The sequence below is a fragment of the Myotis yumanensis genome, unplaced genomic scaffold (assembly GCF_028538775.1).
Source record: "Myotis yumanensis isolate MYYU_CA2020_CCGP unplaced genomic scaffold, mMyoYum1.0.hap1 SCAF_6, whole genome shotgun sequence".
NCBI classification, from domain to species: domain Eukaryota; kingdom Metazoa; phylum Chordata; class Mammalia; order Chiroptera; family Vespertilionidae; genus Myotis; species Myotis yumanensis.
Genome location: NW_027223757.1, coordinates 93,395,736 through 93,456,683, shown reverse-complemented (window position 1 = coordinate 93,456,683; position 60,948 = coordinate 93,395,736). Strand labels below are relative to the sequence as shown.

General features: G+C 48.4%; 3 protein-coding genes across 9 annotated transcripts in view; all 3 read right to left on the bottom strand.

Annotated features, from left to right (window-relative positions):
• Positions 1–1,110: 1,110 nt before the first annotated feature.
• LOC139012606 (DLA class II histocompatibility antigen, DR-1 beta chain-like) lies at positions 1,111–17,364 on the bottom strand. The gene is made up of 6 exons (XM_070418758.1): positions 17,192–17,364; positions 11,555–11,824; positions 9,430–9,711; positions 8,666–8,776; positions 8,208–8,231; positions 1,111–7,930 (listed from the first exon to the last, which is right to left on the bottom strand). The coding sequence occupies exons 1-6, from the start codon at positions 17,289–17,291 to the stop codon at positions 7,917–7,919; spliced, it is 801 nt and encodes a 266-aa protein (XP_070274859.1). The 5' UTR covers positions 17,292–17,364; the 3' UTR covers positions 1,111–7,916.
• A 4,319-nt stretch (positions 17,365–21,683) lies between these two features.
• Positions 21,684–35,388, bottom strand: LOC139012602 (DLA class II histocompatibility antigen, DR-1 beta chain-like). Of its 7 annotated transcripts, none has more exons than XM_070418746.1 (6): positions 34,904–35,388; positions 32,492–32,761; positions 30,314–30,595; positions 29,520–29,630; positions 29,000–29,077; positions 21,684–22,621 (listed from the first exon to the last, which is right to left on the bottom strand). In XM_070418746.1, exons 1-6 carry the CDS (start codon positions 35,001–35,003, stop codon positions 21,912–21,914), a joined length of 1,551 nt encoding a protein of 516 aa, XP_070274847.1. In that variant the 5' UTR covers positions 35,004–35,388; the 3' UTR covers positions 21,684–21,911. The 7 variants fall into 7 exon arrangements, with proteins under 7 accessions (XP_070274847.1, XP_070274848.1, XP_070274850.1 ...); XM_070418747.1 differs by having other exon boundaries at positions 21,685–22,621; positions 32,492–32,710; positions 34,904–35,387; XM_070418749.1 differs by lacking the exon at positions 34,904–35,388 and adding an exon at positions 31,011–31,877 and having other exon boundaries at positions 21,688–22,621; positions 32,492–32,546.
• A 16,138-nt stretch (positions 35,389–51,526) lies between these two features.
• The window catches only part of LOC139012605 (DLA class II histocompatibility antigen, DR-1 beta chain-like), a 21,197-nt gene continuing 11,775 nt past the window's right edge, over positions 51,527–60,948 (bottom strand). The window contains exon 6 of the mRNA XM_070418756.1: positions 51,527–51,863. Coding sequence (XP_070274857.1) covers positions 51,844–51,863 — 20 coding nt within the window. The 3' untranslated portion in view covers positions 51,527–51,843. The remainder of the gene's footprint in view (positions 51,864–60,948) is intronic.

Below are 60,948 nucleotides of genomic sequence, written 5' to 3'. Positions count from 1 at the left end.
TGTGATCTCTTGTAGATCCATATAAATTTTAGGATTGTTTGTTCTAGTTCTGTGAAAATGCCATTGGTATTTTAATAGGGATTGCATTAAGTCTGTAGATTGCGTTGGATAGTATGGATACTTTAATGATGTTAATTCTTCTTATATAGGAACATGGTATATCCTTCAATTTATTTGTGTCTTGTTCAATTGCTTAGATCTGTGGTTGGCAAACTGCAGCTCTCGAGCCACATGCGGCTCTTTGGCCCCTTGAGTGTGGCTCTTCCACAAAATACCACGTGCGGGCACACGTACAGTGAGATTGAAACTTCGTGGCCTATGCACAGAAGTCAGTTTTTGGCCTGGGGGAGTCTATTTTGAAGAAGTACTGTTGATATTTGGCTCTACTGACTAATGAGTTTGCTGACCACTGGCTTAGATCAATGTTTTATAGTTTTCCCAATATAAGACTTTTTCTTCCTTGGTTAGCATTTAAAAAAATATGTTTATTAATTTTTTTTTAGAAAGAGAGAGGAAGGGAGAGGGAGAGAGAAACATTGATGAGAGGACCCATTGGTCAGCTGCCTCCTGCAGATCCCCTACTGGATATCGATCTCACATCCCACAACCCTGGCATGTGCCCTGACCAGGTATAGAACAGTGACCTCTCAGTTCATGGGATGAAGCTAAACCAACTGAGCTACACCAGCCAGGGCTTCCTTGGTTAAATTTATTCCTAAGTATTTTCTTCTTTTTGATGCAGTTATAAGTGGGATTGTTTTCTTAATTTCTCTTTCTGATAGTTTGTTATTTGTCTACTAGGGGCTCTGTGCACGAAATTTGTGCACGGGATGGAGTCCCCTCAACCAGCCTGCACCCTCTCTAATCCGGACATCCGTCTCACAATCCTGGACCATTGGCTCCTAATTGCTCACCTGCCTGCCTGCCTGGTTGCCCCTAGCTGCCCCCCTCTGCCAGCCTGATCAACTCTCACTGCCTGTTCGTGCTGGCATGATAGCCCATAACTGCCCCCTGTGCTGGCCTGGTAACCCCTAACTGCCCCCCTCTGCCAGACAGGTTGCCCCCAATTGCCTCCCCCCTGCTGGCCTTGTTGTTCCCAACTGCCCCCTTGCCAGCATGGTCACTCAGCACAGCCCCCCCACCGGTCTGGTCACACCACACAGCCTTCTGTTCAGTCATTTGGTCGTCCCTCACTAACCCCCCTGCCAGCCTGGTCACAGGCAGCCATCCTGTGAGGGCATGAGGGTTAATTTGCATATTACCTCTTTATTATATAAGACATAAACATCAGGTTTCTGAATATTAATCTTGTATCCTGCAACTTTACTGAATTCACTATTAGTTCTAATAGTTGTTTTTTTTGGTCGTTTCTTTAGAGTTCTCTAGATGTAGTATTATGTCACCTGCAAGTAATGACAATTTTTACTTCTTTCTTTCTTATTTCTTTTTCTTGTTTTTGTCTGATTGCTGTGGTTAGGACTTACCCTATTATGTTGAATAAGAGTGCTGAGTGTGGGCATTCTTGTCTTGTTCTTGATCTTGGAGAAAAAGCTTTCATCTTTTCACCATGGAGTATGTTTTTAGCTGTGGGTTTCTCATGTATGGACTTGATTATGTTGAGGTATGTTTCCTGTATGCCCACCTTGCTGAAAGTTTTTTAAATAAATAGATGCTAGATTTTGTCAAATGCTTTTCCTACATCTATTGATATAGTCATATGATTTTTTAATACTTCGTTTTGTTTATGTGATGTATCATGTTAATTGATTTGTGGAGATAGACCCAAGCTTGCATTCCAGGAATAAATCCCACTTGAACATGCTGTATGATATTTTTAATTTTGTTAAGGATTTTTGCATCTATGTTCATCTGGGTTATGGGCCAGTCATTTTATACTTCTCTTTCTCCTTCTCTTCTTCCTCCTCTTCCTCCTTTTCCTCCTTCTTCTTCCTCCTCTTCTTTGTCTTCTCTTCCTCCTCCACCTCCTTCCCTCCTCCTCCTCCTCTTTCTTTGGCAGGGTCTTTGTCTGGTTTCGATATGCTCTCCTCATAAAATAAATTTAGATACTTTCCCCTCTCTTCAATTTTTGGGAATAGTTTGAGAATGATAAATATCAATTCTTCTTTGAATGCTTGGTAGAATTGAGGTGTGAAGCCATGTGGCCCTAGATTTTTGTTTATTGGGAATTTTTCTTTTTTGATTCAATTTTGACTCTAGTGATCAGTCTGTTCAAATTTTATGTTTCTTCCTGATTCATTGTTGGAAGATTATATGGTTTTAAGAATTTATTCATTTCTCCTAGGTTGTATAATTGATGGCATGTAATTGTTCTTAGTATCTATATATATAAAAGCAAACTGTCCTCTTGGGAGTGTGACCGACCAGGAGTTGGATCGCTTGCTATGACATGCGCTGACCACGAGGGGGTTGAGCGGAATGAAGGAAGGCCCTGGCTGGCAGCTGGCAGCCACTAGGGCCCCTATCCATGCACTAACTTCGTGCACTGGGCCTCTAGTTTTCTTATAATCTTTTGTATTTCTGTGGTGTTGCTTGTCACTTTCCATTTTTTGTTTCTCATTTTATTTATTTAGGTCTTCTCTCTTTTTTTCTTAATGAGTCTGTCTAAAGTTTTATCTAATTTGTTTATCTTTTCAAAGAACCAGCTCCTAGTTTCATTGATATTTTCTATTTTTCTTTTAGTCTCTATTTTATTTATTTCTGCTCTGATCTTTATTATTTCATTCCTTGTACTCACTTTGGGCTTTGTTTGTTTTTCTTTTTCTATTTACTTTAGGTGTAAGTTTAGATTGTTTGCTTGAATTCTTTCTTGTTTGTTGAGGTAGGCCTATTGCTTTGAATGTTCCCCTTAGAACTGCTTTTGCCCTGTCCCAAGGATTTGGGATTGTTGTGTTTTCTTTCTCATTTGTCTCAATATATATTTTTTATTTACTCCTTGATTTCTTTATTAATGTATTATTTGTGTAGTTCCATGTTGTTTAGTCTCCATGTGTTTTTTTTTCCCCAATTTTCTTCTTATGTCTTATTTCTAGTTTCATACTATTGTGATTGGAGAAGATTCTTGATATGATTTTAATTTTTATAAAATTTACTGAGACTTTTTCGTTGACTAGCATGTGGTCTATTCTAGACAAATGGTCCACATGTACTTGAAAATAAAGTGCATTATTCTGATTCTAACTGGAACGTTCTGTATCTGTTCAGTGTATCTATTCTAATGTGTCATTTAAGACCATTGTTTCCTCATTGATTTTCTGTCTGAATAATTTATCCATTAATGTAAGTGGGGTGTTAAAGTTCCCTGCTATTATTATGTTACAGTCAATTCTACCTTTATGTTATTAATATTTGCTTTAAATATTTAGGTGTTCTTAATGTTTAATGCATAGATGTTTACAAATGTTATGTTCTTTGTTAGACTGATCCATTTATCATTATGTAATGCCCTTTATTGTCTCTTATTATAGTCTTTGTTTTAAAGTCTATTTTGTTTGACATAACTATTGCTACAGCAGTTTTCATTTTCATTTTCATTTGTATGAAATACCTATTTCCATCTGTTCACTTTTTGTCGGTATCTGTCTTTTGAAATGAATGAGTTTCTTATAGGCAGCATATGTACAAGTCTTGTTTTTGAATTCATCCAATCATCCTGTCTTTTGATTGTAATATTTAGTCCATTTGCACTTAAAGTAATTATTGATAGGTGTCTACTTATTGCCATTTTATTAATTGTTTTCTGGTTGCTTTTGTAGTTCTTTTCTTACTTTCTTCTTCTCTTTTCTTTTTTAAAAATCCTCACTCAAGGATATTTTCCCATTGATTTTCAGAGAGAGGGAAAGACAGAGAAAAAATTGATGTTAGAGAAACATATTGATTGGTTGCATCCTGCACGAGCCTGACCAGATCTTAGGCCATGGAGGAGCCTGCAACTGCGGTCGCCCTTGACTGGAATTGAACCCGGGACCCTTCAGTGCACAGGATAACCCTCTACCCACTGACCCAAACCGGTTATGGCTCTTGCTCTCTTTTCTTGTACATTGATGACCTCTTAGTGTATTGTTTGGGTTCTCTTTCTTCATTTTTAACTGTATGTATTATAGATTTGGTTTTGGGTTGCCATAAGATTCATATATAGCAAGCTATGTTTATGGCAATGTTTTTTAAGTTGATTGTTGCTTAAGCTCAAATGCTTTCTAAAACTACATTTTTTACTCACTGTCATGTTTATGTATTTGACATCATATTTTACATCTTCTCCTGTGTGTGTATTCCTTAATGCAGTGGTCGGCAAGCTCATTAGTCAACAGAGCCAAATATCAACAGTACTTCTTCAAAATAGACTCCCCCAGGCTGAAAACCGACTTCTGTGAATGGGCCATGAAGTTTCAATCACACTGTATGTGCAAGCCCGCACATGGTATTTTGTGGAAGAGCCACACTCAAGCGGCCAAAGAGCCACATGCGGCTTGCAAGCCGTAGTTTGCTGACCATTGCCTTAATGTATTACTGTGTTACACATGCTTTTACCACTTTTGTATATTAATCTTCTTCTAGCTCTATAATTGGTTGATCTGCTACACCTACAACTGTTTGCCTTTATCAGTGCAAATTTTTTCTTTCCAATATTTTCTTGTTTTTAGTTTTGGTATTTTCAATTTAAAGAAGGTTCCTTAACTTTTCTTTTAATGCTCATTAGTGGTGAGAACTCTTTTATCATTTGATTATCTGGGAAACTCTTTATCACACTTTAATTCTGAATGCTAACTTCTCTGGATAGAGTATACTTGGTTGTAGGTTTCCGCTTTTCATCACTTTGAATATTTTGTGCCATTACCGTATTTGCTAAAATATCAGCTGATGGTCTTATGAAGGATCTTGTATACATAACTAGCTGCCTTTTCTCTTGTTGCTATTAAGATTCTTTAACTTTTGGCATTTTAAATATGATGTGTCTTGATATGGGCCTCTTTGGGTTCATTTTGTTCGGAAGTCTCTGTGCTTTCTGGAATTGGATGTCTGTTTTCCTCACCAGATTGGGGAAGTTTGCAATCATTATCCCTTTAAGTAGGTTTTACATCCCTTTCTCTGTCTTCTCCTTCTGGGACTCCAATGATTCAAATGTTGGCACATTTGATGTTGCCCCACAGGACCCTTAAACTATCCTCATTTTTGATAATATTATTTTTTTTTCTTTTTGCTGTTCTTATTTACTTTTACTACCTTGTCTTTCAGCTTGCTGATTCATTCTCCTGCCTCAACTAATCTGCTATTGATTCCCTCCAGATTATTTTTGTTTTCATTTCAATGATTGTATTCCTCAGTTCTGATTGGTTGTTTTACATATTTTTCTATGTCTCTGTTGAGGTTCTCACTGAATTCATCTATCCTTCTCCCGAGTTCATTGCGCATACTCATAACCAGTGTTTACTTTTAACTTTTTATCGGGTAAATTGTTTATGTCTGTTTCATTTACTAGTAGTTCTTATTTATTTATGTTTCCTTATCCCTTATTGGAATATATTTCTCTGTCTCCTCATTGTGGCTGTCTCTCTCTTTCTCTCTGTGTTTGTGTCTATGAATTAGGTGAAACAATGACCTCTCCTAGTCTTGAAGGAGAGACTTGTTTAGGAGCCTCTCCTCTGTAGACTGTGTGAGCCAGGTGTCTTTAGCAGGCAAGCTGGAGCTATAGTGGGAATGGGCCATGGGTGCCCTGGGGGTAAAGGGCCCTGAGCCGGAGCTGCAGTGGGAGTCGAAGTCCTAGGGACAAGCCACAGAGCTGGCATAGGCCTGGGGCCTGGGGCCTAGGCCGCGTGTGCACCCTGACCACCAAGGCTGGCAGAAGCACCTGACTTATGTCCTGCCCGTGAGACCAAGGGGGAGGGAGAGTGTCAATGAATGCCTGGCTGGGTCCAGTGCTCCTGACACCAGCGAGGGTTCCTGTAGTTCCCCTCCCACTTGCAAATGTTCTCGGTTAGTAAATGGGTTTCCCCCCTTATAGTCTAGGTGCCCTTTCAGCCACTGTTTTTCACTTTACCCAGAGTGGGCAAGTCTGCACATACACCCTCAGGGACCCCTGCCCACTGCAGGTCAGTGCTGGGGTGGGGTTGCCATGGTGCCGTGTCTCTGTCTCTCCCACCTGTGTCTATGGGGTTTCTCTCTTGTTGCTCCAGCAGAAGTTGTTCAGTCAGCCCTCCTTTCCTCACCAGGGGGAGCTGCTCTGTCTGCAGGTGGGAATTTAATGTGAAATGAGAGGAGCTGAGCTCAGGCCTTTCCTGCACTGTCGTCTTGGAGTAGGAACCCTTGATTGATTTACTGATTTATATGTTTCCCATCATCTACTTCTTGTCAGTTTGTTTCTATTGCTATAGCTTGTTGTTTTTGTTGTTGTTATGTATTGCCTTTTAAAACTTTTGATTTAAATTATTACATAAAATATCTGAATGTTCCTCAAGTTAAAACTATTAAGGAAGATGTATATTCAGAAAAGTACAGATTCCTTCAACCTATGCCCTCATTTTTCCCTGTAGACAACCACTTAAAAATCCATCCCATGTTTCTATAAATAGATGACTGGTAGGTAGAAAATAAATAGGCAGATGAAATGAACAGGTTTATCTACATGTCCTTTCTCCTCCTCTGTCTTATTAAATAAAACGCTGCATAAAACTCTGCTGCTCCGTGCTCACAGGCATTGGGAGGCCACCCCACAGGAGTCTCTCATGTTCCCTCCAGGACAGAGGATCACATGCTGGTGGCACATCAGGGAGCCACACATTCCCCTGGGTGCCCAGCAGGGGCCCTGGTTGATGCTCAGATCAGGTCCACACAGGGTTTCCTGTGACAGACAATGAGTTTCCCACACAAGCTGGAGGCCTCAGAAGCGCACCTTTCCCACTAGAGTTGCAGCTCTGTCCTGATGGCCTCCGGGACCTGCTCATGGGGAAGGTGCATCTCAAGGCAGAGTCAGCACAGCAGGCATTTTATCTGAGACACAAAAAGACTGAGGTATAGAATCCACCATTAGTCACATACAGGGGACTTCAAGAGGCACCGGGTTTAGACATTTTCTTTTAAAAAATTAGAGAAAAAGAACATGATTAGAGAAACAGTGAAGACATCATATCCTTAGAAGTGGTCTGCTTTTCTCTTATTTAAAAAAGAAATATTTTTTATTGATTTCAGAGAGGAAAGGAGTGGGAGAGGGAGATAGAAACATCAATGATGAGAGAGAATCATTGATCAGCTGCCATGTGCACATCCCCCACTGGGGATTGAACCAGAAACCCAGGCATGCACACTGACCTGGAATTGAATGGTGACCTCCTGGTTCATAGGTTGACACTCAACCACTGACCACACCAGCAGGGCTAGCCTGCGTTTATTATACTTGCTGTCCCCTCTGTATCTCAGGGGAAAGGGAACTTGTATGCTTGTCTTAGAGAAACACCGACATAGGAGACTACCGTGTTCAGGTCCATGTCAGGCTCTCTCCTGGTTCAGGAACCATGAAAAACAGGAAGGGAACAAGGAAACCTCTTCTTCATACTTCCTGCCCTTGAAGCCTGTGAGGCAGATGATTTCACTCCATATTTAATTGAAGAAAATTTTTACAAAGAAATGTGGACAGATGTGAGCTAAGGTGCTCAGCAGACAGCGAGGGTTAAACACACAGGGACAGGGAGGGATGGAGCTAAGGTTCTGCAGTCAGCACTGGGGCCTCCAGGTCCAGGGGGAGGAGGAACCAGCAGGGAGGAGCTGCTTGGGGGTCAGGATCCAGGACCCAGCCAGAGCCCGAGGTGGCTCTCCTTGTGGAGTAAGAGCCCAGCAGGAAACCTCTTCAGGCGGTGAAGGGGCTGGACAGAAGGTTCTCTCCTGCCCCTGTCGCCATGGCCACCTCAGCTCAGGAGTCCTGCAGACAGGAGAGCGCTGCTCCCAGGCCCAGCCAGCAGGGGCGCTGCCCTCCCAGGCCTCCTGCTGTGGCTCCCAAGTGAGAAGAAAAGCTCTGAGGCCACAGGAGCCAAAGCTGCTTTAGAGCTGCCTCTCACCAGGCGGGAGGAGACGCTGCAGTGTAAGCGGCCGCCAGAGCCACACCCAGGCTCCCCGCTATCTGTTCCCTGGCTCGTCCCCTGCACCTTCTGTTCTAGGGAAACCCAATGTGTCCCTGAGAGAGGATTAAAGAGCGTTACCTGTGGGCTGAAGGCCAGAGTGTCCTGGGAAGAGAAGGAAGATGCTAATTAAAAGATTTGAAGGTAAGTGTGTCCCCAAACACAGGGTCCCCGCCCAGGCCACCTGAGCTTCTGCAGCAGCACCCCCACCCGCTGACACCAGAGCAGAGACCAGAGCAGAAGCTGAGAGCAGTGGACCCGAAGCTGTCACATCCAGTGTCATTAGTGACCGCAGGGCCTGCTCCTCCATGTGCCCCAGGATCGGCCCCCAAATCCCCGTGCGTGTTAACCCCTCTCTAACCCCACAGCCATGACTCCTCATGTCTTCACCCTGAGAACCGGGAGCTGGTTATTTCTGCATTTCCAGGGAACGTGAGACCGACAGGGAAAGAGAGGCTTCTGCCATGCCCAGAGCTCCCTCCTCAAAGCCCCAGTTCTCCCCACCATCTCGGGGCCTCGGTGGCCAGCAGACCCCTTACCTTTCTGAGCCCTGAAGTAGATGAGCAGCCCCGCCCCGAGGAAGAGCAGCCCCAGCACGAAGCCCCCGGCTCCACTCAGCACCTTGCTCTGTGCGGATCCAGACTGGGCCCCTGAGAGAGAAGCCAGTTTCAGTGGGTTTTAGCCCAAACCAACTTCTCTAATGGAGACCCTGGGATTGAGAGCTTGGGAGGGTGGGGGTGGGAGGAGGGAGGTGCCTTAGAAGAAGCAGAACAATAGCCATTTCCACAAAAGAGACTGAGGTCACACTGAGCAGGTACAAGGCCCAGGCACTGGCCTCAGGTCCCCTCACACCCGACCCAAGGCCACTGTTTCGGCCTCTGAGGCTGTGGTGCCCAAGGCTGGTGACCTCCAGGACTTGGCCCGGGTGACAGAGCCGCAGACAGCAGAGTAGACGGGGCTCTCCCAGGACAGGAAGGTCCCCAGGCTGTGGAGGACGCTCCTCTTCCCAGATCACAGTGGGCAGCTCAGCGCAGGCAGAAGCGCCCGCCCAGCCCACAGGGGATGGTGCCCAGGGCCAAGGGGCACCATGAGGGGAGAGTGTGATGAATTCAAAGCAGGGCAGGCATGGCGGCCTCCCAGGGCTATGGGTGTCCACAGAAGCGATCACAGGGCTCTCCTGTAGCCTGTGCTGAAGGAGAGACACGAGCAAAGGAAAACGGGATGTGGGGAGAGGGGACCCTGACCCTCAGAGACAAGCAAAGGCCCCTGTTGGGGAGGCGTGTGAGGTCAGAGGGCGTCTCACTCCATTCCACGGTGACAGGGCTGGTGCTGCTGGGGTGCTGCACTTGGCAGGTGTAGACCTCCCCGCTCCGGGGAACTGTCTCCAGCATCACCAGGGTCTGGAAGGTCCAGTCCCCGTTCCGGATCAGGCCCGTGGACACCACCCCGGCCTCCTCTTCCTGGCCGTTGCGCAGCCAGCGGACCTCAATGTGGCCCGGATAGAAGCCGTTCACGGAGCAGACCAGGAGGCTGTGGTGCTGCAGGCGCAGGGTCTTTGCAGGATACACGGTCACTGTGGGCTCAGCTGGGACAGAGAAGGCGGATGGAGATCTGAGCAAGACAGGCAGGCCCCTTGGTGGCTCCCTTTCGGCCTCCTCTCCAGTCCCAGGCTCCAGGCCCAGGCAGGCCCCTCTCCTTCCGCCCTGTGGCCCCGAAGGAGGTAGTGCCCTGGGCATTGAATCTCCACTTATAGCCCAGGCCACTGGATTTGACAGACATTGAGGAAATTTGGGGGATTTTTCATGTCTTGAAACAGTTACTCATTGTTGAATTGAAGTGTTTACAAATCTTTGCGAGGCACAGAATGTGTGAGTTCCAGTGTGATTTCTGGAGAAGGGCTGCCTGGTCACATCCAGGCTGTGCCTCTTACTGGGTGATCCTGGGAGATCCTCTCTGCTCAGCTCCTCACCTGCAAAGGGGGTGATAATACTAACTCACCGCTTAAGGACATATGAGGACCAATGGGCCTGAAACATGTACAACAGCGGCTGGAACGCAGCCGTCACTGTATGTCAGCTGTTTATCACATATGGAGAGAGAACATAAGGAAAGTCATGGTGAGAAGCTGGGGAACAACTTGGGGAGATGGGGACTCAGGGTGTGAAGTCCTGGGAATGCGATCACATCTGAGAACACAGAGATGGTTCCCCTGGAAGCAGGAAAGGCAGGAGATTCCCTAGCTCCAGGGGCTGAGTCCTGAGGGAGAGGGAGGAGCAGGGCAGCACTCATTATAACACTCACAGTGACACGCACTGAGCAACCCGCTCCTTCTCAAAAGAAGTCAACTTATCATTTTATAATTGTCTCTCTTTTCAATCTGACATTTGAGCTCAGGGCAGGTGCTGGGACTCATGAACATGTGTGCTTCCTGCCTGAGGCCAGGCTCAATGAATACAGATTTAGAGGAGGAGGAAGTGGAGGAGGAGAAGGAGCAGGAGGACAATGAGGGGCCAAAAGGGTAGATTTAAGATTGATGGTAAATCATTGCTAGCAACTTTGCAGTACATTTCATTACCTTAAAGATGTTTAAATTCCTCACATGGAAAGTAATAAAACAGAATGAAAACACAAGCCAAAAGCTGGAGAAAATCCTGAATCCATGTTAGCAAAGTGTCCATCTTGCTGCCTAGAGAACCTGGAAAATCACTGAGAAAAAGGCCCGGACCCCAGGGATGATGGACAATAGGCCATTCCTAGAGCAGGAACAACCATTAGCCAACACGTACGTGGAAAATGTTCAAGAACCTGAGAAATCAAAGAGGGATAAATCTAAAATAAAAAACAAATTTTCAACTGAGATTTGGCAGTAATGTAAAAAGATTTAACAAAATAGAATGTAAGGCAAATTGTCAGAACTCTAAACAGTTAACATGTAATGACTTAAATGCTGTCAGCCTGTGTGGATGTGACATCAGTGTGTTAAGTAACACAATTACAATTAGACCCTGGCTCACCTTCACCCCCTCTGTAAACACAGGGCACTGAGGGGGAACAAGACACTGAGACCTGAAAGGAGCTCAGAGAGGCCAGAGGTGCCTCGGAGGCCCCGCCCCTCACACCCAGCCTGACCCTCCGCTCAGGGACAGGCTTGTGCACCCAGCACCCCTATTCCAGGGCTCAGGGTCGGGGGGGTGGGGGGGGTGAGGGTGGGGGGGTGGGAGGGGTTGGCCAAGGCAGACTGACTCCCTCCTCACAACTCACACCTCCCCCCCTCCCTCCCCGCTGCTCCCCAAACCCTCCAGGACTAGGCACTGCCGTAAACGCCCCTACACAGGAGTGGACCTCAGGGTCACCACAGCAGGCCTCAGGGGTGCTCTTCACAGCCCTGTGTGAGCACCCCCCACCCCCGCCCCCGCCCCCGCGCTCACTTTGCCGAGGCACCAGGAATCCCTCAAACACCCTGTAGTTGTGTCTGCAGTACGTGTCCACCCCGGCCCGCATCCGCTCCATGAAGTCCTCCTGGCTGTTCCAGTTCTTGGCGGCAGACCGCCCCAGCTCGGTCACCGCGCGGTACTCCCCCACGTCGCTGTTGAAGCGCACGATCTCCTCCCGGTTGTAGATGTCTCTGGCCAGGTACTGCACCCGCTCCGTCCCGTTGGAGAAATAACACTCTTGTTTACGCTGCATCAGGAAATTTGCTGCGGGGACAGGAAGGACCCCTCACGCTGGTGAGAGAAGATGGCAACGCAGCCCAGTGCGGGGCGCCCAGGCAGTGGAGACACAGGACCCGGCACCCCCACTGCCAGCGCCCGGGGCCCCTCCTCTGGGGCTGGAGGGAGGCCGCAGGGTAGGGAGACCCCTGGGACCCTCAGCCACTGGGCACCCACTGGGCTGCCCCGCGGGGCTCCGGGCTCCAGGCTGGGCGAGGACTTGTGCCATCACCGCCTCCTCCTAGACGACCCCCCTCCTCACCTCCAGCCTCTCCCTTCCCCACACCCGCCTCCTCCTGTCACCCCCTGGGCAGGGGACCTCCTGCCAGGCCCTAGCTGCCAGGGACCCAGGCAGGAAACCAGGCATCGCCCTCCGCTCTGCAGCTTACAATTCACCAAAGTGCCCATCACAGCCAACCACAGGCGCATCCACACGGGAGGGAGATGGCAGGAAAGGGCGCCTGGAGCAGGGACCACAGGGTCCAAGTCCCATCAGGGGCGGGGCCAGGGCCTCTGAGTGACAGGATGTGGGGGAAGGTCGCTGTATGTGGGGGAGGAGGCACATCTCAGGTGAAGGCAATGCCACCTGCAAAGCCTGAGAGAACCTATGCTCCTCCCCGGAAACCAGAGAACAGGCTCTGAGCCCAGACAGTGGGAGGGAGGGGACAGGAGCCTGGAGGAGGCGGGTGCTGAGAGCCTGGGGTGAGTTAGGGGGGCTTCTGCTGCATGTAAGGGAGAGCACTGAGGAGGTTCAGGGGTTACACCCTAATCCCAATAGGGCACCCTCTCTTTCCTGCATGTCCAACCCAGGAAGCACAGAGAACAGAACACACCTGTGGTTAAAGCAGGTGGTGGATGGAAGCTCTGACACCATCGCTGGTGTGGAGAGAGTCCCTGCAGAAACGTGAGGTCCTGACTGAGGACAGGGGGCTCCCCACGATGCACGACTCATGGAGGAGAGACGCGGGAGGTCAGCAGAGATGAGTGACCACAACTCATCATGTTTTGACAAACATTAAGGCAATAGTAACAATGAAGGTTTTAAAATTCAATTGATGGAATGGATTCAACAAGAAACTGGTGAATTTGTGTAACTGTCTAGTTTTTTTTTTTCTTAATAAACTGTGAAGAGCTGCATTGGAAGGCGCTCATGTGTATAAAGTGTGAGTCTAGAATTTTCAGAAACAGCCGGTGTCCAGCTGTGTTCTCACCCTCAACACTATTGACCTTTGGACCAGATGATTCTGTGAGGTTGGGGTGGGTGTTCTGTACACAGTGGGCTGCACTCAGCATCCCCACCAGTTGTCAGAGAAACACCCGTGTGACAGCAGACATGGCTTTACATATTGCAGACGTCCCAGGGGTGGGAAGCAGGGGAAGGGGTGGTTAATCATCTGAAAAGTCTGGGTGCAAAAGCCACTGTTGATTATGCAGCAGCTGGGAATCGCAATATAAATTTAGCCAATATTGTGTCTGTGGAAAGTCTTGATCTATATGGAATTTATATTCCTTAGGAATCTGGTCCCAGTGCAGACTACTTTTCCAGGAAAATAAACTTTTTCAGGACCAAGATCTACCTGTTTCTTTGCCTCGCCATCCAATCACCAAGTCATCATTTGTCCTCCACATAATCTTTCTTCATCTCCTGGCCACTGGCCCACTGCTTGTCTACAGGAGCAGCTACAACCACGGCCATTTGATTCCTGTTCAAAGTTCCAACTAATTTACTTTCTAACAGCCTCCTGCTCCCAGTAACACCAGGAGGCATCAGGTTACCAGCCTTGGCTAGATGTGGACTCTCATTTCTATAGGCAGGTTCCTCAGAAGGGGAGCAGCTGAGATGACCCCCTCACATCGACAGATTACAAACAGGAGCAGGTCCCAGCTTTAGATGGAGACCTTCACGTAGAAGTGATGGCAGAGGGGAGGGCACTCTGCTCAGACTCGGTCTGTCTTACTTTTCACAAATTCTCTAGCACCTTCCTGACACATGAGAAAGTTGAAAAATAAACATGTGTGAGTTGCTGTTCACTGTAGCCTGTTTGGTGAGCACTATCAGGCCGTGCTCATGGGCCCAACTTAAAGATAAAGCAAATAAATATATATGACTCCCAGTTACATTCAAATTTCAGATAAATAATTGTTGTTTCTCTGAAATTCAGCTTAAATCGGGCATCCTGTATTTCCTTTGGCAACACAAGCTCACCTGCTGATCAAATCTGAGAGGGAGGAGGGCACTTAAACTCCCTTGTGTTCCTCACGTGTCTATGACAGTCTGCACATAGTGTGAGCCCATATGGAACTTTTCAAGTTGTAAATACAAAATGGATGTAAATTCCTCCTAAATATTGGAACTGGCAGCCCTTGCACCTGCTGCCTCCAATCCTGAGACACACGCTGGCACGTGGGAACATCAGAAATCTCAACAGCAAGTCAGACCCAACCAAGCCCCTGTTCACAGTGGGGGTGGAAGCCCAGGCTCTAGAATGAGGAACCTAAATTAGAACATTGGCTCTCCCACTGGGTCAGATTGTAACCCCCATGGGCCTTGTTCTTTATCTCTAAAATAGATTTAATAGTACTGTATTCCTCACAGCATATTGTTAAGTGTGGAATTAAATAGTGATTCTTTCTGGTGCTGATCATATAAGCAATCAATAAATAACTTGCTATTTTAATTCTTATAACCCCTAAAATTGCAAGGTCATGAGATCTTTCTATTCCTTAACTTTCTAGAGAAAATAATGTTTTTATCAATATTTGGCAATTGTCTTTAATCAACTTTATCACTTAATGGTATTTGGAACACAAGGACAGAAACATTGGTCTCTGTGTATAAGAGGATATACATGCACCTAATATGAAAGGACTATGGTGAGGTAGAGGAGAGGACTTTCTAGATACTGAGACCTAGACAATGTACCTGGTTCTACAACTAACCATGTGACTCTGGGTAAGTTGCTAAAACTCACTGAATCAGATTCCATGGGTGATTACAGTTGTAATTGCTGCAGGTGAGACAGGATGGTTATGAGAGTCACACACTCAAATGGAGGCCTGGTGCACAGTAACTGCCCATGTGACGCTGCTCCATGCCACAGGGACCAGATTTGTCTTGTCGACGATTCCACCCTCATCCCCAGGGGGTGACTGTCTATTCTGGTCACTAATAAACAGTGGCTGTGGAATTGGTGGCTTTCATAACCAGTCACCTCTGCCTTCAAGGTCACTTCAGTGGCTCCTTGCTGATGACTGAGCATCTCTGGTTCTCGAGTCCCCAGCATCCCTTCAGGCTCCGTTGTTCTTATGCTTTAGGTCCAGCTGACTCTCTGAGCCCAGCGCACAGTCTCCCTGAAGTCGCTGCTCAGAGGCACTTGTAATCATCCCTCATGTCTTCAGCTCCCATCCCTCTGTTCAAATAGTTCAATCAGGTTCCAACTCATAAACTGCACTGACTGCGAACACCACATTCACCAAACCCAGTGCTCACTTCTCTGCATGTCCTCACTTCTCTGCCTCCTTGCAGTTCTCACCACACCTGGGCATTCCCTTCTGGAAAAATCTACTTCCCCTCACTGCCCTGCATCACCTTCTCTTGGTTTTCCTCAACACACTGCCCCCCTTCTCAGTGTCCTCTGGGCTCAACCCTTGGCATCTTCTTGTTCTCTCTCTCTCTCACTTCCTCTCTCACTTCCTCTCTCACTTTCTCTCTCTCTCTCTCTCTCTCTCTCTCTCTCTCTTCAACTTCCCTGGAATTTAACACAGCACATGTGTCAATGATACAAACACAAACAACTCCTGCCCTGGTCAGCCCTGAACTCGAGGCTCCTGTATTCAACTGACCTCTTAGCAGCTCCACACAAATGTCAAAAAATCATTTCAAACTTACACAAAACCTTTATTCCTAACCACTCATATATACAAGCCTAAGCGACCATGACGATTGAACAACTGGAACGACCGCAATGACCGGTCGACCAGTCACTTTGATGCGCACTGACCACCAAGGGGCAGATGCTCATGCAGGAGCTGCCTCCTGGTGGTCAGTGCACTCCCACAGCCAACATCCCAAGGCCAGCCAACCTCCTGCGGTTCCTTCCTTCATCCCTCCCCCGATCCAGCAGGCCCTGTACAGCAGCCAGCAAGCCCCATTGGGACTGGGCCACACAGCTCTCATAGGCCCTGATTGCCATCCAGGCCTAGAGACCCCACCCGTGCAGGATTTCATGCACCTGGGCTCAAGTTCATGAACAAGTAGTGGAAATATCTCCCCCAGATCTGCTCACTTCCCCTTTCCCGCTGCCTTTGCCGCACACACTAACTGAAGCCCAAGCCCGTCACCTGGACGCTCTTCCATGCTCCTCAGAGTCACCTGTAATCATCCAATCCCCCCTGGTTGCTGGAATTATTTTTTTAATAAATACACGTGGGCTCTCCTGTAACCCTCAGCAGTTCACATGTCTCTTCAGATAAAATTCAAACTTCTTACCCGCCCGCCAGGGCTCAATATGATTTGTCTCCCGTTTTCCCCAGCCTCTTCCTATGTCAGTGTCACTCCCCAACTTGCTCGCCTGCTGCAGCCTCGCTAGCCTTCTTCCTGCCCCTTCAACATGGCAAACATGTTCCCACACTGTGGCCTCTCCCTCTTCTTCTCCCTGGGACACTTGTCCCCTAGATCTTCACAGGGTGGATTCTCTCATCATTGAGGTCTCAAATGTCTCTACATGTCACTTCCTCAGAGACAGCTCCTTAATCCCTTGAACTGACGTCAGGTGAATCCATGCTCTCTGTCTCATAACCCTGGGGTTTTTTTTTAAAGCAATTATCGCTCTGAATTTTTTCTTTCTTAAGGGGCTCAGGGAGAAAGGAAAGGAGATGGTGGGGAGGCCCCTTGATACATTACACATAGTAGAGAGAGGCACCAACATCACAGATTCTGCTGAGGACAGAACACAGGGTCCTCAAAGAGAGACCCTCTAATTCCTTTGACTCCCCATAAAATGCCAGAGAAACTTTCCTTTGGGGATAACTCAATACAATAAATGGAGCACTGGGTGGGAATCAGTCTGAGATCATTATTTCTCAATCCTTCCCCGATGGAAGGGGACACGAGACTGGGGAGGTTTACTGGAGGCGAGGTGAGAAGAACAGCTGAGATACATGGAGCCCCTTGCACACTCGTAGTGGCGAGCACCAGCCTCTTTTGTGGTGGAAAGAATCAGGATCCATATGATAAAGGCAGGTGGCCACTGAGGAAAATGCCACCATTTTCTAAGGGACATGGCCTGGACACAGTGACAAAGCTAATTCCCTTTCTTCCTCCCCCACAACAGCTCACCCCCAAGGTGCACTTACGTGGAGTGTCTCTGGCCTGAGCCAGGGGAGGGCTCAGTGCCATCAGCACCACAGTCAGATCGGCCATCCAGGAGCCTCCGGGGACCCGCAGACACACCATGCTGGAGCTCAGAGAGGACAGGGGCAGGGAGCAGGGGGGTCTCACTCAGTGAGGACTGTGACCCTTCTCCACCCACATCCCCAGAAATACCAACTGAGGCACTCATTTCTTTGTTCCTGGATTGGGTCATCTCAGTACTGAGAACCAACCGGCATCAGAGATGAACAGCATCATCTGTTGCTGGTCAGAGATTCAGTAGGAAGGTCCTCTTCTGAAATTTAAAATTTCCTGCATTAAAAGCATTGCTTTGATTTAGTGCTTAAAGGTTTGGTCTGGTTGTGTCAGAAACACTGTTGGGCCCTATTGTGAGGCAGCTCTGCGCTGTCGGTGATGAGCACACAAGTTGGAGCCTTTGGGGAGCTTTGGTCTCTCTCACTGCAGACAGAGCTGTTCTGCAAATGGATGAGTGTGTGTGCTGGGAGCTGAGGGTGAGGGAAGTGATTGCAAGTTAGGAGGCCTTCAATTTTGTCCTATTTTTTTAAAAAGTCTTTATTATTGAAAGTCTTACATAATTACATATGTCCCCCTTTGCCCCATTGACCTCTTCTAACCCTCCCCCGCCTCCACCCCCACCTCACGCCCTCACCACCCTATTGTCTGTGTCCCTGGGTTATGCATACACACTTACAAGTTCTTTGGTTGATCTCTACCCACCCTCCCCTGCTTCCCTCTGAGGTTTGACAGAATGTTCTGTGCTTCTATGTCTCTGGATCTATTTTGTTCATCAGTTTATTTATTTTGTCAGATTCCACATATGAGTGAGATCATGTGATACTTGTTTTTCACTGAGTGGCTTATTTCACTGTTGTACCTGAACTTAGTGTTACAGATTTGGGGAAATGACTTAACCTCTCACAGTTAATGCCACTGTGATCTTTCAGGTGTTTCAATACTGGTAAAGGCTGTGATTCTGTGGACACCTCCAGGGGCAGTTCCCCTAGTAACTGATGATGTGACAGGGTGGTAGCTGCTGATTGGAGAATATAATCAGTGACTCTTTACAGGGGGGAATGTCACTCACTGAAGGAAAATGAAAGTTATTCAATAATTCATCCTGAGTGAAATGGTTTTTCAGGTTTATCCCCTGGTGCTGTCACTGAGCTCAGAGCACCACTGGAATATACTCAGAGAAAGGGCATAGAACATGGCATCCATGAAGGAGAAAAATAAAAGAACAAAAGGGCAGTTGAAGTACTGAGGAAGAAATCACTAAGAAATTGTTTAAAAAAATAATAGTATGAAGTGATATGAAAAAATAGCAAATAAAGTTTCAAAACATATAATAGAGAACTGAAATGCAAAAATATGTCACAATATATATTTATATACTGTATATGAGGCCCCCAGAACCATACGAAATGCAAAACACTCATTGTTAATAACTCATTCTCGAATTGCCCCCCTTAAAAATCAAATTACCCCCCTGTGAGGCGTATGCCCCACATTGGGAACCACTGTCTTAAATGTTCCCATCACTAGAAAAGTTTAGTAACTACGTGTGGTGTAGATGTTACCCAGACTTACTGTGGTGTCATTTCCAATATATACAAATATCCAAACTTTACGTTGTACACCTGAAACTAATATAACGCCATATGTCAATTATACCTCCATATAAAAGTGAGTAAAATTTATTGAGCAATTTTGAGCATTTTACTCTGTACCCAGGATATACAGGGGCTTTCTTTGCATCAGATTTTTGTTTAATTTTCACATCATCTTGGTGAGCTAAGTGCCCTTCATCCCTACAGTTGGAGAGAATAGAGTGATGGCGGTTGAAGGACCTTTGCAAGGACACAGGCAGTAAAGGTGCCCTCCAGGTTGAGCCCAGTGAAGTGTTCAGACCCACACGCTCAGCCACTGCACCCACCACCTCGCATTCACCTTCTGAAGGGACTGTTCCTCCAGGGAAAGCACTCCCCTCCCTCACTCACAGATGTGCCGCCCACAAGCTACTCCTCTCAGTGAGTGACCGAATCTCCCATAAACTGAGGCGGCTGCAGCGGAGCAATTCCAGTTCCTGGACAAGATGCCCGCCTCACCATTGTCCCCTTCTCTGGAAATGACAAGCTTTGTATTTCTCTTATGTAACCACACCCAGAGCTCCCGCACACACCTTCCCCTTCTTAGAGGCAATAGTGCCCCCAATTCCTAAACCCAACCTACTGTTCTCATCAGGATTTCAGGCTTTTCAGCATGTTAAGTGCCAATTAGACCCTCTGAAATCAGACCAGAAAGTGTGTCTCACTTACTTTGGGAAAATATGTTTCTGTTAATGTGGAAAAGTCAGAATTCCTTGGCGAGGTTGGGAAGAAGTCACTCCTATTCCTGGATTTGAGAACAAACTCTGTCCCTCGACCCCAGTGGGAATTCAGTGCTGTGGGCAGGTGTACAGAAGCAACTAGGAGAATATCACGTTTAATTTAGCAAACAGACAATCGTAACTTACTCAAAACTCACTAATCATGATGTGTGACAATCTGGGGAAGCCAAGCTCAGGTCCAGATAAGATTTGGATTAAAAAGAATGGCCAACAAATCAATTCTATATGAATACACTGAGATATAGTCAAAGAGAACATATCAAAATGTGTTTATACAAATTTGAAATAAAATTTAAAAATTATATCAATTTATTTTTTAAAGGAATGGACCACCCTGGCTGGTGTGGTTCAGTGGTTGAGCATCGTACTGTGCACCGAAAGGTGGCCAGTTTGATTCCTTGTCATGTCACATGCCGAGGTTTTGGGTTTAGTCCCTGGTCCTGTGTGTACAGGAGGCAAGATATAATATTTCTCTCTCACATCAATATCTCTCTCCCTCTTGAAGTATGGTAGCAATCATCTCAGGTAGAAACTGTAGTTTAACTCTAACCCTGCTGTTTGGCTTAACAATAGAAAAGTTATTTTGATTTTCTGAATTATATAAATCATCTCATTCGATTGAATACCTTATTGATTGTAATGTGAATACCCCATTGGTTGTGGTCATACTGGTTTCAGAAAGCACATTCCTCTGTACCTGGGAACCAGGACAGCACAATTTTCCCAAGACCTGAGGGTTCCAGATAATGATTCCCTGTCAACTCAGTGGTCTCAAGACCAGGACAGCACAATTACTCTAAATTGCCTCGTTGGCTCTAGATAATGTGTTCCTCTCAACCCAGCGGTCCCAGATAATGCGTTTCTGTCAACGCAGTGATCCGGAGACCCAAAACTATAATTAACATGCTTAATTCTGCTTCTGTAAACTGCTTTTTTGCGAACCAGGTTCCTCATTCCAAACCCTGGGATGTAATCAATAACTTTGTGATTTTTGCCTATATAAACCTGGTGTTTGCGGCCATTTTAGCACTTCGGGGTTTGGGAGAGTGTCAGGGCCAGCCTGACAGGTTGAGCCGGGCTGAGGCAGGGAGGTGGTAATTGAGAAAAGAAAGAAAGACAGGAAAGCGGGATTGAGAGGACTACAGCTCTTGAGGAACTGAAGCAAATTTATTAACTACTCAATGCCTTTTATACACAACACACTGAATAGGAGGTCTGTCAAGAGGAATGTATTCTTTGTTCCTCTTAATCTCTAAGGGAGAGACACAGCAGAAGGACAAGTTCTCGGTACAGCATATCTCAGTAAAGAGTTACAGAATTCTTGGTAAGCCATGAAAGGCTGTTCTCATTCTACAAAGGTTGCTCTCATTCTACTGATGACCTCCATCCAAACAAGTCTGGGAAAACTGTGTGGGTAAGGGTCCCAGCCTAATTAGCCCCTTCAGGTGCAAGGACCTTGCCAGCTTACACCTGGTCCCCAATAGGAGAGCTAAATGCCCCCTCAGAGTCCCGGATTGCAATAAAGGTGACTCTTTAATTCGACTTCTTCAGGCGAACTTCTGTGATTCGAGGGGTACATTACAACACTCTCCCTTCCTCTCTCTAAAATTAATTAAAAAATAAAATAATGTATCAACAACTATAAGTTAATTCTGTATGTTGTCCAGTTCCATGTGACAAAAAGTGCTGCCTTTCTATCTCACACTTTTCCTCAGAGCTGACTCAATAGGAGGAGAGTTCAGGTAAAGCAACGTTACAGCGGCCCCCACATGCTCAGTCTTGCAGGTGGTCCCCAGGCAGGGCCTCCCACTGAGCAGGAGGGGAGGCAGCCCTGCTCTGCTCCGCAGGAAACTTGGGCTCCGTCCTAGAAAAAGGCCGTTGACTTGGTTTCTGGGGGACAGTGGTTGTCAGTTCAGAAGTACAGTCTGATCTGCACGCTTGGGGCCACAGCTTTGTGTTTAAGGAAAATTAATCACAAAATCTTGGGAAGAAAAGAGTAAAAGCAGAAGCACAGATTTAAAATTTTTTTATTTTTTATTTTTATTGATTTCAGAGAGAAAGGGAGTGGGAGAGAGTGAGAAACATCAACGATGAGAGAGAATCATGGATCCGCTGCCTCCTGCACGCCCTCCCACCCGGGCATGTGCCCTGAGTGGGAATAGAACGGTGACCTCCTGGTTCATAGGTCAATGGTCAACCACGGAGCCACCCCGGCTCGGCCAGAAACACAGATTGTTGTGGAACAACAGGCAGCTTGCCATGAGCAGCATCACACACGGTCTTGAGTCCTCCCCGTGTCACACCATGGACTCACTGTGCTGAGCCTGAAAGGTTGCAATACACCTGGGAAACGGGCGTTTGGTGATCAGCACAGGCAGCATGGAGTGTCTGCCTCTTGTCCGAGTCATCTCAGAACATTCTCGTGGTTTCCAGAAAGCCCCCACAGCTAATTTGGAACTTAAAGTGAGAAGCAGGTTATCAGTTCCTATAGTTAAGGGGGAAGTGGGTAGACAGGGCCAAGGTCTTCTTACCACAAAAGACACATATCCGTGAGGGAAGGCCGTGCCACGGACAGGCCACGCTAGTGCTCGGCACGGCCGGCAGCCCGGCCCGGTGAGATGCAGCGATGTCCTCCCGCAGGGACGTTGGATGGACCCGTCTTTCCACGAAGCCGGTTGGCAGGGCTTCCTCGGCTTCTGAAGTCCATTCCCTGAACTCACTGATCTGCGCTTCATAACCCTCAGCCCAGCGCGAGCTTTAGAACCAGAGTGTGTGCAGGGAGGGGCCCAGGGAGAGCAGCAGAGGGAGCTCACAGGCCCGCCCACTGGTGCTGTCAGCAGGGGTTTCCCTTCCTTCTCTCTGACCCAGGCCTGTGGTAACCGTGTCCTGGAGAAGAAGCCAACTCTGCATCCAGCACAAACACCGGCCACAGGGTTTTTCAAAATTCCACCTTGTGTTCCACCAGCCACTGCCCATGATCCCAGGTCTGTGCCCGCAATGTTGTTTCCTTTATTCAAAATAAATGATAAAATACGTGCCAGTGATTTTGGGATAGTCCTTCCTTATGGAGAAGGAAGTTTCTCCTCAGGAGAGTAAACTGTCTAATACTCCCTCTCCCGGGGCGAATGCCTTCCCCCCTTATCCACCCCCCCTCGGCCTGGCCCCTCTTCCTCAGGTGCCAGGAGCACCATGCCACCCTGCAGCGCCATGTGGAGACCACTCGCTAATCACTGCAGAGTCCCTATTGGGCCACACGGGTCACAAGCAAGACAAAGAGCAAATCGTGCTGTTACACGGCCATCTGGACACGCTGAGGAGGACCTGGGGGCCTAAGGTACCCTGTCAGTTTCACGATCCCGAATTTGGGACCCGACCTTAAAAAAAATAACTTTCAGGGAATCTGATCAGTAGTTAAAATAAAAGCAAAGGGGACAGTTAATGAGAAATTCTCTATGCCATCGCCGGTTTGGCTCAGTGGATAGAGTGTTGGCCTGTGCACCCAAGGATCCCAAGTTCCATGGGTTTCATTCTGGTCAAGGGCAAGTACCTGGGTTGCAGGCTGCTCCCTGGCCCTGGGCCCAGGTCATGGCTTGTGCAGGAGGCAACTAATCAATGTGTTTCTCTCACATCGATATTTCTCTCTGTCTTTCCCTCTCTTCCACTCTCCCTAAAAGTCAATGGAAAAATATCCTCTGATAAGGATTAAACAAAATAATCTACACTAATAAAAGAGAAACATGGTAATTAGCGTACTACCGCTACCCTTCCCATTGGCTAATCAGCATATCCTTATGCAAATTAACTGTCAACCAAGATGGCGACCAAGTGAAACAGGGAAAAGAGGTGGATCCTGAACTTGCTCTCATCTCTCAAGGGAAGCACAGTAGTTCCTGAAGGGGAACCTATGATCCCAGTTAACATTTCCCGAGTCTGTCTGAGTCACAACAAACCATACACGATTGTTGAAAAGCCACACACCTGTGTTCTAGGAGTCATAGAAACACCTAGAAATGGCTACATCTTGTTATGAACCCTTGATGGAAGGCAGCATGTGACAGGACAGTGTAACACAGTGAAGATGGGACTGGCGCTCTGTGTACCCTCGCCTGCGCTCTCCCTCTCTCAAGCACGCTCAACAGGAGCCGTCACAGAACCTGAACCATTGAGTCAGAGCCCTGCCAGCAGCGCCAGCCATGCGATGGTGAGAGAGGCTTGGTGTTGTGGCCTCCACACCCACAGGACAGAGCTGAGCCCAGAAGGAGGAAAGGGGCAGCCTTCCCATGTTTGCGCCTCATCTAAATCCACACGGAGGACCATTTGCCACACATGCTGACCACGAGTTCACGATTTATGACAGGTTTACATACTTCTATGTCAGTGGTTCTTAACCTTCCTAATGACACGACCCTTTAATACAGTTCCTCATGTTGTGGTGACCCCCAACCATAAAATTATTTTCGTTGCTACTTCATAACTGTAATGTTGCTACTGTTATGAATCGTAATGTAAATATCTGGTATGCAGGATGTATTTTCATTGTTACAAATTGAACATAATTAAAGCATAGTGATTAATCACAAAAACAATATGTAATTGTATATGTGTTTTCTGGTGGTCTTAGGTGACCCCTGTGAAAGGGTTGTTCGACCCCCAAAGGGGTTGTGACCCACAGGTTGAGAACCGCTGTTCTACGTGAATTTCTGAATTGTCAAGTGGTGTTTATGTGTAATATCAGGGGCGTAGAGACAAGTAACTTGTAGGGAGTTCTGTTTCCATCTCTCGGTGGCCGACATGGGATGTGGAATTTTATACAAGTGATAAATGTCTGGCCTAGTGGTGCTTTGGGGACATGTGGCTTCACCGGAGCCAATGCTACAATCGCTTCCATGTCTATGCTGCCAGGTAGCTCCTTGATTAGAGTGTCGTCCCGATACGCCATGGTTACAGGGGCAACAGCCAGTCAGGGCACATACAGGAAGCAGCCAATGGGAGCATAAATAAGTGGACAACAAATCAACGTTTGTCTCTCTCTCCCCCTTCCTCTCTCTCCTCCAATCAATCATTTAAAAAAGTGCTTCCTTGTCTAAGCAGAGAGAACTGCCTGCACAGTGGCCGGTCCTGGCGGGAGCGAAAGGGCCTCTGGTCCCAGGCACAGGTGTGGCTGTGGGTGTTTAAGTGGGAGCCTCCCAGGGCTGGGCAGGAACGGGGTCCCAGGACAGTCCATGCTGCACCCTGTGTGCCTGTGACTCGCAGTCTCAGTGTGCGCACCTGTGACCGCAGCTGCAGGGGGTCCCTGAGCCGGGACCCTGGGACCCCGGAGAAGGGCAGAGCGGGTCACATCCCAGTATCTGCCTAGTTCCCTGCTGTTGGCTCTCATCATTTTTGCTGCCCCATTTTATTCATGGTCCTTAATGCTTTAGGCAACCTAAGGCTAATGTGCAGTGAGCGATGAGCGGAAGGAACTGCTTGCCACCCGTTCCTTCACGTTTATCAAACAGCAGGAAAACACAAAGAAAACCCATGTATGTCACTCTTCTTAGGTTCTTTGCTTTTGTGACTTTTTGGCAACTTGCCTGACCTGCCTGTGTTGTAAAGTTTCCAGGGAATCCCTTGAGATGCTGGCTGGCTGTGTGACGTCTTATGGAATTTTCACGCACAATCTAGGCCTAATGGTGAAGAACACGTGTATTTAGTTCATGTAAGTGGAATTAAACTTTGTGAATGAACTTTTCAAACAGTTCTCTCCAGCTTTTCATGTCAATTAGTCTTTTGGTTCTGAAACTTCACTAAAGACATCTGCACATTTTTGGAAATTTCTTCCTTATTCCCTCTTGGCAGGTAATTGGCCTTTTACCAAGTTTAAATACAAAGTTTATCATAACAACAAAATGCTAATAACGTCTCCTGTTCCCACTCTGGTTCCATAGTGCACTGCCCCCTGGCCAGCGCCCTGGGGGAGAAAGGTGTTTTTTTAAATTTCCCCCCACCCCAGAGGTGGGGGTTTGATCAGAAAAAAGTAGTGTGGTCCATTTAAAATTGTAGTATTAAACACACACACACAAAATAAAAACCTTAAACGCCCTAGCCAGTATGGCTCAGGAAATACTAGTATAGCGCCAGCCTGCAGACCAAAGGGTCCGGGTTCCATTCCAGTCAAGGGCATGTACCTTGGTTGCAAGCTCCTCCCTGGCCCAGGCCCAGGCCAGGGCTGCTGCAGGAGGCAACCAATCGATGTGTTTCTCTCACATTGATGTTTCTCTCTCTGTCTTTCCCTCTCTCTTCCACTCTCCCTAAAAATCAATGAAAAAATATCCTCGGGTGAGGATTAACAAATAAATAAATAAATAAATAAATAAATGAAATCGCAGTACATGGTATTTTCTAACTCCAGAAGCCAAAATGTTCTTGGTGCACCTGACACTGGGTAGAATTCACCATTGGTTCTGTGCCTCCAGCCACTTTGCTTTCAAGAATGTCTTGATCCTCCTACCTGCCTTCAACTTTGGTCCTTTCTTCTTCCCGCTTGTCAGGTCACAGGATCCCCTCTCAGCCCTGTGTCCTGTCACAGCCGTCCTGCCTGGTGGCCCTGCGCTTGGGAAAAAGGCCACAGGATCCTTCTGGCTCCACTGTGTCTAAGGATTCCCTGCACCCCTCACTGCCCCCCTCTCCCCCGTCCTATTTACTGCAGCAAATCCCTGCCTGGGTGGGATTGTGTTCCCTCCCTGGGGGCTGTACCTACCCAGCATGTCTGCCTTTGGCTGCCTTTAAAGCCTTCCTCTTCTTCTCTCCCTTAAACAATAGGGCTGAGTGAAAGGGTGAGGGCTATGCCCCCCATCTTATCCTCCATGTTGGGGTAGGAGCCATGTGCTCAGACCCCCTTCTTCCCCGAAGCCCAAGCCTCTGCTGGCCACGCCTGGGATTTCTTTAAACTAACCAATGACAATCCAGGGACGTCCTTGCCTTAGAGATGACCACAACCTCTGTAACAGGACCCGGCTTGTGCCTGGCCAATCGGCAGGGCCCACAGTCCCCTCACTCCACCCCCTATTAAAACCCTGTGTTTCCCACTCCATTCCACTCTGCTTCCTGTCGCTGCGTCGGCCAGGAAGGGGAGGCGAGTTAGCTCAAAAATAAAGGATCCTTTGCTTTTGCATCGAACATGGCTGGCTCCCTGTTGGTCTGTGGGGATCTTGAAATCTGGGCATAACACTGAGGTGTATCCAGAGCTCACCCTGCAGACCATTTCCTCAGTCTCCACAAACCGCAAACAGAAACACCATGTAAAAGTGGTGAGTGCTCTTGGCTGAAGGGAACCTCCTCTCTCAAGGTCACCCCATTTGCTGGGGCAGCTTGTATCCAGTGACCGGTACATGCACAGCGTAAAAGACACACCCGTCGCCCCCATGGGACCTGGTGCAGGGGCTGTGGATGGAGCCCAGTCAGTGGGGTCGGGACATTCGACAGGTGACACAGTTGCTGGGGACCCACGTTTGACCAGGGCAGTGCAGGCCCCCTTCCGATGTGCAGAGGAAAGCACATCTGAACTCCAGAAAAGGCCGGGTTGGCCCCTGTAGGTCTGTATCTGACTGCATGTGTGTGAACATGAATGCATGTTGCACATCCATGTGTGTGCACGGAGGTCTGAGAAGGCTTATGTGTGCTTACACCTGGGATGTGACCTGTGGTTATGAGTGTGCATGGATGAGTGTGCATGGAGGCGTGAGTGTGTGCATACAGGCCCCCATGTTCACCAGTGAGCCTGTGTGAGGGTTCAGACAACTCACGGAGGCACCTCCCCCTGTGCCCTCTCCCTCGCCAGCTCCAGGCTCTGATCCTCTCCTAAGCTGTTAAAACAGTTCATTCTCCTCACATCTCAGCCCCTTACAGGAAGACTTCCTTGGTGAAGCCAACCCAAATTCCAAGTGTTCTGTTTTAAAAATATATTTTTTTATTGATTTCAGAGAGAACGGTGAGGGAGAGAAAGATAGAAAGTTCAATGATGAGAGAGAATCATTGATCGGCTGCCTCCTGCACACCCCACACAGGGGATCAAGCCAGCAACCGAGGCTTGTGCCTTTGCTGGAATCAGACCCGAGACCCTCCAGTCTGCAGGCTGACGCTCTATCCACTGAGCAAAACCAGTCAGGGCCCAGCCGCTCTCTCCTGTCGTGGTGTGTTCTCACCAATGACTTACGTGTTCGCTTGGCTCTCTATTTCTTTTGTCCCCATCAGACGGGAGCTTCCAGGGGGTAGGGTTGTCCCAACAGGAGACTGGGAGGTGCCCAAGCACGGAATCTGCTTCTAGGCCCACAGGGGACTGGACTCCTCCTGACTCTGTCTCCCAGACTGAGCTCCAGAAGCCTGGGAGGGGGATGGGAGCCGGGGACCACATCCCTGCACCAGCCCCTTCCTGGCTCCTGATGACCGGGGGGAGTCACACCGAGCGAGCTGTGGGCCTGGGTGGGAACCTGGGTCTCCATCCTGACTTGTGTGACTTGGGAGGCTCTGGGCTTCTGGGCTCAGGTGCCTCCTCTGCATGTGAGGGGTTCAGAGGCGGCCTAGGGCCCTTGGCCTCCACAGCTCTGTTGGAGCCCAGTCTCCTAGGTCCTGTGCAGCTCTTTTCTTCCTACTTCCTGCCCTTGAAGCCTGTGAGGCAGATGATTTCACTCCATATTTAATTGAGGAACATTTGACTAAGAAATATGGGCAGAGGTGAGCTAAGGTGCACAGCAGACAGCGAGGGTTGAACACACAGGGACAAGGAGGGATGGAGCTAAGGTTCTGCAGTCAACACTGGGGCCTCCAGGTCCAGAGCAGGAGAGGAACCAGCAGGGAGGAGCTGCTGGGGGTCAGGAGCCAGAACCCAGCAAGAGCCCGAGGTGGCTCTCCTTGGGGAGTGAGAGCCCAACAGGAAACCTCTTCAGGCTGCCAAGTGGCCAGACAGAAGGTTCTCTCCTGCCCCTGTTGCCATGGCCACCTCAGCTCAGGAGTCCTGCAGACAGAGGACAGTGCTGCTCCCAGGCCCAGCCAGCAGGGGCGCTGCCCTCCCAGGCCTCCTGCTGTGGCTCCCAAGTGAGAAGAAATGTCCTGAAGTCTCAGGAGCCAAAGCTGCTTTAGAGGTGCCTCTCACCAGGCGGGAGGAGACCCTGCAGGGCAAGCGGCCGCCAGAGCCACACCCAGGCTCCCCGCTATCTGTCCCCTGGCTCGTCCCCTGCACCTTCTGTTCTAGGGAAACCGAATGCGTCCCTGAGAGAGGATTAAAGAAATCCTGAGTGTCGTCTGAAAAAAAGTGTGTGGAAGCTTGAGCCCTTGCTGCTTTTCATGGTCCCCACAGTGATCAACTCCCATAGCCTGAGCTTATTCATTAGAATGAACAACAGCTCACCTCCAAGGTGCACTGACGTGGTGTGTCCCTGGCATGAGCCAGGGGAGGGCACAGGGCCCTCAGAGTGTCCAGAGTGTCCTGGGAAGTGAAGGAAGATGCTACTTAAAAATATAGGAATGAAAGTGTGACCTCAAATACTGGGTCCCCGCCCAGGCCACCTGAGCTTCTCTAGCAGCACCCCCACCCGCTGACACCAGAGCAGGGACAAGAGCAGAAGCTGAGAACAGTGGCCCCAAAGCTGTCACATCCAGTGTCATTAGTGACCACAGGACCTGCTCCTCCATGTACCCCAGGATCTGCACCCAAATCCCGTGCGTGTTAACCCGTCTCTAACCCCACAGCCATGACTCCTCATGTCTCCACTCTAAGAACCGGGAGCTGGTTATTTCTGCATTTCCAGGGAACGTGAGACCGACAGGGAAAGAGAGGCTTCTAGGGCGTTGCCATACCCAGAGCTCACCCAGCAAAGCCCCAGTTCTCCCCACCTCCTCGGGGCCTCGGCTGCCAGCAGGCTCCTCACCTTTCTGAGCCCTGAAGTAGATGAGCAGCCCCGCCCCGAGGAAGAGAAGCCCAAGCACGAAGCTCCAGGCTCCACTCAGCACCTTGCTCTGTGCGGATCCAGACTGGGCCCCTGAGAGAAGAAGCTGGTTTCAGTGGGTTTTGGCCCAAAGCAACTTCTCTAATGGAGACCCTGGGATTGAGAGCTTGGGGCGGCGGGCGGGGGGAAGGAGTTGGGGGGGGGGGTTGGCTACTGGGGAAGCTGCCCTAGAAGAAGCAGAACAATAGCCATTTCCAGGAAAGAGACTGAGGTCACACTGAGCAGGTACAAGGCCCAGGCACTGGCCTCAGGTCCCCTCACACCCGATCCAAGGCCACTGCTTCGGCCTCTGAGGCTGCGGAGCCTGAGACTAGTGACCCTCATTACTTGGCCCGGGTGACAGAGCCGCAGACGGCAGAGCAGACGGGGCTCTCCCACGGCAGGAAGGTCCCCACACTGTGGAGGACGCGCCTCTTCCCAGATCACAGTGGGCAGCTCAGCATAGGCAGAAGCACCCGCCCAGCCCACAGGGGATGGTGTCCAGGGCCAAGGGGCACCATGACGGGGAGAGTGTGGGGAATTCAAAGCAGGGCAGGCATGGCGGCCTCCCAGGGCTATGGGTGTCCACAGAAGCGATCACAGGGCTACCCCGTGGCCTGTGCTGAAGGGGAGACATGAGCAAAGGAAAACGGGGTGTGGAGAGATGGGACCCTGACCCTCAGGGACAAGCAAAGGCCCCTGAGGGGGGAGGCGTGGGAGGTCAAAGGGCGTCTCACTCCATTCCACGGTGACAGGGCTGGTGCTGCTGGGGTGCCGCACTTGGCAGGTGTAGACCTCCCCGCTCCGGGGAACTGTCTCCAGCATCACCAGGGTCTGGAAGGTCCAGTCCCCGTTCCGGATCAGGCCCGTGGACACCACCCCGGCCTCCTCTTCCTGGCCGTTGCGCAGCCAGCGGACCTCAATGTGGCCCGGATAGAAGCCGTTCACGGAGCAGACCAGGAGGTTGTGGTGCTGCAGGTGCTGGGTCTTTGCAGGATACACAGTCACTGTGGGCTCAGCTGGGACAGAGAAGGCGGATCGAGACATGAGCAAGACAGGCAGGCCCCTGGGTGTCTCCCTTTGGACCTCGTCTCCAGTCCCAGGCTCCAGGCCCAGGCAGGCCCCCCTCAAACCCGCCCTGTGGCCCCGCAGGAGGTAGTGCCATGAGACTTGAATCTCTGCCTACAGCCCAGGCCACTGGATTTGAGAGACGTTGAGGAAATTTGAGGGATTTTTCATGTCTTGAAACAGTTACTAATTGTTTAATCAAAGTGTTTGCAAATCTTTGCAAGGCACAGAGTGTGTGAGTTCCAATGTGATTTCTGGGGCAGGGCTGCCTGGGTCACATCCAGGCTGTGCCTCTTACTGGGTGATCCTGGGAGATCCTCTCTGCTCAGCTCCTCACCTGCAAAGGGGGTGATAATGCTAACTCACCGCTTAAGGACATATGAGGACCAATGGGCCTAAAATATGTAAAACAGCGGCTGGAACGTAGCTGTCACTGTATGTCAGCTGTTTATCACATATGGAGAGAGAACATAAGGAAAGTCATGGTGAGAAACTGGGGAACAGCTTGGGGAGATGGGACTCAGGGTGTGAAGTGCTGGGAATGTGATCACACCTGAGAACACAGAGATGGTTCCCCTGGGAGCAGGAAAGACAGGTGACTCCCTAGCTCTGGGGGCTGAGTCCTGAGGGAGAGGGAGGAGCAGGACAGCATCATTGTAACACTGACAGTGACACTCACTGAGCAACCCGCTCCTTCTCAAAAGAAGCCGACCTGTTATTGGGATTCCTGTCATTTTATAATTGTCTCTCTTTTCAAGCTGACATTTGAGCTCAGGGCAGGGTCTGGAAGTCATTAATATGTGTGCTTCCTGTTTGAGACCAGGCCCAATAAATACAGATTAGGGGGATGAGGAGCAGAAGGAGAGGGAGGAAGAGGAAGAGGAGCAAGAGGAAGAGGAGCAGGACAAGAAACCTGGGGGAAACATTTTTACTGCACCCCAAAAGGGTAGATTTAAGATTGATGGTAAGTCATTTCAGGCAACTTCAGAGTGCATTTCATTACCTTAAAGATGTTTAAATTCTTAACATGGAAAGTAATAAAACAGAATCAAAACTCAAGGCAGGAATTGGAGAAAATGCTGCACCAATGTTAGCAAAGTGTCCCTCTTGCTGCCTAGAGAACCCAGAAAATCACTGAGAAAAAGGCCCGGACCTCAGGGATGACGGACAATAGGCCATTCCTAGAACAGGAACAGCCATTAGCCAACACGTACGTGAAAACTGTTCAAGAACCTGAGAAATCAAACAAGGATAAATTAAAAATAAAAAACTAATTTTCAAGTGAGTATTTGGCAATATTGAAAAAATATTTAACAAAATAGAATGTGAGGTAAATTGTCAGAACTCTAAACAGTTAACATGTAATGACTTAAATGCTGTCAGCCTGTGTAGATGTGACATCAGTGTGTTAAGTAACAAATTACAATTAGACCCTGGCTCACCATCACCCTGTCTGTAAACACAGGGGCACTGAGGGGGGAACAAGACACTGAGACCTGATAGGAGCTCAGAGAGGCCAGAGGTGCCTCGGAGGCCCCGCCCCTCACACCCAGCCTGACCCTTCGCCCAGGACAGGCTTGTGCACCCCGCACCCCTATTCAGGGGGCTCAGAGTCAGGGGGGGTTGGCCAAGACAGACCTACTCCCTCCTCACACCTCACCCTCCCTTCCTCCCTTCTTCTCCCTAACCCACCCCCCACTGGACGGGACTGGGCACCCCCATAAACGTCCTACACAGGACAGGACTTCAGGGTCCCCACAGCCGCACTCAGGCCCCTCAGGGGTGCTCTTCACAGTCCTGTGTATGCACCCCTCCCCCATGCCACCCCTCCCACCCTCTTCACTCACTTTGCCTCTGCACCAGGAATTCCTCAGACAACCTGTAGTTGTCTCTGCAGAACCTGTCCACCTGGGCCCGCTCCTGCTCCAGGAGGTCCTCCAAGCTGTTGAAGAACTCAGCGATGGGCTGCCCCAGCTCAGTCACCGCGCGGAACTCCCCCACGTTGCTGTCAAAGCGCAGGTCCTCCTGCCCGTTGTAGATGTGTCTCTCCAGGAACCGCACCTGTTCTGTCCCGTTGGAGAAATGACACTCGGACTGAGGCTGATACAGGAAATGCGCTGTGGGGACAAGAAGGATCCCTCACGCTGGTGAGAGAGGATGGCTAAGCCGGCCAATGGGGGCCCGCCACCTGGTGGGTTCACAGGACCCCAGCACCCCCACTGCCAGGACCCGGGGGGCCCTGTCATCTAGGGCTGGAGGGAGGCTGCAGGGCAGGGAGACCCCTGGGACCCTCAGCCATTGGGGACTCACTGGGCTACTGGGCTGCCCCGTGGGGCTCCAGGCTCCAGGCTGGGCAAGGACTTATGCCATCATCGCCTCCTCCTAGATGCCTCAACCCTCGCCTCTCCTCCCCCCCGTCACCCGCCTCCTCCTGTCACCACCTGGGCAGGGGACCTCGTGCCAGGCCCCAGTGGCCCCGGGACCCAGTAAGGAAACTGGGCATCGCCCTCTGATCTGCAGCTTAGAATTCAACAAAGTGCCCATCACAGCCAACCACAGGCCATCCACACAGGAGGGAGATGGCAGGAAAGGGGTGCCTGGAGCAGGGACCACAGGGTCCAAGTTCCATCAGGGGCAGGGCCAGGGCCTCTGAGTGACAGGATATGGGTGAAGGTTGGTGTATGTGGGCGTGGGAGGCACATTTCAGGTGAAAGCAATGCCACCTGCCAAGCCTGAGAGAACCCATGTGCCTCATGGGAAACCAGAGAACCTGCTCTGAGCCCAGACAGTGAGAGGGAGGGGACAGGAGCCTGGAGGAGGCGGGTGTTAGCTAAGTTCAAGGTAAAAGGTGACTTTCTATCATATTGAAATCGGCTTCTCTGAGTCTAGAACAGAGCCTAGTGTGTAACAGTCGCTCAGATAAATCCCTGTGGTCTAATGAATGAACTCAGGCTGTGGGAGTTGATCATTGTGGGGACCATGGAAAGCAGCAAGGGCTCAAGCTCCCACACACTTTTATTCAGATGACACATTATGTTCCCTCTGCTTCCTGTGAGAAATTCAGAGACTCTTCCTTGTTCCCCTCCTACTCATTGGCAGAAAATTCACAGGTAAAGAAAGAGGGAAAATATCACTACATTTTGTCTTGTCCGTGGATCTGTTCCAGGGCTGAGCGTCTGTGTGAACTTTGGGGTCTCAGGAGTGGTGCTGACACAGCTGGGGGAAAAATAGGGGGGACCTGGAAGTAGAGGCAACCAAACACGGCTCATTAAGGGAAACAGAGGACACGATGAATGGACTGTGGCATCGGGGCCAAGACTCCAGGAGGCCAATGAGTTCCCTTGTGTTGATTATTGACTTTCAGCCCCATGGGATGTAAGTAACCCCATTCTCTCTCTACTCCTGCTCATGGCCTATAATTTGAACATATGAAATTGCTAACATTTGACTATTTTTAACTTAAAAACATAGAATTTCATATAGTTTATTTCTACTAATTGAATCCCTATTTGTGGGCTCGGGCCAGAGAAGGGGAGATGTAGGAGGAACTGATGGTACAGGAAGGTTCAACATAGATCCCTCATGAGCACTAACCTGCCAGGCATTCAGGAGACGCCTCTCATCTGTGGGTCCTTCCCAGTACTCAGCATCTCTGCTTCAGCTCCCGGGGGCTTTCCACAGGAGGAAGAGAGAGCATAGCCCCACTCTATAGGAGAAGCTCCATTACAGGGACTTATGAGCTTTGGGGGCTCATGGAGAAAGGAAAGGAGGTGGTGGGGAGGCCCCTGGATATATCTCACATAGTAGGGAGAGGCGCCAGCATCACAGATTCTGCTGAGGACAGAACACAGGGTCCTCAAAGAGAGACCTTCTAATTCCTTCTCACGCCCCATAAAATGCCAGAGAAATGTTCCTTTTAGGGATAATTCAATACAGTAAATGGAGCACTGGGTGGGAATCAGTCTGAGATAATTATTTCTCAATCCTCTCAAGACCCCCATGGAAGGGGACACAGGCTGGGGAGGGTTACTGGAGACTAGGTGAGAAGAACAGCTGAGATACATGGAGCCCCTTGCACATCTCATAGTGGCGAGCACCAGCCTCCTTTTGTGGTGGAAAGAATCGGAACCCATATGATAAAGGCAGGTGGCCACTGAAGGAAATGCCACCATTTTCTAATGGACATGGCCTGGACACAGTGACAAAGCTAATTCCCTTTCTTCCTCCCCCACAACAGCTCACCCCCAAGGTGCACTTACGTGGAGTGTCCCTGGCCTGAGCCAGGGGAGGGCTCAGTGCCATCAGCATCACCTTCAGAGTGGCCATCCAGGAGCCTCCGGGGAACCGCAGACACACCATGCTGGAGCTCAGAGAGGACAGGGGCAGGGAGCAGGGGGGTCTCACTCAGTGAGGACTGTGACCCTTCTCCATGGACATCCCCCAAAACACCAACTGAGGAACTCATTTCTTTGTTCCTGGATTGGGTCATCTCAGTACTGAGAACCAATCAGCATCAGAGATGAACAGCATCATCAGTTGCTGGTCAGAGATTCAGTAGGAAGTTCCTCTTCTGAAATTTAAAATTTCCTGCATTAAAAGCATTGCTTTGATTTAGTGCTTTGAAGGTTTGGTCTGGTTGTGTCAGAAACACTGTTGGGCCCTATTGTGAGGCAGCTCTGCGCTGTCAGTGATGAGCACACAAGTTGGAGCCTTTGGGGGCATTTGCCTCTCTCACTGCAGACAGAGCTGTTTTGCAAATGGATGAGTGAGTGTGCTGGGAGCTGAGGGTGGTGATTGCAGGTTAGGAGGCCTTCTATTTAGTCTTATTTTTAAAAATATTTATTTTTGAAAGCAATATATATATATATATTAATAAAAGCCTAGGTGGCACTCCCTCCCTCTCTTCATGTCATCACAGGATGGCCCCCCATGTCCTTACAAGATGGCTGGCAGGGGAGGGCAGTTGGGGGCAACCAGATCGTCAGGGGAGGGCAGTTGGGAGGGACTGGGCCTGCAGGGGTGGGGGCAGTTAGGGGTGAACAAGTCAGCAGTGGAGGGCAGTTGGGGCTGATCAGGCCAGCAGGGAAGCAGATAGGTGTCAATCAGGCCAGCAGGGGAGCGGTTAGGGGGCCATCAGGCTGGCAGACAAAAGTGGTTAGAGGCAATCAGGTAGGAAGTGGTTAGGAGCCAGCAGTCCCAGATTGTGAGACGGTGCAGGCTTGGCTGAGGGACAACCCCCTACCTCCTCTATCCCACCGGCCCCGTGCACAAATTTTGTGCACTGGGCCTCTAATATATATATATATATATATATACTCTCCTCCCCACCCCCCATTGACCCCTTCTACCTGGCCCTGCCCCCCATACCTGGCCTTCACTGACTACTGTCAGTGTTCATGGGTTATGCATATATCTGTCTCCCTCAGTACATTGACATAAGCTATTTGTCCTATGGTTAGGGAGGTAAAATGCAAATCATTTACTCTTAAGTGTCCTTGGTTTAGGGATGATAGGATATACTAGATAACTTCAAATTGCTGTTTAACCATCTCAGTTTCCTATTCTATTCATCCAATTAGTTAGAATTAACATTCCTCAGATTAGCAATATATTCAGATTTTAAAAAATAATACAATACTTATTCATTATCAGATTCCAATCCATCCTCTAGATCAGCGGTTCTCAACCTGTGTGTCGCGACTGCTTTGGGGGTCAAACAATCCTTTCACAGGGGTCACCTAAGACCATTGGAAAACACATATATAATCACATATTGTTTTTGTGATTAATCACTATGCTTTAATTATTTTCAATTTGTAACAATGAAATTGGGGGTCACCACAATTTGAGGAACTTTATTAAGGGAGGTTGAGAACCACTGTTCTAGATTCTCCACATGAGGCATACTGAGATTTATATTTCAGTATTCCATTATTTAAAAATACTTTGATACTCAATATTGTTTTACCATTTAACTCAGCAAACTCAAAATATTAAGTTACACATCCCTGGGACCTGGGATTCAACCTTGGATCTGGGAGTCAAACTTGGAATGTGGTCCATTCTCACTCAAGAACCGCCCATTATCATGGAGACATTAACCTTGTTGCCCAATCAATGGAGTCCCACCCCAGCCCATGTTGCTGACTTCCCCTGCCTGTGATCCCTACTTTCCTGTGTCATCTTTGTCCCCAGAAAACCAAGTCCCCAAAAGATAGAAATCAGTAACCAAAATTACATTACAGACACACAGACAAAAACTTCTCACTAGCTAAGAGTTTCTGGCGGCCGACGCCCTGGGAGGGAAAGCAGGAAGCTCCCCAAGATGAAGAATTCTCAGCAGCTGCTGAGATGACCCTGCAGTCTCTGCCACCTGGTCAGCCTCGCCACAGTAGCTGGGATCCCCAGAGCCGCACGTGCCCCATCTTTAGACAAATTACACCAAACAACAAAGAGACACAAACATCAACAGAAACACTCATATGAGCGGGCGTGACCCACAGACACAGAAGGTCCTGCATTAAGAAAACCACTGAGCAGAGCAATGCCTCCTGTCGCTGGGTCGGGGACTGCCCTTCCCAGAACCTCAGCATCTCCCAGTGGGCTATGTGGGGAGAGCATTCCCTGGCCGAGAATTTCTGGTTCCATCCTCGGCAGGTCCTTTGTGTCTAGGTACTCAGCCTCCGTATTGGGGATTTATTGCACAACCCAAGATCCCTCGTGACTATGTGCTCAGTCCCCCATATTGGCCATGTCTCGCACTCCCTGAGATCCACTTCGTCCTTCTCTGGCCGCTTCCCTTGCAGGAGAACAGAACCCCAGATCAGAACTCCGCACTCTCTTTATGTCCAAGACACATCCCAGTCACAGGTACCCGACCTCGGAGGACACCCCATCACCAAACTAGTACTCAGTGCATTGCCCACCTTGGCTCCCGTGTGAGGTCACCTGGTGCTGCAGCTCTTGCCTGGGCCCTTCATGCGTTGCTGGCTGACTCTCAATCCGGAGCTGGTAGTGGGCCCTGGGTAGTTGCCTCCTCACTCACTGCCCCTCCTTGGTTTTGGAAGCCTCCTGGGGGGTGGGGAGGTATGGGTGGTGGTGGGGAAAGGTCTCAGGACTGGGAACCCACCCTTGTTTGTCAAAGTGCTTTGGGGGGAGGGGTGTGTGGACTCAGCCCCCTGCCCGCTTCCTCCGCTGCACCCAGTGAGCAGCTCCTGCCCAGGAAGCCCCGCGCCTGGCGCCCTGGAGGCGGCTTTCAGGTCCAAGACCTGCGAGCTGGGTGCACACCTTCCCTCCGCCTTCAGTTCTCTGTACGGATCCGTCCTTTACGGCCTCGTCAGGGGACGAAGGCCACAGCTTGGCCACAAGCCTGCGCTGCCTCATTGGTCCTCTTGCTGACCCTGCAGGTCCTTCTGGTGGAAGATAGAGTTGAGCTTCTTGGGGGCAGTGATCTGGAGGGAGGGGGAGGCCCGGGTCCTACAGGAGCAGCCATCCTGGCGCAGGCCCCGCCCCCACCGCGCCCTGCATGACTCTGGTCCCCAGGGTCAGAGCTCCTTGGAGGGTGCAGGTGCATCTCATGGCCATGGGCTCAGCATCTCCCCTCTGCCTGGTCTTTTCCTTGATGCCAGCCCCGCCCGCAGGGGGAGGTGCTGGTGAGGCAGAGCTAGGGGGGCGGCCAGTAGGGCTCTGGGCTCTCCCAGGGGTTGATGTCCCTGCAGGATCCTTCCCAGGACATGAGGGAGGAGGGCCTGCCCCAGGCTTCCTAAGTGACTGGGAGGCAATGCCCCTCCCCTTCCTGTTCTCCTGAAGGAAAGTTCCAGGTCATTTCCACATTCAAAGTCTGCAAAGCAGGCAGGTTCTTCATTCTCTGCAAGCTGGTGTCCCTGGTGCACAGACCCACTATGGGGGGACCTCCTCCCGGCTCCCCCATGGCCCCAGGAGACAGGCTCTGGGCGGAGCTGGGTCCCGAGGCCTCAGGGACCAGCTAGGGCATCGGCCCACGGGTCAGGCTCTGTAGGCGGGAGGTGCTGCGTGGGGGTCTCCTCACTGCCGGCACCTGGAGCTCACGCCCCTCTCACCCACAGCTGGCTGGGCTCCTGACCACAGGTCTGCAAAGCCCTGGATGGTAGGTGGGGCCTGGACACTGGTCTCTGTCCCTCGAAGTGGGGGTCATAGTTAACTGTGCTCATGGCAATGAGGGGCCATCACAGTCCCCTCCGTCCCCTCACGGGAGGGAGGCTGAGGAGAGGCCGTCCTGTCCTCTCAGGGCTCAGAAGCCCCCGTCCCTGCTTTTCTTCCCAAGGCCTCTTGTGACTCCACAATTGCTGTCTTTCTTCTTTTTAATTATATTGATTTTTTGTTTATTTTGTTATGTAGAGAGCCACAGGCATTTCTTTGTCCTCACCCAAGGCTGTGTTTATGGACTTTAGAGGGAGAAGAAGGGAGAGAGAGAAACATTGATCAGTTGCCTCCCGCTTGGGTCCCACCAGGGATGGAACCTGCACTGGGATGTGGCCTCACAGGGAAGGGAACCGCCTCCTTGTTGGACATGGGACGAGGCTCCAGTCAAAGGGGCCGCTCACTGGGGTGTTGGCTGCCTGTTTGAGTTGAGAGGCCTCAGGAGGGAGGAAGCTGGTGGCACTTGTTGCTTCATCTCTGTCCTCACTGCCCCTGGGCGTGGGCCTGTTGCTGCTCCTTCCCTGGGCTCTCCTGACCGTCCCCTCGTTTGATGACCTGGGGCTCATAGAATCAGTTCTGCCTCAAAATATTGTCCATGACACCTCCCTGCCTGGGTTCCTCATCGTCCTCCACACAACCTGCAGCCGCTCAGCCAGCCCGAGTGCCCAGCCCTCAGCCAGCTCCCAGTGTCCATGCCTCAGCCAGCCTGAGTGTCCAGCCCTTAGCCAGCTCCCAATGTCCAGCCCTCAGCCAGCTCCCAGTGTCCATGCCTCAGCCAGCTCCCAGTGTCCAGCCTTTAGCCAGCTCCCAGTGCCCAGCCCTCAGCCAGCTCCCAGTGCCCAACCCTCAGCCAGCTCCCAGTGCCCAGCCCTCACCCAGCTCCCAGTGCCCAGCCCTAAGCCAGCTCCCAGTGCCCAGCCCTCAGCCAGCTCCCAGTGCCCAGCCCTCAGCCAGCTCCCAGTGTCCAGCCTTTAGCCAGCTCCCAGTGCCCAGCCCTCAGCCAGCTCCCAGTGCCCAGCCCTCAGCCAGCTCCCAGTGCCCAGCCCTCACCCAGCTCCCAGTGCCCAGCCCTCACCCAGCTCCCAGTGCCCAGCCCTCAGCCAGCTCCCAGGGTCCAGCCCTCACGCAGGTCCCAGTGTCCAGGCCTCAGCCAGTCCCCAGTGTCCAGGCTGCAGGGCTGTAGCTTTTCTGAGTTCCTGCACTTTTAGCCAGGCATGTCCTTGGCCCTGCCACCCAGGTCTCTGTTCCCCTTAAACCTTTCCTGTCGGGAGGCAAATGGTGAAGGAGGGGCCCTCCAGTGGTGCTGGCCATTCACTCTTTTTTTAAAAAAGGTATAATCAGGACAGCTATTGTATTTTTTAGTTGATTAATGTTTAATTATAATTGACAAACAGTATAATGTTAGTTTCAGGTGTGTAACATAGTGATTGGACACATATACCTTACAGAGTGGTCACCACAAGAAGTGGATCTGTCACTGCACATGGTCATTAGAGTTACTGACCATCTCCCCAACGCCGCATGTCACACCCCATGACTCGCTGTATAGCTGGCAGCTTGTGGTCAGTCCCTTCCCCTTCCCATCCCTCCCTACCTCTCCCTCGAGGCAACCACACATTTATTCTCTGTACCTATGTGTTTGTTTCTGTTTTACCGGGGGTCTTATTCCAGCATCTAGAAGGGTTCAGGAATCTGGAGAAGGGCTGTGGGTAACTTACTAAAGAGTCCAGAGACAAAATATAATTTTGAAAGGCATGTTGGGGAGTCAGAGAAGACTTAGCTAAAGGAACTAAGTTCTCCTTGTCTCAGGACCCCTTACTCTTTATCTACACTATTTGTCCTGAGGCCAGGTAGATACACACATCAAAGGGTAGGGGTTCCTGTACACAATCCTTGTCAGATTGGGGAAAATGGCCTTCTGCTGTTCAGGTGTTTGGCCAGTAGGAGGCAATAACATGTAGATTAAGATGCCCTCAGCTGTCTGGCAGCCACAATCATCCTTTCAGGTTTGGGAAATGCCCTCAGCCATCTCCAGATGATTCAGCCCTGCTGACATGCTGGCATTGGCGTCTGGCACTGTTTCACTTTGTTTTGTGTTTTAGATTTTACATGTAAGTGAAATCATATGGCATTTGTCTTTCTTTGTCCGATTTATGTCCGGAAACATAATATTTTACATCCATGCTGCCTCAAATGGCAAGATTTAATTTTAAAAAAATATATTTTTTATTGATTTCAGAGAGGAAGGGAGAGGGAAAGAGAGATAGAAACATCAATGATGAGAGAGGATCATTGCTTGGCTGCCGCCTGCACAAATCCCCTGGAGATGTAGCCCACAACCAGGGCATGTGCCTTTGACCAGTATTGAACCTGGGCCCCTTCATTCATAGGCTGATGCTCTATCTACTGAGCCAAACCAGCCAGGGAAGGTTTTAATTTTTTCATGCCTGAGTAATATTCCATCGTATGTATGCACCACACCTTCTTCATCCATTCGTCTATTGATAGGCACCTAGGTTGACTGGCTTTCTTGGCTATCCTATCTAATGAAAGGCTAATATGCAAATTAACCATCCCTCTGTCAAAAAGATGGTGGCACCCAGTCCTCTCAGCCCCGCCGGAGTCTCCCAGTCCTGGGGGGCGGCTGCTGAGAGCAGGCAGTGAGAGGCCTGGCGGAATGCTGCCCAGAGGCCCTCCTGACCCTTTATAAGTAAACAAAAAATCAAATTCCTTTGGCGAGGGAGGTATCTCATGTACAGAGGCCCTTAGTTCATGGCCCCTCCTTAATCTGCATAAGATCCTCCAACTTTGTTCTTCCTTTTCACTATTGTTTTGACTATTCTGGTCTCTTGCAATTTCTTAGAATTTTTCAAAAATCGGTTTAATTAATTCCTACAGTTCCACAAAGGAAAGCTTAGTGTTGGGGTCTGTTAAGGTACAGGTGCCTGAGGACCTCAGGCGGGACCCCCGAAGGAGCTGACCAGGGAGAGTCTGCCTAGCGACAACCCCCCCACCCCACCCTAACTCACGTCACCTTCCCTGCGGGGGCACCCAGCACCACAGAACCGGAAGCAGCCAGAGGAAGCTGCTGCCTCCAAGACAGGCATGCCCGTGACATGAACCAGCCCAGCCTGGTTCTGCCTTGGAAGCCGCAGCCAAGTTTCTTTCTATAAAGATGACAACTTGGTCCTAATGCGCAGTCCTCAGAACTGCCTCTGAGAGCTTATTTGCCCAAAATCTTTCTGCCCCTTCTTCACAGGGACTTACCTGGCAGGACTGGGCAAGCCACTCCCACCACAGCCTCAGGGTCTCAGCCTCAAACCTTGCTCTTCCCAGGGAGTGATCCTGCCCCAGCAGCAGCCTCGGGGAGTCAGCCTCAGGACTTCCCTCACCCCCAGTGGAGTGATTAGAGGGCAGGGGAACCGGGGTGGGTGTCTGGGCGATGCTACACAGCAAACCTCTCCCATTGGGCAGAAACTTGTGACCCGGTTAGGGTTTTGTTTAAAATCTTCAGAAACCACAAAGGAAATGTCTGAGGTCGGGTTTCACATGGGAAGTAACTTACAACTAATTTCTGAAGGCAAACTGTGACATAGCAGTTACATTCCTGGAGAGCACCCCGCGGTCAGGAGGTCGGGCTCCGCAGTGACAGTGGCGGGCCCTCCCCGCCCTGGTTCCTCAGCACCTCGGGCCAGGCTTGAGCTCACCCGGGAAGGCCTTTCCCTACAGTTTTCACCAAGGCAGGCAGGTTTGTAGACACGAATAAGTGCCCACGCCCACGCCCCGAAGATGCCGGGCCGGCAGGAATGACAACAAACGGGAAAAGAGCAAAACCAGAAACACCACCGATCCCAACATAGGACATCTTTTTCTTCAGATGATGATGTGTTTCCTTCTTCTTCGTCTTCTGGAAGTGAGACAGATCCAAGTACTAATGAGTCTACCAACGGAAAAGTTAAGAGAAAGAGAGGAGAGAAAAGGAATAAAAGGAGAAAAGAAAGAAAGGACAAAAGATGAAACATCAAGAAAAAGAAAGAGAAGGAAAAAAGGAGGAAACAACCACATGATATCACCTTTCCAAGGTCTCATGAAATTCCTGTTTAAGGAGTTTATTTTATGACACTTTTAGTTTGGGTTTGCATTTTTACTGGTTTGTCAAGACCATGGCAGGCACAGTGTCCAATATATTAAAGAAAAAATCCTATCTAATAAAGAGGGAATATGTTAATTGACTGACCCACCCTCAAAGATGACAGTGTCCACAGCCAATTGGAGAGGGTGCAGGCTGGGCTGAGGGACATCCCTCCCCCCCAACTTGAATTTCATGCACCGGGCCTCTAGTTGTAAATAATGCTACAATGAACATATGATGTATGTATCTTTTCACATTAGTGTTTTCATTTTCTTTCCATAAATACCCAATAGAATTGCCAGGTCATATGATAGTTTCACTTTAATTCTTTGAGGAATCTTTATATTATTGTCCATAGTGACCGTACCAATATGCATTCCCACCAACAGTGCACGAGGGTTCCCTTTTCTCTACAGCCTCTCCCACACTTGTTATTGTCTTTTGGTAACAGCCATTCTGACAGGTGTGACCTGATGTCTCATTGTGGTTTTGGTTTGCATTTCCCTGGTGATTAGTGATGTTGAGCATCTTTTCGTGTATCTGTTGGACGTCTGTATGTCTTCTTTGGAAAAATGTCCATTCAGGTCCTCAGCCCATTTTTAAATTGGACTGGTTGTCTTTTCATGTTGGGTTGTATGAATTCTTTATATATTTTGTATATTAACCCCTTATTGGAGGAATCATTTGCAAATAATCTCCCATTCATCAGGTTGCATTTTCATCTTATTGATGGTTTTCTTCGATGTGCAAAAGCTTTTAAGTTTGATGGAATGCCTATTTTATTTTTATTTTATTTTGGGGGGTTTGTTTTGATGGAGTCCTTTTTGAAAAGATATATTTTTATTGATTTCAAAGAGGGAAGAGAGATAGAAACATCAATGATGAGAGAGAACATTGATCCAATGTCTCCTGCATGCCCTCTACTGGGGGCAGAAGAAGCCCAAAACCCAAGGATTGAGGATTGAGCCCACAATCTGGGGTTGTGCTCTTACCCAGAATTGAACCATGACCTCATGGTTCATAGGTCGACACTTAGCCACACCAGCCAAGCTCTCTTTCTTTTTTTTAATCCTCACACAAGGACATGCTTATTGATTTTAGAGAGAGAGGAAGGGGGGAGGGAGAGAGAGAGAGAGAGAGAGAGAGAGAGAGAGAGAAAGGAAACATGGATACATGGATTGGTTGGCTCCTATATGTGCCCCAACCAGGGGCCCTGACCAAAGATGGAAACCACAAGCTTTTGGTGTAAGGCATGATGCTCCAACCAACTGAGATACTGTCCAGGGCAAGTCCCCCCAACCCCCTTTTTTTTCCTTTTGTTATGTCTGCCCGAGGAGACATAGCCAACAAAATACTGCTATGATCAATGTCAAAGAATCTATGTTTTCTTGTAGGGTTTTATAGTGGCAGATCTTACATTTAAGTATTTAATTTATTTTGAGTTCATGTTTGTATGAGGTGTAATAAAGTCGTCTAGTTTAATCTTTTTTGCATGTATGTGTCCAGTTTTCTCAACACCATTTGTTGAAGAGACTATCTTTATCACATTGTATGTTCTTGCATTTTTTATTGGAGATTAATTCACCTGATAAGAGTGGGTTTATTTCTTGGCTCTCCACTCTGTTCCATTGAACTATGTATTTGTTTTTGTGTCAGTACCATACTGTTTGATCACTATAATTCTGAAGTATATTTGAAATCAGGGAGTATGATACCTCCAGCTATGTTCATCTTTCCCAAGATTTCTTTGGCTATTTGGGGTCTTTCGTAGATCCATATAAATTTTACAATTGTTTGTTCTAGTTCTGTGAAAATACCATTGGTATTTTAATAGGGATTGCATTGAGTCTGTAGAATGCTTTGGATAGTATGGACAGTTTAATGATGTTAATTCTTCCTATATAGGAGCATGGTATATCCTTCCATTTGTTTGTGTCTTGTTCAATTTCTTTAATCAATGTCTTATAGTTTTCCCAGTATAAGTCTTTTTCTTCCTTGGTTAGCATTTTAAAAAAATGTTTTTATTGATTTTTTTTTAGAAAGAGAGAGGAAGGGAGAGGGAGATAAAAACATTGATGAGAACCCATTAGTCAACTGCCTCCTGCACATCCCCTGCTGAGTATCAATCTCACATCCCACAACCCTGGCATGTGCCCTTTCCAGGTATAGAACAGTGACCTCTCAGTTTGTGGGATGAAGCTCAGCCAACTGAGCTACACCAGGCAGGGCTTCCTTGGTTAAATTTATTCCTAAGTATTTTCTTCTTTTTGATGCAGTTATAAATGGGATTGTTTTCTTAATTTCTCTTTCTGATAGTGTGTTATTTGTCTACTAGAGGCCCTGTGCACAAAATTTGTGCATGGGCAGGGGGGGGGGGATCTCCTCAGCCTAGCCTGCACCCTCTCTAATCCAGACCCCTTTGGGGACATCCTTCTCACAATCCTGGACCACTGGCTCCTAATCGTTCACCTGCCTGCCTGCCTTTTCGCCCCTAATTGCCCTACTCTGCTGCCTGGTCGCTCATAACTGCCCTCCCCGCTGGCCTAGTCACCCCTCACTGCTCCTCCTGCCAGCCTAATTGCCACAAACTTCCCCTCTCTGCTGGTCTGGTCACTCCTAACTACCCCCCTCTCCTGGCCTGGTTACCCCTAACTGTCCCCCCCCTCCCCCCCGCTGGCCTGGTTGCCCCCAACTGCCCCCCCAACCCCTGCCAGCCTGGTTGTCCCTGTCAGCCCCTCCACTGGCCTGGTCTCCCCACACAGCCTGCTTGTTCAATCATTTGGTCCTCCCTCACTAACCTCCCTACCAGCCTGGTCATAGGCAGCCATCTTGTGAGGGCATGAGGGTTAATTTGAATATTACCTCTTTATTATATAAGATAGAAACATCAGGTTTCTGAATATTAATTTTGTATCCTGCAACTTTACTGAATTCACTATTAGTTCTAATAGTTTTTTTTTTTTTGGTGGTTTCTTTAGAGTTCTCTAGATATAGTATTATGTCATCTGCAAATAATGACAATTTTTACTTCTTTCTTTTCTATTTCTTTTCCTTGTTCTTGTCTGACTGCTGTGGTTAGGACTTAACATACTATGCTGAATAAGAGTGCTGAGTGTGGGCATTTTTGTCTTGTGCCTGACCTTAGAGAAAAAGCTTTCATCTTTTCACCTTGGAGTATGTTTTTAGCTGTGCGTTTCTCATGTATGGACTTTATTATGTTGAGGTATGTTTCCACTATGCCCACCTTGCTGAGAGTTTTTTTAAATAAATGAATGCTAGATTTTGTCAAATGCTTTTCCTACATCTATTCATATAATCATATGATTTTTTAATACTTCATTTTGTTTATGCAGTGTATCATGTTCATTGATTTGTGGAGATAGAACCAAACTTGCATTCCAGGAATAAATTCCACTTGAACATGCTGTATGATATTTTTAATGTACTGCTGAATTCAGTTTGCTAATATTTTGTTAAGGATTTTTGAATCTATGTTCATCTGGGGTATGGGCCAGTCATTTTCTACCTCTTTTTCTCCTCTTCTTCCTCATCTTCCTCCTTTTCCTCCTTCTTCTTCCTATTCTTCTTCATCTTCTCTTCCTCCTCCTCCTCTACCACCATCTCCTTCTCCTCTTTCTTTGGCAGGGTCTTTGTCTGGTTTTGATATGCTGTCCTCATAAAATAAGTTTAGACACTTTCCCCTCTCTTCAATTTTTGGGAATGGTTTGAGAATGATAAATATCAATTCTTCTTTGAGTACTTGGTAGAATTGAGATGTGAAGCCATCTGGCCCTAGATTTTTGTTTATTGGAAATTTTTCTTTTCTGATTCAATTTTGACTTTAGTGATCAGTCTGTTCAAATTTTATGTTTCTTCCACATTAACTCTTGGAAGTTTATTGTTTATTGAAATGAATTTATTCATTTCTCCTAAGTTGTCCAATTGTTGGCATATAAATGTTCATGATATATATATATATGCCTAATATGCAAACTGTCCCCTTGGGAGTTTGACTGACCAGGAGTTGGATTGCTCGCTATAACATGTGCTGACCACCAGGGGGCTGTGCAGAATGAAGGAAGACCCTGGCTGGCAGCTGGCAGCCACTAGGGACCCTACCCATGCATTAATTTTGTGTACTGGGCCTCTAATTTTTTTTTCTTTTTTTAAAAATATATTTCTTTTTATTGGTTTCAGAGAGGAAGGGAGAAGGAGAGAGAGATAGAAACATCAATGATGAGAGAGAATCATTGATCGGCTGCCTCCTGCACACCCCCACTGGGGATTGAGCCCGCAACCCAGGCATGTGCCCTTGGCCGGAATCGAACCCGGGACCCTTCAATCCGCAGGCTGACGCTCTATCCACTGAGCCAAGCCGGCTAGGGCTCTAATTTTCTTATAATCTTTTGTATTTCTGTGAAGTTGCTTGTCACTTTCCATTTTTTGTTCCTCATTTTATTTATTTAGGTCTTCTCTCTTTTTTTCTTAATGACTCTGGCTAAAGTTTTATGTATTTTGTTTATCTATTCAAAGAACCAGCTCCTAGTTTCATTGATATCTTCTATTATCCTTTTAGTCTCTATTTTATTTATTTCTGCTCTGATCTTTATATTTCGTTCCTTGTAGTCACTTTAGGCTTTGTTTGTTTTTCTTTTTCTTGTTACTTTAGGTGTAAAGCAATGCAAGTTGCCCTGGGGCCTTGGGGGAGCTTTAGTTTAAGTAATTTTCAGATTACAAAGGGCCGGGCCTTTCATATGCAAAAGCTCCCTGCAGGGCTTGGGCAGGGCGGGGTCCCAGGGGGTCAACACGGCGGGCGGAGCTAGCAGTATGGCTGCTCTCAGTCCTGCCTTCAGAGGTCCTGGCAATCGCTTCGAGTGCCTCGGAGAGAAAGCTGCCCTCCAGTTCCGACCGATGCCAGACAGTCCCGTTTCTCCCGTATCAGTCTGGGTCCCCAGAGACTCGCCCGGAACTGGAGCTCAGAGCGTGAGACTCCCTCCCAATTGAAAAAGACAATCGTGTCCTCAGCCGCCAGCCCTCTCCGTATGCACCTCTGCACCTTTGTATTTTAATTCTGCACCACACCTCCTCTGAGTCTCGGTATGCTTTTCTCTTTCCTTCTAGTTGTAGAATTTCCACTCAGCCAGCCTTCCTGTGGTTCTGGATGATGTCTGTTCTGTCTTTTAGTTGTATTTTTGAAGTGGTTGTGCGAGGCAGCAATCTCCGGTGTTTACCTATGATGCCATCTTGGTTTCTCCCCACAAATGTTTTGTTCTTTTGTTAGATTGATCCATTTATCATTATGTAATGCCCTTTTTGTCTCTTATTATAGTTTTTGTTTTAAAGTCTATTTTGTTTGACATAACTATGGCTACTGCAGCTTTCATTTTCATTTTCATGAAATACCTTTTTCCATCTCTTCACTTTTTGTCTGTTTGTGTCTTTCAAACTGAATGAGACTCTTATAGGCAGCATATGCACAGGTCTTGTTTTTGAATCCATCCAGTCACCCTGTCTTTTGATTGTAATATTTAGTCCATTTACACTTAAAGTAATTATTGATAGGTATGTACTTATTGCCATTGTATTAATTGTTTTCTGGTTGCTTTTGTAGTTCTTTTCTGTTACTTTCTTCTTCTCTTACTCTCTTTTGTTTTTTAAAATCTTCACTCAAGGATATTTTCCCATTGATTTTCAGAGAAAGTGGAAGAGAGAGGGAAAGACAGAGAGAAATATCGATGTGAGAGAACCATATTGATTGGGTTGCCTCCTGCACAAGCCCAAACTGGGTCTGGGCCAGGGAGGAGCCTGCAACTGTGGTCACCATTGACTGGTATGAAACCTGGGACCCTTCAGTCCAATGCTCTATCCACTGAGCAAAACCAGCTATAGCCCTTGCCCTCTTTTCTTGTACATTGATGACTTTCTTAATGTTTGTTTGGGTTCTTCTTCTTCATTTCTAACTGTATCTATTATAGAGTTTTCGTTTTGGGCTGCCATAAGATTCATATATAACAAGCTATATTTATAGCAATGTTTTTTAAGTTGATTGTTGTTAAGCTCAAATGCATTCTAAAACTACATTTTTTACTCACCACCATGTTTATGGAAGGCAGCTATGCTCACCACTATACCACCAACGCTCCACCATGTTTATGTATTTGATATCATATTTTACATCTTCTCTTGTGTGTGTATCCCTTAATGTATTATGTGTTACACATGCTTTTACCACTTTTTTATGTTAATCTTCCTTCTAGCTCAGGGGTGGGCAAACTTTTTGACTCGAGGGCCACAATGGGTTCTTAAACTGGACCGGAGGGCCGGAACAAAAGCATGAATGCAGTGTTTGTGTGAACTAATATAAATTCAAAGTAAACATCATTACATAAAAGGGTACGGTCTTTTTTTTTTTAGTTTTATTCATTTCAAAAAGGGCCGGATCTGGCCCGCGGGCTGTAGTTTTCCCACAGCTGTTCTAGCTTTATAATTGGTTGATCTGCTACACTTACAACTGTTTGCCTTCATCAGTGCAACATTTTTCTTTCCAATATTTTCTTGTTTTTAGTTTTGGTATTTTCCATTTAAAGAAGGTCCCTTAGCTTTTCTTTTAATGCTTGTTTAGTGGTGAGAACTCTTTCATCATTTGCTCGTCTTGGAAACTCTTTATCACTACTTTAATTCTGATGCTAACTTTTCTGGATAGGATGTACTTGGTTGTAGGTTTCCGCCTTTCATCACTTTGAATATTTTGTGCTATTACCGTATCTGCTGAAAAATCAGCTGATGATCTTATGAAGTATCCCATGTACATAGCCAACTGTTTTTCTCTTGCTGCCATTAAGATCCTTTAACTTTTGGCATTTTAAATATGATGTGTCTTGATATGGGCCTCTTTGGGTTCATGTTGTTCAGAAGTCTCTGTGCTTTCTGAATTTGGATGTCTGTTTTCCTCACCAGGTTGGGGAAGTTTTCAGTCATTATCCCTTTAAATAGATTTTACATCCCTTTCTCTCTCTCTTCTCCTTCTGGGAATCCAATGATTTAAATGTTGACACACTTGATGTTGCCCCACAGGTCCCTTAAACTAACCTCATTTGTGATAATAATATTTTTTTTCCTTTTTGCTGTTCTTATTGACTTTCACTACCTTGTCTTTCAGCTTGCTGACTCATTCTCCTGCCTCAACTAATCTGCTGTTGTTCCCTCTGGAGTATTTTTATTTTCATTTCAATTATCATCTTCCTCAGTTCTGATTGATTGTTTTACAAATTTTTCTATGTTTTTGTTGAAGTTCTCACTGAATTCATCTGTTCTTCTCCTAAGTTCATTGTGCATACTTAGAACTAGTGTTTACTTTTGACTCTTTATCAGGTAAATTGCTTATGTCTTATTCATTTACTAGTAGTTCTCATTTGTTTGTTTATGTTTCCTGATCCTTTCTTTGGAGTACATTTCTCTGTCTCTCATTGTGGCTGTCTCTCTGTGTTTGTTTCTATGAATTAGGTGAAACAGCGACCTCTCCCAATCTTGAAGTAGAGACTTGTTTAGGAGCCTCTCCTCTGTAGACTGTGTGAGCCAGGTGTCTTTAGCAGGCAAGCCAGAGGTGGAGTGGGAGTGGGCCATGAGGAGCCCTGAGAGGAAGGGGCCCTGATCTGGAGCTGGAGTGGGAGTGGAAGTCCTGGGGACAAGCCACAGAGCTGGTATGGGCCTGGGGCCTGGGGACTGTGCCTTGTTTGCACCCTGACCACCAAGTTTGGGAGGCTGAAGCACCTGAATTATGTCCTTCCCATGAGACCTAAGGGGAGGGAGAGTGTCAATGAATGACTGGCTCTGTACAATGCCCCTGACACCACAGTTGGTTCCTGCAGTTCCCCTCCCACTTGCAAATGTTCTCAGTTAGTAAATGGATTTCCCCGCCTTATAGTCTAGGTGCCCTTTCAGCCACTGTTTTTCACTTTACCCAGAGTGGGCGAGTCTGCACATACACCCTCAGGGACCCCTGCCCACTGCAGGTCAGAGCTGGGGTGGGGTTGCCATGGTGCCATGTCTCTATCTCTCCCCGCTGTGTCTATGGGGTTTCTCTCTTGTTGGTCGAGCAGAAGTTGTTCAGTCAGCCCTCATTTCCTCTCCAGGGGGAGCTGCTCTGTCTGCAGGTGGAAATTTAACATGCAATGGGGAGAGTTGAACTCAGGCCTTTCCTGCACTGTCATCTTGGACTGGGAACCCCTGATGGAATTACTGTTTTAGCTGTTTCCCATCATCTACTTCTTGTCAGTTTGTTTCTACTGCTATAGTTTGTTGTTATTTTGTTTTTATGTATTGCCTTTTAAAACTTTTGAATTAAATTATTACATAAAATATTTGAATGTTCCTCAAGTTAAAACTATTAAGTAAGATGTATATTCAGAAAAGTACAGATTCCTTCAACCTATTCTGTCATTTTGCCCTGCAGACAACCACTTAAAAAAATCCATTCCTTGTTTCTATAGATAGATGACTGGTAGGTAGAAAATAACTAGGCAGATGAAATGAACAGGTTTATCTATATGTCCTTTCTCTCATCTATCTTATTAAATAAAATGCTGCATAAAACTCTGCTGCTCCGTGCTCACACGCATTGGGAAGCCACCCCACAGGAGTCTCTCACGTTCCCTCCAGGGCAGAGGATTGCACGTTGGTGGCACATCAGGGAGCCACACGCTTCCCTGGGTGCCCAGCAGGGGCCCTGGGTGATGCTCAGATAAGGTCCACACAGGGTTTCCCGTGACAGACAGTGAGTTTGCCACACAAGCTGGAGGCCTCAGAAGCGCACCTTTCCCACTAGAGTGGCAGCTCTGTCCTGATGGCCTCCGGGTCCTGCTCATGGGGAAGGTGCATCTCAAGGCAGAGTCAGCACAGCAGGCATTTATCTGAGGCACAGAAAGACTGCAGTGTGGAAGCCACCATTAGTCAAATATAGGGGACTTCAAGAGGCACCGGGTTTAGGTACCTTCTTTTAAAAAATTAGAGCCAAAGAGTGAAACGAACATGATTATAGAAACAGTGAAGACATATCCTTACAAGTGGCCTGCTTTTCTTTTCGTTATAAAAAAGAAATATTTTTTATTGATTTCAGAGAGGAAGGGAGTGGGACAGAGAGATAAACAGTGTCCCAAAATTCAGGCAAAAAGTACCCTGGCTTAAAATTCAAAATCTTGCTCTCTGCTTCCTGCTGCTGTGTCGGCAAGGTGGGGGAGCCGAGCTAGCTTGAATAAAGACTCTTACGCTTTTGCATCGGACATGGCTGGCTCCCTGATGTGGTTTCTTGGGGATCCTGAAATCTGGGCATAACATTTGGGGGCTCGTCCGGGATTCCCAAGACCATCCAGGGACCCCCAGTTCGAAGAGTCTGACTGGCCGCAGTAAGTGTCTGTGTGTTGTGTATTCTGTTCTGTGTGATATATGCTATCTCTAAGGGACTCATCCTGTATCTGGAGGAATGGCTTCTAGATGGTACTCACCATCAAAACTCGGACTGGCTAAAGGTTCGAATCTGGCCTATCTTTTAAAAAAGGTAGAAGAGAAGCATTCCTAGGCAGTTTTCTACTGCCTCTGTTCAGGGACTTGTTCTGTATCTGTTCTGTGTGAGCTCACTTCTGGAATCTGTGCCTGAGGGGTCCAGGCGGAAGCGCCGTGTACGACCACAGGCGGGGGAGAATTAGAAGACATTCTGCTCCCCACGAGGAATGTGTATTCTCCTCTCGGATTTGAGGGATGTGTATTCCCCTCATGAGAGATGTGTATTCCTCTCGCGGATTTGAGACGAGGCGGGTCGCTCCCGCCGGTTTGGCGTAAGGCCATCGTCTAGTTGCTTCCATGGAGTTGGAAGGCTGTTCTTTAGGGCCCTGTTTGTCTGTGTCTGTGTTTTTGTTTTCTGTGGACTTACTGGACGGATGTTATGGGACGGACTCAGACTGCTCCTTTGGGTATTGTGATTGATCATTTCAAGGAGATTGGGGGAGGCTGTAGAGCTCCCTCAGGAGTTGGGAAGTTGTTATATTTAAACTCTGAGTGAATGTCTGGTGAAAGTGTGTGAGTGTGGAGGGAGGGGGCCTGCCCTCTCCCCTCCTTTGTGTGGCTCCACGACTTCGGTCAGGTGGGCATCTGAGTGAGGATCTGTGAAAACAGGTCACCCCCTCCCCAAGTAAATGCGTCTGGGATTTCTGTGCACGTGTAGAGAGAAAAGCTGGCTTAAAACTAATGCGCGCACTGTCCGATTTTGGATAGAGTTTTGAGCTAGAGTCTCTTTGCAGATGTGCAGGATGGAGCCCTAGACTGATCATTTACCCAAAGAAAAAATAACGGATGCTAGCTAGATTCTAGACTGATTGAGAAATGCTGAATATTTTGACTTGCCAGCTAAAAGTTTAAGGTTCGGATTGAATTGGGGAAAATTGTGTTATTGTGGTAACTAAATGCCTTTGCTTATTGGTACAGCCACCATTTTGGGCTGCATGACTTGGCAGCTGCCATGTTGACCGCATGGTTTGCCGCTCCCCTGGGGGGTGCCATCTTGAAACAGCAAAGGCCCCTCCCTCTGATTTAGTCAGGGGTGGAGCTTTAAGGCGGAGTTTTATGGGGCAGAAGTAAGCTTGCCTCGAGGATTTATTTTTAAGCTAATCTCTTAAATCTAGAAAACCCTGCTTTCCTTAAACTAAGGACAATCAAAGGTTATGTCAAAGTCTTTAAAAGGGACTGATAGCAGTAATCCAATTTCTAAAAGTCAGATAGAGACTGTGGTTTCATGCTGATATTCAAGGGCATATTTTTCCTTTGCCTGGGAGGGACAGTGCAGCTGTCCCAGGGTCGGGAGGGCTCCAGCTAACTTGCAACTCAGTGTTTGGGAGACCCAGGATATGCCTAAGTTTAACATAAGTTACCCAAGGACTCTAGATAATGTGTTTACCCACAGCTGTGGTTTGGATTGCATGCTGTCTCTGCTTCTGTAAATTGATCTGTCCTTATTGCTTAAATATGTATCCTTGTTGTTAAATTTGAATGTATTGTTAATCTGAGGAATGTTAATTATTTACATGTCACCTAAAAATTAAGGCTAAAAGTTTTAACTAACTGAAAAGTATGGCTTTGGTGTGATGGTGTGCTAGGGTGAGGGACTGCGCCATGGAAGGGTTACAGAATGTTACAGAATGTGCTGGGAGGGGGGACTGACGTATGGAGAAGGATTGTGTTGCCAGGATATGAGGATTATGTATGTGCTGGGAGGAGGGACTGATGAATGGAGGGGAGTTGCAGGGTTAGGAACCATGGAAGAAAAATTGCTAGATTGTCTTAGACCAGCCAGGTGTGACTCTGTTTACCCCCCCTTTGTGCTTATGAACTTTCTGTGAGCTTCTAAGGTAACACTGTTTTGTTATAAAAATCATAATGCACACTTGCTCTTTGCCACATGCCGCGAGGCTTCCCAGAGGGGGAAGGTACGGGCTGTGGTCAGCTGGCCAGCTTAATAAACGGCTTTCAAATTTAAATTCTGAGTCGGTGGTCTATCTCGTTGAGCCAACCCATAACATTTGGAGGCCCGCAGCGAGATACCCGGCAGGGAGGAGAGGGACCCCTTATTTAGGGCTGGAGGCTCTCCCCCGGCAGGTGTGAGAGGGACCCCCTATTTAAGGCAGGAGGCTCTCCCCCAGCAGGGGTGAGAGGGACCCCTTGTTTAGGGCAGGAGGCTCTCCCCCGGAAGGGAGGAGAGGGACCCCCTATTCAAGGCAGGAGGCTCTCCCCCAGTTGTCGCCGGGCACTCAGCGAGATACCCCACACCTGTGGAGAACGATTACCAAGGAGGCCTCCAGTCCACCCAAAACTTTCAATTCGGAAACTGAGCCACCTGGACTCTCGAGAGAGGTAAGGGACCGGTCGTTAAACAGGAATTGGGACGTCCCACGGAAGGACCTATACGGAGGGCTGGACGCAGCGGTACTCCTGGTCCTGACCCGCGGCCACGACGGTGGCCGGGGTCCCTGGTTCGTGCGGCTGTAGGCTGCACTGGGTTTGTCTGTCTGGTATTTGTTTGTCTTGGTATTTGTTGTCAAGAAGTTGTCTGCTTCTGTGCACACCCTGCTGCAATGTTTTTTGAAAATTTTCAGGACTCCAAGGAGCAAGCTGCAGGTTCCGGGCAACCTTAGGTTGCATTTGGCTGATTTATTTTGTCTTTGTTATTTGTTGTCTTTGTCTTTGTCAAATGGGATAGGGTCAGTCATCTTTGTCGACCCCCTATCAGTCAGGCCCACTCCGGGTGAGTGGAAGGGGAGCTTGATCACCTCCCTGGAAGCTATAGAGCTCCCTCAGGAATCAGGAAATTGTTAGGAATTGGGTAGATTGTTTAAACTCTGAGTGAATGTCTGGTGAAAGTGTGTGAGTGTGGAGGGAGGGGGCCTGCCCTCTCCTCTCCTTTATGTGGCTCCACGACTTCGGTTACGGAGTCCGAGTGGGCCCCAACCTGCGGTTCCGCGATTCGTCATATGGCATAACGGTGACTCACCCCCATGTGGAGGTGACCAGGCCCGGGGTTTATACGGGTGCACCTTAGCTACGACGAATCTAAGCTCCCAAGGGACGCGGCCAGGCGGGCACCTGCGTGAGGATCTGTGAAAACAGGTCACCCCTTCCCTTGTCTGTCTCTCGCCACCGATCATCATGGGGTCGGGACAAAGTTTGTGTGGGACTGGCCAAATTACTACAGAGAAGGGAGACTGGATACAGCTCCAGCCTGGGCTGGTCTATTAAGAAAGTGTAAATCATTACTGGTCTGTGTGAAGTAAGAGCTACTTTGATTTATTCTGCTTTCTGTTGATACGCTTGGCTGAACGTTTGGGCTGGCCCCTTGGCAGTCTGCAAAGTCTCTCGGCAGCTGCGAGAATTATTTTTCTCAGAGTCTTTTGTTCACTGTTAAGGAGAATCAGCCCACTTAGTTAATAAAGATTTCTGTCTATCAGCTGCTCTTACCTAGGTTGTAATTTACTGTATTAAACTGAAGTTCTAGGGTAAATTTAAAGGTTATAATATTAATGCTTTTGATTTACAGCGATTCTGTGAATGGGAGTGGCCCACTTTCCAGGAAGGGTGGCCGGATGCAGGGTCTTTTGATCTGACCACTGCCTACCGGGTCCATTACGTCATAACGGCCGCCCGGGGCATCCTAATCAAATTCCTTATATTCAAGTTTAGGTTGACATATTGTCCAAGAAACCCCGGTAAATGAGGGCTTGCCTCCCGAGGAAAAATTGGGACAGAGACAGACAATTCTTTTGGCCGGGCCCCAGAAGGGAAAAGCTCCCCCGGTCCTTCAGGGAGAGAGGGGGAGAACCTCCAGGACCTTGCGACATCTGCCAGTCCTGCAGTTCCTACGGTAGGCCGGCCCTCTAGATCTGGGGCTAGACAGGCAGCCCTCTGGGGAAGCAAGGCAGACCAAGGCGCTATTCCCAGCTCCAGACCAGATTGGGGAGTGAATGAACAAAGAAGGGAGGCTGGATGCCTAAGCTGCCTGCAGTGGCCCTAAAAAAAGAAAAAAAAGAAGCAGCAGCAGCAGTAGCAGCGAGAAAGTACTTGGGCCTTTGGCTTGCAGGCTACAGCAGTTAAGCCGTAAGCCAGTGACTGGTACTAGCCTTCCTACAGCCCCAGGAATAGAGCAGCAAGCCTGAGATCTATGAAAGCTGCAGATAGAGTTAGTAAAAGCTCCCTGCTTGCAAATGTACTGAAAGGGTTTAGTACCTGTTGCTGCTGGAAGAGGAGGGGCTGATATCCCCTTCCAGTACATTCCCTTCAAAGAGGCCTGGTCACTGTTCTGCCATAAAGGGGACTGGTGGGAAGACAAGGAAAGCAGGGCCCTGTAACTAATAAACAGAGAAGGGCACTCTCCCTAGACCTGGGAGCCATCGGGACTTTGAAATTCTCCAAGAGAGGAGAAGTCTGACTCAGAGACTGGCCGAAAAATCGTTGGGTTAGGAGGACCGGAGGCTGCATATTGAACTTATAGACTGCAATTTGCTAGGCAGAGGTCCAAGCCCAGTTGTATAGGGATTAAGCTACCTATGCACAGCAAAACAACTTTCTCCTGTGCCAGAATACATTTTAAGGAAATTGGACAAGCTGTATTTGTGGCTAGAAAGAACTGGCCTATGTGTAAACTGTCCTGGAAAAAGGCTATGTGGAATGAACCCAAAAAGTAAAAGGTGTCTAGCTGCCGAGAGGGCAGTTGCCCAGGTGGGCAAAGAAGAATACCCATTAAATTTTGGTCTCTATTGAGAGACAGTTGACAGTTAGCAACCTGTATACTGTCTTACAGGCCTGTGTGACCATGCCCATGTCAGGGGTGGCACAAAACCTCAACTGTAGGAAATTGGGGAAGGCCTGTCTAGAACAGAGGGGTTAATAAAGTGGTGAATACTAGCCCTCTGTTACAGGAATTACAGACCCTGTGAGGTCCTATGACATATAAGACCCTGTAGGGAAATAAAGCTCCTTTAGTCCATTCTGAAAGAACAAATAAAAGACAGATTAAAGGCTCTGTTTCCCTCCAGGCAACCCAACTGGAACCCCAATAGTGAGAGGGGAAAGGAGGCTCTCGATCGGTATCGCCAGACTCTATTAGGGGGCATCCGAGCTGCTGCTTGGAGACCCACAAACCTCTCTAAGGTGACAGAGACAGTCCAGGGGCCTAACCCTGATGCCCTGGAAAGTCGGAGGGCTGTCAATGTTGCATTTGTTTCCCAGTCGGCCCCAAATATTAGGAAAAAATGACAAAAGTTAAAAGGCTTTGAGGGGAAATCAATCTCTAAGTTGGTTGAGGTGGCCCAGAAGGTTTTTGACAATCAGGAGGACCCAACAGCAGGTTTAAACACCCGGATGGCCAAGGTCCTCCTGTCCCTGAGCGAGGAGGAAGGCCCAAGGGGCCAGAGAGACAACAAGGGCAAAGAAAAGCCTCGCGGAAGAAGAGGAGTCCAACCCAGGCTTGGGAAAAATCAATGTGCATTTTGCAGAAAGGAAGGACATTGGAAAAGGGAGTGCCCTGAACGTGTGGGGGAACCGACTCCCTCCCATGCTGGTGGAGGAGGTGGATTGGGGTTGTTGGGGCTCAGCTGGCCCCCAGGAGCCCAGAATGACCCTGACAGTGGGGGGCCAAAAGGTGGACTTCCTTGTGGAACTCATAGCACTCACTCAGGCCCTCTGGTAGGGAAAGGGAAAAAGAGTAAACATTCCAGCTTCCTGAAAACAGCTGCCTTGAGCCCTGCCACACTCCTCCCTGACGAGAAGGCAGAGGCCCCTTTGCCTGACTGCAAGGAGACACTGACTACCCTCACTTCCCTCTGTGAGGACCTTGTGGACCAGCCCTGCAGAATCCGGATGAGACCCTCTACACGGACGACGGGAGCAGCTTCGTAGAGGAAGGTACCCGGTAGCGGGGGGCACATGAGGAGGATCCAGGGGAGATCTAAGAAGCCCTGGTAAGCGCCCCGGCACTGGCCCTGCCAGACCTACCCAGGGACTACAGGGATATATCTCCTCACACTGCCCTTACAGGAGGACACGGGAGCCACCTTAAAGAAGTCTCCTGACCTCAGGAGGAAAGGAAAAAGCTCCTGAGATACTTAACCACCTGGCAGCCATATAGGGGCCAAGGAAGTGACTAAAAGACCAGTAGGGCCCCTAGAAGTTCTCGTAGCCCTGCCAGCACGAAGGCTCCCAGAGAAGCCTACTCATCTGCCAGAGGAGCAGAGGCTAGGTGAGAAACTAAGGGCCCGGGAAGGAGAGGCTGAATGGCTAATTCTGCCAAATGGGAGGCCTATAATGCCAGAAGCCCTGGGGCAGACCATCACTTCCCAGACCCACCAGAGCACCCACCTCAGGGGAATGAAGCTATCAGAACTACTGGGAAGAGAATTTTACATCCCAGGGCTCCAGAAAATATCTCAAGAGTTGGCTAGAAGGTGCCAAGTGTGTGCCCGAATGAATCAAGGGCCCCCTGTTGTGGCCGCGCAGGGACAGCGATTCTGAGGTCAGAACCCCGGAGAACACTGGGAAGTGGACTTCACCGAGATACCAGGAGGACAAGGAGGGTGTAAATACTTGCTGGTTTTCATTGATACCTTCTCTGGCTGGCCTGAGGCATACCCAACCAAGGCAGAGACAGCACAGGTAATAATTAGAAAACTCCTCACTGAAATTGTCCCCTGGTTTAGCCTGCCACTATACATGGGGTCCGACGATGGCCTGGCGTTTATCGCCAATGTTACAATCCATAGTTAAGTCCCTAAGAGTTAAATTGCATACAGGTAGAGAGAATAAATTAGATCTTAAAGAAAACATTAACTAAGTTAAAATTAGAGACTGGCGAAAACTGGGTAAGTCTCCTTCCTTTTGCCCTCCTCAGAGCTAGGTGCACCCCGTATATAAAAGGACTCACCCCTTTTGAAATTATGTTTGGTAGGCCGCCACCTCTTCTTCCCCGCCTAAGGGAGGAAGAAATTGCCCAGCCGTCTACCCAAAGTTTGCTTAAGTCCTTACAGGCTTTGCAGAGCAGCGCCACGTCAGCATGATGGGTGGTGAGAGCCATTCGGGAGGAGGACGTGCTGAGATCCAGTCCAACACAGCCTGCCTTCTCTCTGGGTGACCTCGTCTGGGTGAAACGGCACGACCCTGGCAGCCTGGAACCTAGATGGGCTGGACCCTACCAGGTGGTGCTGAGCACTCCAACCACCATCAAAGTCGCAGGAAAGAGGCACTAGAAATTGTAACCCCGTCCTCCTCATGCCTCTCACCTGGTGAACTGACCAATGGGAAGGAGAAAGACATAGAAACTAAGACTCTATGTCAGTGGCCGAGACCCTGGCCAATTCTTCACCATCAAATGCCAGACTCTTCCCCGGCGGCTTGACCCCTACATTGCCAAATGCCTCCTCAATTTCATAACGTAGAGGAGGGCGCTGAATCAAAGATTTGATTCGGGCATAAGACCAGTAGGGAATGTGCTAGGGTGAGGGACTGCGCCATGGAAGGGTTACAGAATGTTACAGAATGTGCTGGGAGGGGGGACTGACGTATGGAGAAGGATTGTGTTGCCAGGATATGAGGATTATGTATGTGCTGGGAGGAGGGACTGATGAATGGAGGGGAGTTGCAGGGTTAGGAACCATGGAAGAAAAATTGCTAGATTGTCTTAGACCAGCCAGGTGTGACTCTGTTTACCCCCCCTTTGTGCTTATGAACTTTCTGTGAGCTTCTAAGGTAACACTGTTTTGTTATAAAAATCATAATGCACACTTGCTCTTTGCCACATGCCGCGAGGCTTCCCAGAGGGGGAAGGTACGGGCTGTGGTCAGCTGGCCAGCTTAATAAACGGCTTTCAAATTTAAATTCTGAGTCGGTGGTCTATCTCGTTGAGCCAACCCATAACAATGGGAGGAAAGAAATTTTGAATGGATGGTAGGCCAGTAAGCTGGAACTGGTCACTGGTGGTGGATTGTGAGAAGGGCTGGACACTGCCTAACTTCTCCTTCCTTGGTACCCCTGAAACATCAGAGGGTACTTTTGGCCTTGGTTTTCTTGGTTTCTGGTTTTGGATTTGTTTGTTTATTTGTGATGAAAACCGTTTCTATCTGAATGAGACATAGGTCAAGAATCCTGTCCTGGAATGTGGGAAAGGGAAGACCCCCACATCTGTTCCTGTCAGGCCCCCATCAGGGGACTTGGGCGATGTTCCTGTTATCAGCTCAAGAGCCCAAGACTGTAAAAATACTTGTTCACTGAAAAGGTGTAAGTGTAAATGTTTATTTGATGTTTGTAAGCATCTCTGTTTGTTTGCTGGGAACTTTGATTTGCTATGTGATATTCTGTGCTGGGTTGGGATTTTGGAATTCTGGGGTAAATTTAAAAGGTATCTGTGGCTTTTCTAGTCTGATTGGGACATTTAAGGATGGGGCTCACAGTTCCTCAGGACAGAGA

What these genes read in the sequence shown, in the direction of transcription:
- LOC139012606 (XM_070418758.1), bottom strand. Translation starts at nt 17,291, where the DNA reads ATGGTGTGTCTGCGGGTCCCCGGAGGCTCCTGGATGGCCGATCTGACT. An exon ending in TCAGGCCAGAGACACTCCAC is followed by an intron (nt 11,825 to 17,191) that starts GTAAGTGCACCT and finishes CTGTCCCCGCAG; the next exon opens with CAAATTTCCTGATGCAGCGT. An exon ending in CTACTTCAGGGCTCAGAAAG is followed by an intron (nt 8,232 to 8,665) that starts GTAAGGGGTCTG and finishes TTCTCTTCCCAG; the next exon opens with GACACTCTGGCCTTCAGCCC.
- LOC139012602 (XM_070418746.1), bottom strand. Translation starts at nt 35,003, where the DNA reads ATGGTGTGTCTGCGGTTCCCCGGAGGCTCCTGGATGGCCACTCTGAAG. An exon ending in TCAGGCCAGGGACACTCCAC is followed by an intron (nt 32,762 to 34,903) that starts GTAAGTGCACCT and finishes TTGTCCCCACAG; the next exon opens with CGCATTTCCTGTATCAGCCT. An exon ending in CTACTTCAGGGCTCAGAAAG is followed by an intron (nt 29,078 to 29,519) that starts GTGAGGAGCCTG and finishes TTCACTTCCCAG; the next exon opens with GACACTCTGGACACTCTGAG.